Source organism: Rutidosis leptorrhynchoides, chromosome 6 (assembly GCF_046630445.1).
Source record: "Rutidosis leptorrhynchoides isolate AG116_Rl617_1_P2 chromosome 6, CSIRO_AGI_Rlap_v1, whole genome shotgun sequence".
Taxonomy (NCBI): Eukaryota; Viridiplantae; Streptophyta; class Magnoliopsida; order Asterales; family Asteraceae; genus Rutidosis; species Rutidosis leptorrhynchoides.
In genome coordinates this window covers 147,153,544-147,225,632 of record NC_092338.1, presented here as the reverse complement: position 1 = coordinate 147,225,632, position 72,089 = coordinate 147,153,544, and the positions used below count along the sequence as shown (strand labels likewise).

The window sequence follows — 72,089 nt, the reverse complement described above, 5'->3', positions numbered from 1 at the left end:
TAATAATAATAATAATAATAATAATAATAATAATAATAATAATAATAATAATAATAATAATAATAATAATAGAATTAAGAAATAAAGTGTATACCCTTGTAAAAGCTTCCCTAAAAAGAATTGTCCATGACGAGGTTCGAACCCGATGTGACAACCCGAAAATTTCCAACCAAATTTAAACTTTAATCTTTATATGTTTCCGACACGATAAGCAATATTTGTTAAGTTAAATTTCAAGAATTTTAAACTATGTTCATACATTCATTCAACCTCGACCAAGTTCCAACGATTCACGAACCATTAAACGAATATGATTATATATGTATATGTGTATATATATTATAACTTGAAACGTAAACAAAATATTAGATTAAATACTTTATATGATTGTATCTATTTCAAAATATGTATCAATGGAATTAGAAGATAAGATCAAATGATTGAATTATCAGATATATTAAATTATGATTACAAGTCTCTGTTGAAAGGCCCACGTTGATTTGAGAAATCTTTCCATTTTAACAATATTCGGAAAATGGTAAAGTGATTTATAAATAAGAACAAATTGTCAATCATTGAGAACTAGACAAAGGATAGTGGAAGACTGAATCTCATAAAGACTCGATTGATCTATTTAGTTTCAAACGTATAAAAACGTTTTCAGTTTAAAAAGAACTTTATTATTAAAACGTATATAACTTTTATAAATATCTAGAACCACTTTTGACCACTCATTACTTAACTAGTATGATAAAGATAACGATGTTTATATTTTATTTTATTAAATATATATAACGAATTAAATTAATATTATATATATTTATAAGCGTATTATACGTACATAGTTTTATACTTTTACTATACTTAAACTTTACCTTTACTTTATTTTTACTTTACTTTAACTTTAATAATTCACTTTAATAATTCATACTTTAATAATTCACTTTAATAATTCATACTTTAATAATTCACTTTAATAATTCATAGTTTAATAATTCACTTTAATAATTTATACTTTAATAATTCACTTTAATAATTCAAAAATCTATTATAAATAGAATTCAATAGGTTTTATTATTTCATAGAAACTTGAAAATATTTTTCTCTAAACTCTCTCAATCGATTTACATATATATATATTTACTCCGTATTATTTCAAGATATAATTAGTATACATAAAATATTATGACGAAGTGCTGTCCGAGTGGTTTCGAAATTGTTTTTCGAGTATGATAGGATTAAGGAAATTATGGGTTATAGCTATTTAGGTGATTGAGTATGGTTCATGGGTATGCTCGTGAGGTCAATATAGTGTTTATCATTTCCGTTGCGTCTACGTACCTTTCCTGCAATATTGAATCTCAATATTGATACGTGAGTACTCATAATTTAACTTTTACATACTAATAGTGTATCTCTGACTAGTGCTCGAGTATTTAGGATTATGCATACTTGTACTTTTGATATTGCCCTTAGACAGGTTAGGTTGAATTTTGAATTAGTTACACTTGCGGTTGAGATAAGGCATAAGATATGCATATCCTTGGAAAGCTATTGAAAAATTAAGAACTTTTCCTTTAGATATCGAATGGTTTCGATGAACGGATTAGAAGTTATAATCAATTGAATTTTCGATATTTTTATTAAAAATGATTATTATTATCATCGTTTTTATCGTCGTTCTAGTTTTATCTTATTATTATGATTATTATTATCTTTATCAATAAAAGGGATTTATCATTAAAAATTGTTATTTTTATTATTATTACTATCGTTATTATCGTTAAAGTTATAATTAGTATTATTATTATTATCCAATTATTATTATTATTATTATTATTATTATTATTATTGTTATTATTATCATTATTAATATATATATATCATTATTTAAAAATGGTTATTGTTATTGTTATTATTATTATTACTATATTATCATTAAGATAGATATTAGTATTATCGTTAATAATGTTATAATAACTATCATTATTAATATTAGTGTAATTAAAACAAATATTTGTAACACCTAATTATTTTTATTACTATTATTATCATTATTATGATCACGATATAAAAGACGATTAAAAGCTATTAAACGAAACGATTAGGAAATAATGAATAAGTGTATCATGATGAAATTAAAATATTATAAGATATTGATTTAGATAAAGTTATCGTTCTTATTATTTTTATCATTACTATTATTATTAAAAGTATCGTTAGTAATAAAACTATTATTTTAACAAAAATTATCATTTTAATAGAAATGTCATTGTTACTATAAAATATTATTATTATTATTATTTTAAATAGAATTATTATTTTAAAGATAATATTAAAAATTATTGTAAATATTAAAGTTATCATAATTAGAATTATCGTTTTATCATAATGTCATCTTAGTAATTATAAATATTGATATTTTTATAATAATAATTATTATTACAAAATAATACAACTTTTACTTACTATCATTATAGATATTATTTTATCAAATAAATATGTGATACAAACATATTTTACTACGTGTAATAACTTACTTTAATAATACCTATCATATTATCTTTATGATATTAAATGAACTCTATAAATTTTATTACTTAATATATATAAAAGTATATTTTATTATATAAATTTTATATAAAATTTTATTTATTAATAAATAAATTATATTATTTACTCTAATAAATCTTTTAAAAATATTTAAAAATATAAAACGACGATATTTAAACTATATATTAATCATGTATAGATTTTTGGAAATTATTTTGAGTCAAATTTACTTTTGTTGACTTTTGCATATTAGTCTCGAGCATTAGGATTGTGGTACACTATGACTTGACCTAATTTGTTAGACAAATATTGACCAACACATAAATATATATAATTAATTTAGGTTCATGAATCTGAGGCCAATCTTGCACTTATTCAATGACGTTATATGTATTTTTACTAAGAAAAACAGTATGGTGAGTTTCATTTGCCTTTTTACCCTTTATATTTTTGGGACTGAGAATACAGGCGCTTTTATAAATGTTTGACGAAATAAACACAAGTAATTGAAACTACATTCTATGGCTGAATTATCGAAATCGAATATGCCCCTTTTTATTAAAGTCTGGTAATCTAAGAATTAGGGAACAGACACCCTAATTGACGCGAATCCTAAAGATAGATCTATTGGGCCTAACAAACCCCATCTAAAGTACCGGATGCTTTAGTACTTCGAAATTTATATCATGTCCGAAGGAGGATCCCGGAATGATAGGGGATATTCTTATATGTATCTAGTTAATGTCGGTTACCAGGTGTTCACCATATGAATGATTATTTTTGTCTCTATGCATGGGACGTATATTTATGAGAACTGGAAATGAAATTCTTGTGGTCTATTAAAATGATGGAAATAAATTATTATGATAAACTAATGAACTCACCAACCTTTTGGTTGACACTTTAAAGCCTGTTTATTCTCAGGTGTTAAAGAAATCTTCCGATGTGCATTTGCTCATTTTAAAGATATTACTTGGAGTCTTTCATAGCATATTTCGAAGAACGTTGTATTCGAGTCATTGAGTTCATCAAAGATTATTATTAAATCAATTTATAGTTGGATAGTGGATATTATAAAATGGTATACATGCCTGTCAATTTTCGATGTAAAGAAAGTTTGTCTTTTAAAAACGAATACAATGTTTGTAAAATGTATCATATAGAGGTCAAATACCTCGCAATGTAATCAACTATTGTGAATCGTTTATAATGTATATGAACGGGTCCTTTCAGTTGGTATCAGAGCGGTGGTCTTAGCGAACCAGGTCTGCATTAGTGTGTCTAACTGATAAGTCGATAGGATGCATTAGTGAGTCTGGACTTCGACCATGTCTGCATGTCAAAAGTTTTGCTTATCATTTTGTGTCGAAAAATAACTACTTATCATTCTTAGAAAATTACCTGCTTATCATTTTTAGTCTAAGACACGTCTTGCTGCATTGATTGCATGAATAGTGTATAGACAAAAATTCATATCTTAGCATATCTGCTAAATCATATCTTATCGTATCTGTTACTTTAAACTTTGCCTGACATGTCCCGCAAAGTCCTCCGTAATCTACGAAATCTTTTGATCTATATATATATATATATATATATATATATATATATATATATATATATATATATATATATATATTCTATGTAATTAGAATACCATCCGTTAGCCAAAATCATTTCATATCGGAAAAAAAATCCTTTATCCAATCGTACGAAATGGAATTCGTCATCAGTTCAAGTCACTCAGATTCTGAAATGGAATCCCATTCATGCTCCGAAAGCAGTGTGACCGGAATAGATCAACCAATCAGTCATCACCTATTCTGGATGAATTGGGGATGGGTTCATAGCCTCCTCAATCATTGGAGACAAGAAGAAGGTGATCCCTTCCATCCACCACATTGCCCTCTTGACGAAGAACATGATGCACTTACCGGCGAACTTGTCCGAAACACCATTTTCTCGCTCATTTCCAGAATATCTCATCACGATTATATATTACATCAAATTTAAGATTTTATTTATCCGCTCGTCCGAACCAACAATCGCCCCGGTGTAATAGAAGAAGTCAACGAGCTTCGCGCTCGGGTAGTGGCTTTGGAGAATATGGTGCAGAGATTACAAACACCAGCAGCAGCATCAGCAGCATAACCAGTACCACCATCATCAACGCCAACAGTACCATTACCACCTCCAACCACAACCGCATCGTAAACCTCAACTTCACAATATGTCCCACGAGCATCAACGTCATATGCACCATAGATACCAAGGAGTACCAACAACAATAACCGACGATGTATTAATTCATAACTTCATTGGAGAAACATTCCGCGGCGATTATGTAATCTCTAAAGTCTTAGAGATTATCTAATCTAGCCCTAACCATAAATCAGTTAAGCGAACCAAAATGATAGAAGGAAGAGTAGAAACCCTGACAAAAACGGTGTGTGATTAACAAGCTAAACTTGCTTTACCAACAGCATCAACAGTACCGTCAGCGTTACCAGCATCGTCAGTACAGTCAACATCCGAATCAACAACACAGATAACATCACAAACTCCGTCAGTTCAAGAATCACTGTGGACATCATTACGAATCAATAACGTGTATATTGTATCAACGAGTTATGAAGAATTAACTCATTCCCTCTGAAGAAATTATATGTATATTATATATATATATATATATATATATATATATATATATATATATATATATATATATATATATATATATATATATATATATATATATTGAAATAAATCTTTCCGTGCTAAGCTATTGTGTGTGAATCTTAACTACTCGGTTAATTCATATTACAAATATGCAATAATGTACGTCCTTCGGCCGCAACTTAACCAGCGTTAACTACAATCTCTGTCGCAATTCAACAAATTCCAATTCATAATAAATCAAGTATATATTTGATTTTACACTTTCATCATCGATGTACCCGAAACTTTTCAGATAACATCATTCGTACTTTGCGAAATTCACAAGAATTCCACGAACCGAACATCATACATCAACAAATAACGAAGTATTGATTCATAATTTCAATGTCATTAAAGAAATACTGCGTAAAAGTTATGTACTTTTTAAAGCTTTTAGGGATTATTCAATTCTAGTTTCAACCGTAAATCAAATGAGTTTAATTTAACATTAACTCATTAAATCTATGTTACATCTGAAAAAAATATACATACATATATATATATATATATATATATATATATATATATATATATATATATATTTTCTTAAAGACTGTAATAAAATTCTTTTGTACAAAATATTAATTGTGAAATTTTTTTTAACAGGTAGGTAATACCCGAGATATATATAAATTCACAATTAATATGTTACATTCTTCGAATCTGATTCAGCAAATCATCCATTATACTCCCTACTTTCACAACAATATACATTCTTTTATAGAAATCAAAACAACCATACTCATTCAAAATTTAATTACATATTATGATTTTGAAATCTCAAAATTCAACTTGAGATATGACCAAAATCATCACTCTTAGATCCTTACATCTTTCACAAGCTATATTTTGACTTCAAAACTGTGTTAGAACATCAAATGTATGTTAACGATTACAATCTGTGTTCAAACCCTTTGAAAATTTCTGAAGACACTTCGAATGATGAGCAATCAAGATGATGATCCAACCACATGTTACCCACAGTTATGTACCCGAAAAACTCTTGAAACCAAAGTAAAAGTTTAAACAACGTATCCGCGTCAGATTCTTTGGCATTTATTAGCAAAAATAACTTTGCGACTCCTATTCAAAGTAGCCAGTTTTGTCACAGATCCAGCAAGTCAACTTCGACTTTTCAGTCAGACTAACCTTATTATAACCTTGAGATATACACCATCGTTACCAGGGAACCTTTTACATTCCACCACATTATTAGCAGATGTACCAACAACTTCATTACCCTTTGACTTTAGCCTCTCCAAAAAGTCATTATAATTATTCATTGAAACCCCATCATTTACTCATTCGCATCTTGTAATGAGAATTGCCATACGAATCATTGGGAATTGGCAATTAGTATTTTGAAATCTCGCAGCATGTCTACGCCAACAGTTATATGTGTATATATAACGTCTATCTTCTGGACTTAATTTGAATGTGAAATTTCTGAAAAGCACTCCGAACTACGAATTGGTTCTCCGGAAGAAAAAAAATATGCTGATGAAGCAACAAAAACTATAAACGACTTTAAACGGTAAAAGCTGGATGATAATGATGAAGTGTGCTGGCAAAGCGCAGAAAAAGAGAAGTTTTGGAACTGGAAAACGGATTGAGCAAAGTAGGAAGGAGGCTGTAGACAAATTACAAAGACTGAACCTGACTTCAAAGGATCCAAATGATTCAGTACCTGCTGAAGTCATTAACGAATACCTTGCTCCTGACTCTAAACCCCTGCGGACAATATTCTTCATCATCCTTTGATATTAGAAATTCTAAAATATCATCATATCTTTCATTATAAATATCCTCCATATTTTTGAAGATATTTTCTTAATTTTTCTTATTTGAAATCATTTACCTCTTCGCGCTATCTGTATTACATCATAAAAGAAACTATTTTAGTTTCTAAATTCTGAAACATTCAAGTTTAAAATACGAATATTTTGAAGTAGTGTTGGGAACTGAAGCATGAATTAGTATAATATAATGACACTTGATCAATGTGATTATATTACAGTAAGTCATGCTGAGTTTCTAAATGGAACGTGATGATTCACAGATCATAACATCATCATGTGCCATGTTATGCGACTCTTGTATTCTATTTAACCTCTAAAATATCAAGAAAATATTTCTTGATGATTCGGCCTTTTCCAAGGTATTCTAGTAATTTGACAAGTCAAGATCGTGCCATCACAATTTTCTTCCTAGAACATTAACAATGTTCATTCTGAAATTCATATCTGTGAATTCTGGACCATTACAAGCGGTGCTTAATCGCAAGAAGAAGAAACAAAAGGACAAAACTCTGAAATAGAAATTGGGGTATAAATTGCAGCAAATAAAAGAGAGCATTAACTGGATAATGATTATAGAAGACAGAAGTAGAGACTTTGAAATATAAAGGAACATATAAACCCAACGACAAACCAGAAATTATAAACCATATATATCGATGCATATAGCAATATAAAGACACGAGAGAACTAGAAACACTATAAACCCAAAAGTATAGTAGAAGTAAATAGATTCTCCCGGCGGTAGATGAAAAAGAAGAATGACCGATATGAAAGTTAGAAGTATATCGAGAATCAGAACTGGATGGAGCATATTTAAGAATACTTTAAAATATGAGTTGAGGGGAAAGAATAGAAGGTGATGAAACATGACTAGGAACTTAGAAATCAACAGATTTAACTCACACAATGGTGGAATAAGTGAATCAAACCCTCTAGTGAATAGGTTAAGTTTTTTTTTTTTTGATTAATTTAGTCAAACCACAACTAAATCAAGTGTGATTAGATCAACACCTAGAGCTATTATTCACCACCTGGGTGATTTGGACTGAGAGAGAATTGGAGGAGCTCACTAGATCTGAGTGTGTGTAACAAATGAGATGCTTAACCTAAAATGAAGAACATAAGACTTTATATACCCCTGCTGTTGACTCACCTATACGATTCATTCATCACATGTATGAGTTAGCTTCATCAGCCGTACGGGTGATCACTCACTCGTGTCTTCTCATTTAGGTTGTAATTGTGACTTAGCTCAGCATCAACCGTGCGTATGAGCCTTTCAGCCGTACTAGTGAGGCTTCACTCGTACGTCTGACTAAGTCTAACATAGTCAAACATCTAAATCTCATTCCTGCAGTTCCTGTAACCACATACAAACACGGATAGGATAATAACGAGCAATCATGGTGGCCTGTAAATTGTTGTACCTGCAATGGACGTGGGTAGATGTCTAGAGACTTGCATAAAATGCATCAACAGAAGGTGTGAGTTGTAAGGAAACGAAGGAGGTGAATTTATAAGAAAATCTCCAACAGAACAATTAAAATGGTCGATCGCATTTAAAGCGGATCTTAATTCCCTTGATTACCGGAGAGTCAAATATTATTAAGAAGATTTTCTTCAAATCCCTTGAAATCTGAGAATCAATCATATCTACGTCAAATGATAAGATGAATCTACACTTACTCATTTCACTCTTCTATGTTAGCTTCATTCGTACTCTTCATATAAATGGATTGTTTATCCAAATTATTCGCTGATGATAAAATTCTAATTTTTAGCCCGTATGCATCATGAAAACATACATATTATCATTCACGACCTTTCCACTCAAATTTCGGGACGAAATTTCTTTAACGGGTAGGTACTGTGACAACCCGAAAATTTCCAACCAAATTTAAACTTTAATCTTTATATGTTTCCGACACGATAAGCAATATTTGTTAAGTTAAATTTCAAGAATTTTAAACTATGTTCATACATTCATTCAACCTCGACCAAGTTCCAACGATTCACGAACCATTAAATGAATATGATTATATATGTATATGTGTATATATATTATAACTTGAAACGTAAACAAAATATTAGATTAAATACTTTATATGATTGTATCTATTTCAAAATGTTTATCAATGGAATTAGAAGATAAGATCAAATGATTGAATTATCAGATATATTGAATTATGATTACAAGTCTCTGTTGAAAGGCCCACGTTGATTTGAGAAATCTTTCCATTTTAACAATATTCGGAAAATGGTAAAGTGATTTATAAATAAGAACAAATTGTCAATCATTAAGAACTAGACAAAGGATAGTGGAAGATTGAATCTCATAAAGACTCGATTGATCTATTTAGTTTCAAACGTACAAAAACGTTTTCAGTTTAAAAAGAACTTTATTATTAAAACGTATATAACTTTTTTAAATATCTAGAACCACTTTTGACAACTCATTACTTAACTAGTATGAAAAAGATAATGATATTTATATTTTTTTTATTAAATATATATAACGAATTAAATTAATATTATATATATTTATACGCGTATTATACGTAAATAGTTTTATACTTTTACTATACTTAAACTCTACCTTTACTTTATTTTTACTTTACTTTAACTTTAATAATTTACTTTAATAATTCATACTTTAATAATTCACTTTAATAATTCATACTTTAATAATTCACTTTAATAATTCATACTTTAATAATTCACTTTAATAATTCATACTTTAATAATTCACTTTAATAATTCAAAAATCTATTATAAATATAATTCAATAGGTTTCATTATTTCATAGAAACTTGAAAATATTTTTCTCTAAACTCTCTCAATCGATTTACATATATATATTTACTCCGTATTATTTCAAGATATTATTAGTATACATAAAATATTACGACGGAGTGCTGTCCGAGTGGTTTCGAAATTGTTTTTCGAGTAGGATAGGATTAAGGAAATTATGGGTTATAGCTATGGAGGTGATTGAGTATGGTTCATGGGTATGCTCGTGAGGTCAATATAGTGTTTATCATTTCCGTTGCATCTACGTACCTTTCCTGCAATATTGAATCTCAATATTGATACGTGAGTACTCATAATTTAACTTTTACATACTAATAGTGTATCCCTGACTAGTGCTCGAGTATTTAGGATTATGCATACTTTTACTTTTGATATTGCCCTTAGACAGGTTAGGTTGAATCTTGAATTAGTTACACTTGCGGTTGAGATAAGGTATAAGATATGCATGTCCTTGGAAAGCTAGCGAAAAATTAAGAACTTTTCCTTTAGATATCGAATGGTTTCGAAGAACGGATTAGAAGTTATAATCAATTGAATTTTCGATATTTTTATTAAAAATGATTATTATTATCGTCGTTTTTATCGTCGTTCTAGTTTTATCTTATTATTATGATTATTATTATCTTTATCAATAAAAGGGATTTATCATTAAAAATTGTTATGTATTTTATTATTACTATCGTTATTATCGTTAAAGTTATAATTAGTATTATTATTATTATCCAATTATTATTATTATTTTTATTATTATTAGTATTATTGTTATTATTATCATTATTAATATATATATCATTATTTAAAAATGGTTATTGTTATTGTTATTATTATTATTACTATATTATCATTAAGATAATTATTTGTATTATTGTTAATAATGTTATAGTAACTATCATTATTAATATTAGTGTAATTAAAACAAATATTTGTAACACCTAATTATTTTGATTACTATTATTATCATTATTATGAACATGATATAAAAGACGATTAAAAGCTATTAAACGAAACGATTAGGAAATAATGAGTAAGAGTATCATGATGAAATTAAAATATTATAAGATATTTATTTAGATAAAATTATCGTTTTTATTATTTTTATCATTACTATTATTATTAAAAGTATCATTAGTATTAAAACTATTATTTTAACAAAAATTATCATTTTAATAGAAATGTCATTGTTACTATAAAATATCATTATTATTATTATTATTTTAAATAGAATTATTATTTTAAAGATAATATTAAAAATTATCGTAAATATTAAAGTTATCATAATTAGAATTATCGTTTTATTATAATGTCATCTTAGTAATTATAAATATTGATATTTTTATAATAATAATTATTATTACAAAATAATACAACTTTTACTTACTATCATTATAGATATTATTTAATAAAATAAATATGTGATACAAACATATTTTATTACGTGTAATAACTTACTTTAATAATACCTAACATATTATCTTTATGATATTAAATGAACCCTATAAATTTTATTACTTAATATATATAAAAGTATATTTTATTATATAAATTTAATATAAAATTTTATTTATTAATAAATAAATTATATTATTTACTCTAATAAATCTTTTAAAAATATTTAAAAATATAAAACGACGATATTTAAACTATATATTAATCATGTATAAATTTTTGGAAATTATTTTGAGTCAAATTTACTTTTGTTGACTTTTGCATATTAGTCTCGAGCATTAGGATTGTGGTACACTATGACTTGACCTAATTTGTTAGACAAATATTGACCAACACATAAATATATATAATTAATTTAGGTTCGTGAATCCGAGGCCAACCTTGCACTTGTTCAATGACGTTATATGTATTTTTACTAAGAAATACAGTATGGTGAGTTTCATTTGCCTTTTTACCCTTTATATTTTTGGGACTGAGAATACATGCGCTTTTATAAATGTTTGACGAAATAGACACAAGTAATTGAAACTACATTCTATGGCTGAATTATCGAAATCGAATATGCCCCTTTTTATTAAAGTCTGGTAATCTAAGAATTAGGGAACAGACACCCTAATTGACGTGAATCCTAAAGATAGATCTATTGGGCCTAACAAACCCCATTCAAAGTACCGGATGCTTTAGTACTTCGAAATTTATATCATGTCCGAAGGAGGATCCCGGAATGATAGGGGATATTCTTATATGTATCTAGTTAATGTCGGTTACCAGGTGTTCACCATATGAATGATTATTTTTGTCTCTATGCATGGGACGTATATTTATGAGAACTGGAATTGAAATTCTTGTGGTCTATTAAAATGATGGAAATAAATGATTATGATAAACTAATGAACTCACCAACCTTTTGGTTGACACTTTAAAGCATGTTTATTCTCAGGTGTTAAAGAAATCTTCCGCTGTGCATTTGCTCATTTTAAAGATATTACTTGGAGTCTTTCATAGCATATTTCGAAGAACGTTGTATTCGAGTCATTGAGTTCATCAAAGATTATTATTAAATCAATTTATAGTTGGATAGTGGATATTATGAAATGGTATGCATGCCTGTCAATTTTCGATGTAAAGAAAGTTTGTCTTTTAAAAACGAATGCAATGTTTGTAAAATGTATCATATAGAGGTCAAATACCTCGCAATGTAATCAACTATTGTGAATCATTTATAATGTATATGAACGGGTCCTTTCAGTTGGTATCAGAGCGGTGGTCTTAGCGAACCAGGTCTGCATTAGTGTGTCTAACTGATAAGTCGATAGGATGCATTAGTGAGTCTGGACTTCGACCGTGTCTGCATGTCAAAAGTTTTGCTTATCATTTTGTGTCGAAAAATAACTACTTATCATCCTCAGAAAATTACCTTCTTATCATTTTTAGTCTAAGACACGTCTTGCTGCATTGATTGCATGAATAGTGTATAGACAAAAATTCATATCTTAGCATATCTGCTAAATCATATCTTATCGTATCTGTTACTTTAAACTTTGCCTGACATATCCCGCAAAGTCCTCCGTAATCTACGAAATCTTTTGATCTATATATATATATATATATATATATATATATATATATATATATATATATATATATATATATATATATATATATATATATATATATATATATATATATATATATATTCTATGTAATTAGAATACCATCCGTTAGCCAAAATCATTTCATATCGAAAAAAGAAAAAAAAATCCTTTATCCAATCGTACGAAATGGAATTCGTCATCAGTTCAAGTCACTCAGATTCCGAGATGGAATCCTATTCAAGCTCCGAAAGTAGTGTGACCGGAATAGATCAACCAATCAGTCATCACCTATTCTGGATAAATTGGGGATGGGTTCGTAGCCTCCTCAATCATTGGAGACAAGAAGAAGGTGATCCCTTCCATCCACCACATTGCCCTCTTGACGAAGAACCTGAAGCACTTACCGGAGAACCTGTCCGAAACACCATTTTCTCGCTCATTTCCAGCATATCTCGTCACGATTATATATTACATCAAATTTTAGATTTTATTTATCCGCTCGTCCGAACCGACAATCACCCCGGTGTAATAGAATAAGTCAACGAGCTTCGCGCTCGGGTAGTGGCTTTGGAGAATATGGTGCAGAGATTACAAACACCAGCAGCAGCATCAGCAGCATAACCAGTACCACCATCATCAATGCCAACAGTACCATTACCACCTCCAACCACAACCGCGTCGTAAACCTCAACTTCACAATCTGTCCCACGAGCATCAACGTCATATGCACCATAGATACCAAGGAGTACCAACAACAATAACTGACGAAGTATTAATTCATAACTTCATTGGAGAAACATTCCGCGGTGATTATGTAATCTCTAAAGTCTTAGAGATTATCTAATCTAGCCCTAACCATAAATCAGTTAAGCGAACCAAAATGATAGAAGGAAGAGTAGAAACCCTGACAAAAATGGTGTGTGATTAACAAGCTAAACTTGCTTTACCAACAGCATCAATAGTACCGTCAGCGTTACCAGCATCGTCAGTACAGTCAACATCCGAATCAACAACACAGATAACATCACAAACTTCATCAGTTCAAGAGTCACTGTGGACATCATTACGAATCAATAACGTGTATATTGTATCAATGAGTTATGACGAATTAACTCATTCCCTCTGAAGAAATTATATGTATATTATATATATATATATATATATATATATATATATATATATATATATATATATATATATTGAAATAAATATTTCCGTGCTAAGCTATTGTATGTGAATCTTAACTACTCGGTTAATTCATATTACAAATATGCAATAATGTACGTCCTTCGGCCGCAACTTAACCAGCGTTAACTACAATCTCTGTCGCAATTCAACAAATTCCAATTCATAATAAATCAAGTATATATTTGATTTTACACTTTCATCATCGATGTACCCGAAACTTTTCAGATAACATCATTCGTACTTTGCGAAATTCACAAGAATTCCACGAACCGAACATCGTACATCAACAAATAACGAAGTATTGATTCATAATTTCAATGTCATTAAAGAAATACTGCGTAAAAGTTATGTACTTTTTAAAGCCTTTAGGGATTATTCAATTCTATTTTCAACCGTAAATCAAATGAGTTTAATTTAACATTAACTCATTAAATCTATGTTACATCTGAAGAAAATATACACATATATATATATTTTCATAAAGACTGTAATAAAATTCTTTTGTACAAAATATTAATTGTGAAATTTTTTTTAACGGGTAGGTAATACCCGAGATATATATAAATTCACAATTAATATGTTACATTCTTCGAATCTGATTCAGCAAATCATCCATTATATTCCCTACTTTCACAACAATATACATTCTTTTATAGAAATCAGAACAACCATACTCATTCAAAATTTAAGTACATATTCTGATTTTGAAATCTCAAAATTCAACTTGAGATATGACCAAAATCATCACTCTTAGATCCTTACATCTTTCACAAGCTATATTTTGACTTCAAAACTGTGTTAGAACATCAAATGTATGTTAACGATTACAATCTGTGTTCAAACCCTTCGAAAATTTCTGAAGACACTTCGAATGATGAGCAATCGAGATGATGATCCAACCACATGTTACCCACAGTTATGTACCCAAAAAACTCTTGAAACCAAAGTAAAAGTTTAAACAACGTATCCGCGTCAGATTCTTTGGCATTTATTAGCAAAAATAACTTTGCGACTCCTATTCAAAGTAGCCAGTTTTGTCACAGATCCAGCAAGTCAACTTCGACTTTTCAGTCAGACTAACCTTATTATAACCTTGAGATATACACCATCGTTACCAGGGAACCTTTTACATTCCACCACATTATTAGCAGATGTACCAACAACTTCATTACCCTTTGACTTTAGCCTCTCCAAAAAGTCATTATAATTATTCATTGAAACCCCATCATTTACTCATTCGCATCTTGTAATGAGAATTGCCATACGAATCATTGGGAATTAGCAATCAGTATTTTGAAATCTCGCAGCATGTCTACGCCAACAGTTATATGTGTATATATAACGTCTATCTTCTGGACTTAATTTGAATGTGAAATTTCTGAAAAGCACTCCGAACTACGAATTGGTTCTCCGAAAAAAAAATATGCTGATGAAGCAGCAAAAACTATAAACGACTTTAAATGGTAAAAGCTGGATGATAATGATGAAGTGTGCTGGCAAAGCGCAAAAAAAGAGAAGTTTTGGAACTGGAAAACGGATTGAGCAAAGTAGGAAGGAGGCTGTGGACAAATTACAAAGACTGAACCTGACTTCAAAGGATCCAAATGATTCAGTACCTGCTGAAGTCATTAATGAATACCTTGCTCCTGACTCTAAACCCTTGCGGACAATATTCTTCATCATCCTTTGATATTATAAATTCTAAAATATCATCATATCTTTCATTATAAATATCCTCCATATTTCTGAAGATATTTTCTTAATTTTTCTTATTTGAAATCATTTACCTCTTCGCGCTATCTGTATTACATCATAAAAGAAACTATTTTAGTTTCTAAATTCTGAAACATTCAAGTTTAAAATAGGAATATTTTGAAGTAGTGTTGGGAACTGAAGCATGAATTAGTATAATATAATGACGCTTGATCAATGTGATTATATTACAGTAAGTCATGCTGAGTTTCTAAATGATACGTGATGATTCACAGATCATAACATCATCATGTGCCATGTTATACGACTCTTGTATTCTATTTAACCTCTAAAATATCAAGAAAATATTTCTTGATGATTCGGCCTTTTCCAAGGTATTCTAGTAATTTGACAAGTCAAGATCATGCCATCACAATTTTCTTCCTAGAACATTAACAATGTTCATTCCGAAATTCATATCTGTGAATTCTGGACCATTACAAGCGGTGCTTAATCGCAAGAAGAAGAAACAAAAGGACAAAACTCCGAAATAGAAATTGGGGTATAAATTGCAGCAAATAAAAGAGAGCATTAACTGTGAATGATAATGATTATAGAAGACAGAAGCAGAGACTTTGAAATATAAGGGAACATATAAACCCAACGACAAACCAGAAATTATAAACCATATATATCGATGCATATAGCAATATAAAGATACGGGAGAACTAGAAACACTATAAACCCAAGAGTATAGTAGAAGTAAATAGATTCTTCTGGCGGTAGATGAAAAAGAAGAATGACCGATATGAAAGTTAGAAGTATATCGAGAATCAGAACTGGATGGAGCATATTGATGAATACTTTAAAATATGAGTTGAGGGGGAAAGAATAGAAGGTGATGAAACATGACTAGGAACTTAGAAATCAACAGATTTAACTCACACAATGGCGAAATAAGTGAATCAAACCCTCTAGTGAATAGGTTAAGTTTTTTTTTTTTTGATTAATTTAGTCAAACCACAACTAAATCAAGTGTGATTAGATCAACACCTAGAGCTATTATTCACCACCTGGGTGATTTGGACTGAGAGAGAATTGGAGGAGCTCACTAGATCTGAGTGTGTGTAACAAATGAGAGGCTTAACCTAAAATGAAGAACATAAGACTTTATATACCCCTGCTGTTGACTCACCTATACGATTCATTCATCACACGTACGAGTTGGCTTCATCAGCCGTACGGGTGATCACTCACTCATGTCTTCTTATTTAGGTTGTAATTATGACTTAGCTCATCATCAACCGTGCGTATGAGCCTGTCAGCCGTACTAGTGAGGCTTCACTCGTACGTCTGACTAAGTCTAACATAGTCAAACATCTAAATCTCATTCCTGCAGTTCCTGTAACCACATACAAACACGGATAGGATAATAACGAGCAATCATGGTGGCGTGTAAATTGTTGTACCTGCAATGGACGTGGGTAGATGTCTATAGACTTACATAAAATGCATCAACAGAAGGTGTGAGTTGTAAGGAAACGAAGGAGGTGAATTTATAAGAAAATCTCCGACAGAACAATTAAAATGGTCGATCGCATTTAAAGCGGATCCTAATTCCCTTGATTACCGGAGAGTCAAATCTTATTAAGAAGATTTTCTTCAAATCCCTTGAAATCTGGGAATCAATCATATCTACGTCAAATGATAAGATGAATCTACACTTACTCATTTCACTCTTCTATGTTAGCTTCATTGGTACTCTTCATATAAATGGATTGTTTATCCAAATTATTCGCTGATGATAAAACTCTAATTTTCAGCCCGTATGCATCATGAAAACATACTTATTATCATTCATGACCATTCCACTCAAATTTCGGGACGAAATTTCTTTAACGGGTAGGTACTGTGACAACCCGGAAATTTCCAACCAAATTTAAACTTTAATCTTTATATGTTTCCGACATGATAAGCAATATTTGTTAAGTTAAATTTCAAGAATTTTAAACTATGTTCATACATTCATTCAACCTCGACCAAGTTTCAACGATTCACGAACCATTAAAAGAATATGATTATATATGTATATGTGTATAAATATTATAACTTGAAACGTAAACAAAATATTAGATTAAATACTTTATATGATTGTATCTATTTCAAAATGTTTATTAATGGAATTAGAAGATAAGATCAAATGATTGAATTATCAGATATATTGAATTATGATTACAAGTCTCTGTTGAAAGGCCCACGTTGATTTGAGAAATCTTTCCATTTTAACAATATTCGGAAAATGGTAAAGTGATTTATAAATAAGAACAAATTGTCAATCATTGAGAACTAGACAAAGGATAGTGGAAGATTGAATCTCATAAAGACTCGATTGATCTATTTAGTTTCAAACGTACAAAAACGTTTTCAGTTTAAAAAGAACTTTATTATTAAAACGTATATAACTTTTATAAATATCTAGAACCACTTTTGACAACTCATTACTTAACTAGTATGATAAAGATAACGATATTTATATTTTTTTATTAAATATATATATAACGAATTAAATTAATATTATATATATTTATACGCGTATTATACGTAAATAGTTTTATACTTTTACTATACTTAAACTCTACCTTTACTTTATTTTTACTTTACTTCAACTTTAATAATTCATACTTTAATAATTCACTTTAATAATTCATACTTTAATAATTCACTTTAATAATTCATACTTTAATAATTCACTTTAATAATTCATACTTTAATAATTCACTTTAATAATTCAAAAATCTATTATAAATAGAATTCAATAGGTTTCATTATTTCATAGAAACTTGAAAATATTTTTCTCTAAACTCTCTCAATCGATTTACATATATATATTTACTCCATATTATTTCAAGATATTATTAGTATACATAAAATATTACGACGGAGTGCTGTCCGAGTGGTTTCAAAATTGTTTTTCGAGTAGGATAGGATTAAGGAAATTATGGGTTATAGCTATGGAGGTGATTGAGTATGGTTCATGGGTATGCTCGTGAGGTCAATATAGTGTTTATCATTTCCGTTGCGTCTACGTACCTTTCCTGCAATATTGAATCTCAATATTGATACGTGAGTACTCATAATTTAACTTTTACATACTAATAGTGTATCCCTGACTAGTGCTCGAGTGTCACGACCCGGAAAATTTCGACTAATTTTAAACCAAACTCTCGATACGATATTGTATTTTCAACACGATAAACAAAGTTTGTAATGTTGAGTCTCAAAAATTTTGAACTATTTCATATATTCATTTGACTTTCGACTGTTCTCAACGATTCACGAACCACTATTTGTAAATAGATATGCATATATATCTGTGTGTGTATATAATAATATGAAATATTATTTATTGTAATTGTTATAATTAATTTTGTAAAATAATAAATTTAATTTACAAAGTATCTATAAATAAAGTATATAGAATATATATATGGGATTTCGAAGTTATGTAGTAAACGACGGCAATGTTCAATTGTCATTGGTTGATAATTAACGAGTTAAAAACGAACTTATGTGATTTTAAAATAAACGACTCTCCGAAAATGAGTTTTATAAATTTTAGGCTTACTAAAAATGTATTTAGGATCTAGTTACTAAATTTTAACACTTTTTATATTTTACCCAAAATCGAGACGGACAGTTGATGTAATTTTTATTTAATAAATTAAGGATCGAATTTTATACCATAATGACTAGAATAAATAAATAAAATTAATTTTAAAATTTGAGATTTTTCGGAGAACCTTTATCCGCCACTAATTAACAACGGAGTGTGAAATAATACCCTAATATTGGATGTCGACACATAAACATCCAAAATATATGGCTGCTACTTGTTAATAATTGTTACTTTTTGATTTTGTTCGTTTTCTAAAGTAATTGGTTATTCAATATGTATTATATTATATATATATTCTATGTTAAGATTCGATTACTGTTCTACTTTTGATTTTAGTTCACCACTAGCACCATATTATATATATAAATATATATGCATTAACGACTTACAGGGATATCTTATTTTGATTTGTGAACTAAACCAAACACCTCTATGATTTTCATTCACCATCTTCCTTATTCTTTCCTTTCTTCCTTTACAGCTACAACAATATATATACATATATACTTGATTTACGCATGACCACCTCAACTTTTGGTAACCCATCATTCGACTACCACAAACCGCCACCACTTCAACTATATTAACCATCACCTTGAGTTCTCTACTTCCTTCTTCTTCGATTAACTACCATCTACGACCCTCATCACAATCAACCATAGCTCGCCACCATCTTATAATCGATCCCCACCAACGAACTACTACAAATACATCGAACCTTTTGCTTTTGTTTTGTTTTACACCAAGATAAAAATTACCTCTTAAACCCGCTACTATATATTAAACATCATGAAACCATCACGAACTCCATTGAATTTGCTGCTGCTATACTCGTGGTCACTACCCCTTAAGTTTATGTTTTCCTGTCGAAACCCAACCGAAAAACCTACACCATCGAGTCACCACCATGATCACCTCAATCATCATAAACCACCACTACAGATCACCGTATAACGCCACACCTACAACTCGCTGCTACAGTTTCGTTTCATCTAATTACTGTTCCTGTTCGAAACCAACACCGACAGCCATCAATCACTGCTACAGCTGGATTATTAAATCGACTACAAGGGTTGCTAACTGCTTGCTATTTCTTTCTCTAATCGGCTAACCCACAAACACAATCACCAATCAACACCACTGTGATGTTACTATTATATATTTATTTATTTATTTTTTTTTTATTTTTTTTTTTTGTACATCGAATACTGAGGAAGGTATTGATAAGCAAGAAAGATGATACCGTGTTGTACAACTACACTATTACGGTTCTTTTTATTTCTTACGTATCCACCAAATAAAGATTGGGTTTTTACAAATCATTTTGGGCCGTAAAATTTTATTAGTAATTGGGCTGAGGGCATTTTTCAGATGGGCCGAACAGAATAGTATACATATAAATTAGTTCACGTTAAATAAAAAAAAAAAAAAAAACGGAAATGGATTAGTGGTTTGCGGTGTTAGCAGATGAGCGAGAGGTTGCGGGTTCGAGTCTCGGCAGTGGCGTTCATTTTTTTGAGCTTTTCTTCAAAGGTTGTAACCCTTTATTTTATTTTTATTAATAGTACTATTATTATTATTATTATTATTATTTATTATTATTATTATTATTATTATTATTATTATTATTATTATTAGAGTTATCATCATAACTAGTATTATTTTTATATGACAAATAAATATTATATACTTATATTAATTATATAAATATTACCTATAACAAATTAATGATTTTTGATATGACACCAATTACAAATATATATATATGGATTAATGTAACTGTATATATAAATATTAAATGTTTTAAAAAAATATATATAAATATATATAACATATAACTGAAGATATCATATGTAAATAAGATATATATTTTAATTAAAATTTAGTTATATAACTACAACACTTAATATATAAGTAGTATATAATTAACAAATGAAATTATGTGATTATATGTTTTAATATATATGTAAATGATATAGGTTCGTGAATCCGAGTCCAACTCTGCATTACTCAGTATCGTCGTATGCACATTCTTACTACAAAATATCGTATCGTGAGTTTCATTTGATCCCTTTTACTCTTTACATTTTTGGGCTGAGAATACATGCAATGCTTTTATAAATGTTTTACGAAATAGGCACAAGTACTTAAAATACATTCTACGTTGGGTTAGAATCAAAAACTCCCCTAGCTTGGTAACTTTAACTATTGGTTAATGAACTGGTAGGCGCGAATCCTAAAGATAGATCTATCGGGTTTTACACCCCCACCCAGATGTTGTTCTAGTCACTACTAAACTAGAAGAATGGGTGTTTAGTACTTCGAGGTTCACGGAACGCACTTGATTCGGTGCACATATTATTATAACTCAGGGGTACACACTCTTGTTAAGGCTAGTTACCGGGTGCCCATAACTTAGAATGCTTTTCATACACTTGCGAGTGTATTATGTTTATAAATATGAAATCTTGTGGTCTATTAAAATAATGGAAATGATTGTTATGATAAACCTATGAACTCACCAACCTTTTGGTTGACACTTTTAAGCATGTTTATTCTCAGGTACAAATTAAGTCTTCCGCTGTGCATTTGCTCATTTTAAGAACATTACTTGAAGTCGATCATCGCAATGGGATCAGATGTTGATGATTTCGTCCAAGTGGATAAGGACGGGTTGTTACATGTGGTATCAGAGCGTTGGTCCTAGTGAACCAGGTCTTGCATTAGTGAGTCCAACTGATAGTTGTTAGGATGCATTAGCGAGTCTGGACTTCGACCTTAGCTGCATATTATAAGTATTGTTTATCAATCCTAGTGGAAAATTACCTGCATATCATTTCTAAGTTTAGATACGACTTCCTGCACTTATTTGATAGATAGTGTACAGATAAATCCATATCTTAGCGTATCTGTTACTGTAGACTTTATCTGACACGTTTCCTTAATTTCCTCCGTAACCTACAGAATCTTCTATACTAAATATAGGTATTCTATGTAATTAGAATATCATCCGATATCCGAAATTCTTTTCATACCGAAAACTCTTTATCTAACCGAGCAAAATGGAACTCACCAACTAGTTCAAGTCCCTCGGATTCCGATATGGAGTCCCACTCCAGCCCCAGAAGTAGCGTCACCAGAATGAATCAATCAATCAGCCATCCCCAATTTATCTGATGATTCGTAGTCGACTTAACCAATGGAGACGCGAAGAAGGTGATCCATTCCATCCACTACATTTCCCTCTTGGCGAAAAACCTGATGCACTTAACGGCGAACCTATTCGAAACACCATCTTCACTCTCATTTCCAGAATATCTCGCAACGATTATATTAAATCTCGAATTCTAAACCTTACCCATCCCCTTGTTCAAACCGCCAATCATCCCGGTGTAATAGAAGAAGTCAACGAGCTTCGCGCCCAAGTAGTGGCTTTGGAGAATATGGTGCAAAACTTACCAGCTTCAGCAGTATCACCGGCACCAACAGTACCACCAACAACCTAAGTTTCAACATCACATACCTCAACATCTCATTCTGTACCTCGAGCCTAATGATCGTTCTACATATCGTTCTATATACTTTATCTTCGTTCAACATATCGTTCTACATCTATTATCTTCGCTTTACGTATCGTTCTACCTCATTAATCTTCGTTCGACATGACGATTATGTAATCTCTAATGTTTTAGAGATCATGTAATCTAGTACTAACGATAAATCAAATGAGTTTAATATCTTATTGACTCGTTAAATCCATAATTACATCTGAAGAAAATATATATGCAATTATATTTTCATAAAGATTGTAATTAATTTGTACAAACTGTTAATGATGAAAATATTTTAACGGGTGGGTAATACTCGAGAAATATTTAGATTGCACATTAATAAGTTACACTGTACACTCTTCAGTTCTAAATCAGCAGTCATTAACAATACTGCTCAAGTCCGCACATATACGTATCCGTTCACTAAAGAACAACTATTCTCATTCAAATTCAATTTCATATTTGGATTTTAACTTCTCAGAATCCAACAAGTGGCATAATGAAGAAAACATTGGACAAAATAAAATTTGTTAGAAACAAACGAATTAACTAATTGAAATTTTGTTAAGATTCCACGCTAACTGTTCCTAGCTAACTGTTCCCAGCTAACTGTTAATTCCGTATTACATTTTAATTATCGCAATTTACATTCTCGCAATTTTATTTATCGTCATTTAATTTCTGTTATTTATTTTATGCACTTTACATACCGTCGGGACACCTGTACACAATACGTCGGATTAATTCTGAGACAATACGTTGTACAACGGGTCATGATATATATTTATTTATTTTACGCACTTTAAATAACGGGACACGTATACAAGGTTTCGACCTATCATATCGACCCATCTATATATATATTTCGGAACAACCATAGACACTCTATATGTGAATGTGAAAGTTGGCTATACAGGGTTGGAGTTGATTCCAAAATATATATAGTTTGAGTTGTGATCAATACTGAGACCGGTACACGGGTCACGATACGTATTAAATAATTATATATTAAATTATATATGAATTCATTGGACTATTGGACAATTTGACTATTGGACTGCTAACTTTGGACAATTAAAATGAATTAAAATACTGATTATAACATATGAAACTAAATAATTCTTCAAGTTTGCCACTTGATTTCATCTTGAACCTCATTTGTACCTCGACAATTACAATCCGCGTTCAAATCTTTTCATGATTCTTGAAAACGCCACGATCGAGAGGATGAACCAGCTGCATTTTATCTACGGAAGAAAAGATGATGCATATAGTTATGCACCTGAAAACACTCAAAACCTTAGTAAATATTTAACACGTATCTGTGCTAGCTCCTTTGGCGTTGTTATTTCCGAAAATAACCTTACAATCCCACTCCCAATTTGTCAAATTTTGTCACTGCTTCATCAAGTCAACTCCGACATTTTATCCGAAACAACCTTATTATAACCTTTATATATATTCGTACTCTTTTATCATTACCGGAGAACCATTCATATTCCACCATACTACCATCAGCATTTAATCATCTCAAAACGCAATTCTCCTGAAAAAACCTCGGTTTGATAACCGATGAATCAGATCCATTAACTTTGAAAATGCTGACGAAGCAGCATGTTGTAGATGGTCTTAATGGCCAAAAGTTGATGATAAAGAAGGAAGTGTTAGGGACGCTCGATAAAAAAAAAAAAAAAAATTTTTTTGAGCTAACCATGAAGGAGACCAAGGACAAATACAAGGACCAAACCTTATATTCAAAGAATCCAGGTAATTCCGGATCCGCCAAAATCTTTAGAGAATATCTTGCTCCGAAGTCATGTTAAAACCTTACGGAAAATTTTCTTCATCAACCTTCGAACTTAGAAATTCCAAAATATCATTATAAATATCTTCAATATTTCTGAAGATATCTTCATATACATATTCGTCCGAAATTATCTATCTTCTCGTGTTATCTATGTTATCTCATAAAAGAAACTGTTTCAGTTTCTATCCTTCTATAAAATTTGAGATTAAATTATGGATGATTTTTGGAGAAGTGTAGGGAATTGAAGCATGAGTTAGTATAATATAATGACGCCGGGCCAACGTGGTTATATTACAGTAAGTCATGCTAAATTTCTAATGAAATGTGATGATGGTTCACAGATCTTACCCTCATCATGTGCCATGTTACACGACTCTTTCATTCTACTTAATCTCTAAGCATATCACGAAATTATTTCCTTGATAATTTTGTTCTTCCGTAATTCCAACAGTTGCTAATAAGTCATGCTATCACATTTTCTTTCTGATTAGAAGATTTCCTTAAATTCCTTGAATTCCGGAAATTCACCATGACTACGTCAGAAGTTAAGACAAAACTTTTCACTCTTTTGTGGTAACTTCACTCCTACGCTTCGTATGATCGAATTGTTTTATCTATATTACTCAATGATGATAAAACTTCATTATCACCTCATATTCATCATAAAAACAATTTTATTGTTAGCCATGACGACCTCACTCAAATTTCGGGGACGAAATTTCTTTAACAGGTGGGTACTGTCACGACCCGGAAAATTTCGACTAATTTTAAACCAAACTCTCGATACGATATTGTATTTTCAACACGATAAACAAAGTTTGTAATGTTGAGTCTCAAAAATTTTGAACTATTTCATATATTCATTTGACTTTCGACTGTTCTCAACGATTCACGAACCACTATTTGTAAATAGATATGCATATATATCTGTGTGTGTATAATAATATGAAATATTATTTATTGTAATTGTTATAATTAATTTTGTAAAATAATAAATTTAATTTACAAAGTATCTATAAATAAAGTATATAGAATATATATATGGGATTTCGAAGTTATGTAGTAAACGACGGCAATGTTCAATTGTCATTGGTTGATAATTAACGAGTTAAAAACGAACTTATGTGATTTTAAAATAAACGACTCTCCGAAAATGAGTTTTATAAATTTTAGGCTTACTAAAAATGTATTTAGGATCTAGTTACTAAATTTTAACACTTTTTATATTTTACCCAAAATCGAGACGGACAGTTGATGTAATTTTTATTTAATAAATTAAGGATCGAATTTTATACCATAATGACTAGAATAAATAAATAAAATTAATTTTAAAATTTGAGATTTTTCGGAGAACCTTTATCCGCCACTAATTAACAACAGAGTGTGAAATAATACCCTAATATTGGATGTCGACACATAAACATCCAAAATATATGGCTGCTACTTGTTAATAATTGTTACTTTTTGATTTTGTTCGTTTTCTAAAGTAATTGGTTATTCAATATGTATTATATTATATATATATTCTATGTTAAGATTCGATTACTGTTCTACTTTTGATTTTAGTTCACCACTAGCACCATATTATATATATAAATATATATGCATTAACGACTTACAGGGATATCTTATTTTGATTTGTGAACTAAACCAAACACCTCTATGATTTTCATTCACCATCTTCCTTATTCTTTCCTTTCTTCCTTTACAGCTACAACAATATATATACATATATACTTGATTTACGCATGACCACCTCAACTTTTGGTAACCCATCATTCGACTACCACAAACCGCCACCACTTCAACTATATTAACCATCACCTTGAGTTCTCTACTTCCTTCTTCTTCGATTAACTACCATCTACGGCCCTCATCACAATCAACCATAGCTCGCCACCATCTTATAATCGATCCCCACCAACGAACTACTACAAATACATCGAACCTTTTGCTTTTGTTTTGTTTTACACCAAGATAAAAATTACCTCTTAAACCCGCTACTATATATTAAACATCATGAAACCATCACGAACTCCATTGAATTTGCTGCTGCTATACTCGTGGTCACTACCCCTTAAGTTTATGTTTTCCTGTCGAAACCCAACAGAAAAACCTACACCATCGAGTCACCACCATGATCACCTCAATCATCATAAACCACCACTACAGATCACCGTATAACGCCACACCTACAACTCGCTGCTACAGTTTCGTTTCATCTAATTACTGTTCCTGTTCGAAACCAACACCGACAGCCATCAATCACTGCTACAGCTGGATTATTAAATCGACTACAAGGGTTGCTAACTGCTTGCTATTTCTTTCTTTAATCGGCTAACCCACAAACACAATCACCAATCAACACCACTGTGATGTTACTATTATATATTTATTTATTTATTTTTTTTTTTATTTTTTTTTTTTGTACATCGAATACTGAGGAAGGTATTGATAAGCAAGAAAGATGATACCGTGTTGTACAACTACACTATTACGGTTCTTTTTATTTCTTACGTATCCACCAAATAAAGATTGGGTTTTTACAAATCATTTTGGGCCGTAAAATTTTATTAGTAATTGGGCTGAGGGCATTTTTCAGATGGGCCGAACAGAATAGTATACATATAAATTAGTTCACGTTAAATAAATAAAAAAAAAAAAACGGAAATGGATTAGTGGTTTGCGGTGTTAGCAGATGAGCGAGAGGTTGCGGGTTCGAGTCTCGGCAGTGGCGTTCATTTTTTTGAGCTTTTCTTCAAAGGTTGTAACCCTTTATTTTATTTTTATTAATAGTACTATTATTATTATTATTATTATTATTATTTATTATTATTATTATTATTATTATTATTATTATTATTATTATTATTATTAGAGTTATCATCATAACTAGTATTATTTTTATATGACAAATAAATATTATATACTTATATTAATTATATAAATATTACCTATAACAAATTAATGATTTTTGATATGACACCAATTACAAATATATATATGGATTAATGTAACTGTATATATAAATATTAAATGTTTTAAAAAAATATATATAAATATATATAACATATAACTGAAGATATCATATGTAAATAAGATATATATTTTAATTAAAATTTAGTTATATAACTACAACACTTCATATATAAGTAGTATATAATTAACAAATGAAATTATGTGATTATATGTTTTAATATATATGTAAATGATATAGGTTCGTGAATCCGAGTCCAACTCTGCATTACTCAGTATCGTCGTACGCACATTCTTACTACAAAATATCGTATCGTGAGTTTCATTTGATCCCTTTTACTCTTTACATTTTTGGGCTGAGAATACATGCAATGCTTTTATAAATGTTTTACGAAATAGGCACAAGTACTTAAAATACATTCTACGTTGGGTTAGAATCAAAAACTCCCCTAGCTTGGTAACTTTAACTATTGGTTAATGAACTGGTAGGCGCGAATCCTAAAGATAGATCTATCGGGTTTTACACCCCCACCCAGATGTTGTTCTAGTCACTACTAAACTAGAAGAACGGGTGTTTAGTACTTCGAGGTTCACGGAACGCACTTGATTCGGTGCACATATTATTATAACTCAGGGGTACACACTCTTGTTAAGGCTAGTTACCGGGTGCCCATAACTTAGAATGCTTTTCATACACTTGCGAGTGTATTATGTTTATAAATATGAAATCTTGTGGTCTATTAAAATAATGGAAATGATTGTTATGATAAACCTATGAACTCACCAACCTTTTGGTTGACACTTTTAAGCATGTTTATTCTCAGGTACAAATTAAGTCTTCCGCTGTGCATTTGCTCATTTTAAGAACATTACTTGAAGTCGATCATCGCAATGGGATCAGATGTTGATGATTTCGTCCAAGTGGATAAGGACGGGTTGTTACATCGAGTATTTAGGATTATGCATACTTGTACTTTTGATATTGCCCTTAGACAGGTTAGGTTGAATCTTGAATTAGTTACACTTGCGGTTGAGATAAGGTATAAGATATGCATGTCCTTAGAAAGCTAGCGAAAAATTAAGAACTTTTCCTTTAGATATCGAATGGTTTCGATGAACGGATTAGAAGTTATAATCAATTGAATTTTCGATATTTTTATTAAAAATGATTATTATTATCGTCGTTTTTATCGTCGTTCTAGTTTTATCTTATTATTATGATTATTATTATCTTTATCAATAAAAGGGATTTATCATTAAAAATTGTTATTTTTTTTATTATTACTATCGTTATTATCGTTAAAGTTATAATTAGTATTATTATTATTATCCAATTATTATTATTATTATTATTATTATTATTATTATTATTATTATTAGTATTATTGTTATTATTATCATTATTAATATATATATCATTATTTAAAAATGGTTATTGTTATTGTTATTATTATTATTACTATATTATCATTAAAATAATTATTAGTATTATCGTTAATAATGTTATAGTAACTATCATTATTAATATTAGTGTAATTAAAACAAATATTTGTAACACCTAATTATTCTGATTACTATTATTATCATTATTATGAACACGATATAAAAGACGATTAAAAGCTATTAAACGAAACGATTAGGAAATAATGAGTAAGAGTATCATGATGAAATTAAAATATTATAAGATATTGATTTAGATAAAATTATCGTTCTTATTATTTTTATCATTACTATTATTATTAAAAGTATCGTTAGTATTAAAACTATTATTTTAACAAAAATTATCATTTTAATAGAAATGTCATTGTTACTATAAAATATCATTATTATTATTATTTTAAATAGAATTATTATTTTAAAGATAATATTAAAAATTATCGTAAATATTAAAGTTATCATAATTAGAATTATCGTTTTATCATAATGTCATCTTAGTAATTATAAATATTGATATTTTTATAATAATAATTATTATTACAAAATAATACAACTTTTACTTACTATCATTATAGATATTATTTTATCAAATAAATATGTGATACAAACATATTTTACTACGTGTAATAACTTACTTTAATAATACCTATCATCTTATCTTTATGATATTAAATGAACCCTATAAATTTTATTACTTAATATATATAAAAGTATATTTTATTATATAAATTTAATATAAAATTTTATTTATTAATAAATAAATTATATTATTTACTCTAATAAATCTTTTAAAAATATTTAAAAATATAAAACGACGATATTTAAACTATATATTAATCATGTATAGATTTTTAGAAATTATTTTGAGTCAAATTTACTTTTGTTGACTTTTGCATATTAGTCTCGAGCATTAGGATTGTGGTACACTATGACTTGACCTAATTTGTTAGACAAATATTGACCAACACATAAATATATATAATTAATTTAGGTTCGTGAATCTGAGGCCAACCTTGCACTTGTTCAATGACGTTATATGTATTTTTACTAAGAAATACAGTATGGTGAGTTTCATTTGCCTTTTTACCCTTTATATTTTTGGGACTGAGAATACATGCGCTTTTATAAATGTTTGACGAAATAGACACAAGTAATTGAAACTACATTCTATGGCTGAATTATCGAAATCGAATATGCCCCTTTTTATTAAAGTCTGGTAATCTAAGAATTAGGGAACAGACACCCTAATTGACGCGAATCCTAAAGATAGATCTATTGGGCCTAACAAACCCCATCCAAAGTACCGGATGCTTTAGTACTTCGAAATTTATATCATGTCCGAAGGAGGATCCCGGAATGATAGGGGATATTCTTATATGTATCTAGTTAATGTCGGTTACCAGGTGTTCACCATATGAATGATTATTTTTGTCTCTATGCATGGGACGTATATTTATGAGAACTGGAATTGAAATTCTTGTGGTCTATTAAAATGATGGAAATAAATGATTATGATAAACTAATGAACTCACCAACCTTTTGGTTGACACTTTAAAGCATGTTTATTCTCAGGTGTTAAAGAAATCTTCCGCTGTGCATTTGCTCATTTTAAAGATATTACTTGGAGTCTTTCATAGCATATTTCGAAGAACGTTGTATTCGAGTCATTGAGTTCATCAAAGATTATTATTAAATCAATTTATAGTTGGATAGTGGATATTATGAAATGGTATGCATGCCTGTCAATTTTCGATGTAAAGAAAGTTTGTCTTTTAAAAACGAATGCAATGTTTGTAAAATGTATCATATAGAGGTCAAATACCTCGCAATGTAATCAACTATTGTGAATCATTTATAATGTATATGAACGGGTCTTTTCACCCGAGACCCTTCGCTCACCGTTAACACTCTAAACCATCTAAGCTACCTTGTTTTTCTGGTATTATAAACAACCTTTATATTTTTAACCCGCCTTATTTTCTTCATCATCTTCCTCGTGATATAATCGATCAGAGATTAATCAACCAACACAACCATTTAAAATTTGATTTTTAGACTTCTTATTGAAACAGAAATAGCTGGTATCGATTGGTTGGATTAATCAGTGAAAGAAAATAAAATAAAAACAGAAGAACATGTCGCTATTTTAAAAAAAAAAAATTCAAACATCAAACTTGAATTTAAGAGCGTTTTAGACTTTGATTCCTACATGAAATAGATCCTAAATCATTCACAGAAGCTATTGGATTCGTCAATTTTACTTGAAACATCACAACGAATCCAAATTTCTCGATGAACACTCGGTTTGACTTTTTGAAAAATAACTTTGACTCTAAAATTAGAAACTGATAGGACAAATTGGACTTTGAAACTTTTCAGATAGTTTGAATGAAGGATTTCTAACAATACTACATTTATAGATTTTAAAATGGAATTCGAATTCGAGGTTTTGGTAAAAATGTGACACGAACAGAGGTTTTAGCTGTTTTCTATCTTTTTCTGTTTTATTTTTTTATTTTTCGAATTGCAGTAAGAAATAATTAAAATTGATAAAGGCAATGAAGTTTAGAATGATTTTCATTCAATAAACAAGAAGTACCCGTTTGTTTTATAGCTGTGAAAGGTTGACAGAATCACAATCAGATAAATAGAAAGAAAGAAAAAAAAAATCAAAGTAGATGTTGAATTTTTAACAAATTCGTACATTTGGCACAGATGATGGATGATAAAACAATTGTTTTATAGCTATGAGGATGTCGACAGAATTTTATCAAACAGACAGGAAATCCCAATTGATATCTATGTATACAGACTTTATTTGATTTTTATAATTTTAATTATTATTAATAATGAATAAATATAAATATATATAAATATATATATATATATATATATATATATATATAATATTCCTTTTAATATTAATAATAATTATAATATATATTATTATTAATTAACAAATATAATGATAATTATTAATAATATTATTAATAATGATATTGTTAATAATAATAACATTAATATTAATAATAATATAAGTTGTATTATAATAATAATTATAACAATTTTCAATAATTTTAGTAATAATAATAATATTAATAACATTATCAATAATGCTAGTAGTTATAGTAATGATAATAATACTTAATGATATTAATAAAGATAATAATAATGTTAGTAACTAATTTAAATGTAGCAAATTTTATATCTATATATTATATTAAAATAATAATATTCATAATACTGATATTAATATTTATTTTAATAATAATGAAAGTAATAATAACAATATTTATATATTAAGTATACTTTAACTTGTAACTACATATATTAATATTACAATTTATTAATTATATCATAACATAGACCCGTAATCATAATCACAGTGTACTTAATAATTCAATCATTTGATATTATCTTTTAATTCCGTCGATAAACATATTTTGAAACAATTTGAAAAGTGTTATATACTTAATACTTTGTTAACGTTTTCAATTAATATGACTATATATTATCTATACATATCGATGTACACATAATTGTTCGTGAATCGTCGAGCATAGTCAAAAGGGTAATTGATTACATGAATAAAATTCTAAAACTTTCGAGACTCGACAATATAGAGACTCGACAATATAGACTTTGCTTATCGTGTCAGAATCATAATAAGATTCAAGTTTAAATTTGGTCAGAAATTCTCGGGTCGTCACATAGGAGGCACTGAAATTACGGGAACATATTTGAGTCAAGAATGCTTATCTGATAACTTTATTTAATTTTAGTTGATTCTTTTTTCAATTAACGTTTTTTTTAACTTCTTAATTTTTATAGATTAGTTAATAAAAGATTATGAGGATGTGACAAGTGTAAATTTCAGTTGTCATTCATCCCTACTAATATGCTGCTAATCACAACTAAGCTAATTTAAACTCTCTCAAAAAAAATTAAATAAAATATTAATATTAATATTATTTATATTTATATTTATATTATATAATAATTTATAATTTATAATTTATAATTTTGTTAAGAGGTGGACATTAATAAAAGTCACGTGAGAAACGAGTGGAGGTATAACATAAGCCGGGAAGGTGCGTAACCCGTCTAACATACGCGTATACTTTCAGAAAATTTTAAAAAGCTATTTTTTCAAAAAAGAAAGAAGAGTGAAGAAACCTTTGAGGGGGGTAGAAGAAGGAAGAGAGATAAGTCGGGTAAACGGATAATGGATTCGGGTATGGATACGGATTTAAACCCAAAGAAACAAAATCAACCTCACAGGGTTTGGCTCGTTTGTGGGTGTGATAAGAAAGAAATGAAAAAAATGGAGACGATTACAAGCGGTCTTCCCCCCATATCTTTACCACTATACCCCCTCCTCACCCCCAAATTAAACTCAAACCCTAATTTCACCTTTACCATTCTCTCTCTATATCTATATCTCTATTTCCATATCTATATTTTTATCTTCATCTTTATATCTATTTTTCTACATATATCTGCAATCGAATCGTTATATTCTACTTTTACTATATCATTGTCTTCAATTATCTCTTTCTCTCTCATCTTCATCTCACGCTCTTCAGTATTACTTAGGGTTTGTATTTTTATTTCTTACGACGATCGGTGAAGTGCGTCAGGTAATTTTGCAATCGGATTTTGAATTTCGTTAACGTTTTGTTGTTTCGATCGGTTTAGTTTGTGTACTTGCAAGCTTTATTCGCTTCAATTTTGGGGGATTTGGTGTGTAATGTATGATGTTATTTGTTCGTAAACTTGTGTTTATGTACTGTTGTTGTTTATTACAAATTAATTAGAGTTTGATTAAGTCTCTATCATAATAATGAGTTTGATTCGTATTAGGTTATGGAGATTTTGTTGTGGTTGTAATGTATGCTGTTTGATGCTGTTTAATTTCATGTTGTTTATTAGTAATCTTTACTTTATTCTGGTTTTAGCGCGAGTTTCGCATTGGATATTAATATACGTAACTGATTAATTAGTAAGAGTTTGATTTATAATCTTGTTTTTGTATTGTGCTGCTTGTGAATTTTGTATCTACTACATTGGGCTATCTGTTGCGAATTTGTCTCATATTCATTTGCATATTTATTCTGATTAACAGATTTGTATTCAATGAGTAATCATTGATTTCTGGATCCATGATGCTTATCGTTTCGTATTGCCTACAGGACCTATAAATATATAACTTGCTGATTACAGAGTTTCATCTGGTTGTTTTTTGGCTTAAAAGGATTACATTCCATCATAATGGATGCCAAATTTGAAGGCATTGGGAATAACTTTAGAAGGAAAAGGACCCAAACCTGCAGACGACCTAAACCAGAGGTTCAAACCTTACCTGAAAATCACGATCAGTCTCGGTCATCAACACCACCTTCAGATGATGCTGGTAAGATATCAAGTGATGAAAATGCTGTTGGTGCTAATCCTAAGAGAAAAGTATTCAATCTTAATCAATGTGTTACCAGAACAGAAGGTGAATACTCACGTAAGAGAGTTCAAATTGATGATGGAAGATATAGTAATGGAGGTTCAAACGATACAAATGAAGAGTCACAAAGTGGTGTTAACAACAAACAACATATTAACTCGAGAGTGTCGGATTATGTTGTTGGAAATGAGAACAAGTTAAAGAAACTGAAATTGAAGGTAGGCGGTGTAACCCAGACAATTCAACCCAGGGGTTCATCCGATGCTCCCCATACTCGTACAAAGTTGATCCTCCAGGTATGTGATATATTTCTGATGTTCTTTTTTGTTCATTGGTCTTTATAGTAGATGTACAGTTATTCTTTGTGAGCACAAATACGATTCTGACTTGTGGTCTGTCAAGCTGTGAAGTTCTCCTTAAGCCGGGTTTATTTATCTGCTTTTTGGTCTTTTTCACATTGTCTTATGTGAGATTACTGGAAATAAATAACACATAAACATCATTTTTTTCGTGATTTCTTGGTGTTTCATTCACTTGAAATATATCTAGGACTCGGGATAACTAATGATTATGTGATTTTAAGTTAAGTATTCGTTTTCTTTATTAAGATGGCTTTGGTTTGCAATTATGGATTACCATCTTTATTGGTTTGATAACAGAATGGGTATATATACATCAAGCCCACCATCTTTTGGTGCGAATCGAGGATTTACATTTTCATAGGTATCAGCCCCGTACACTATTAAGCCCATACCCTCAAACCAACACCCTTTAACTTTTCTTGAGATATTAAATCTTTCCATTTTGATCATTTTAATCCAGGAGTAGGAATAAATATATAAATAAATATATCATATTAAAAGGATTATGTTTTGTGATTGCACACTGACATGCCATTGGTACGATATGGCGGGATCCTATCCTTTATTACACTTATAATTACTTCCATATAAGTGTAACTATATGTGAAAAGAAATTACTTCCATATATTCACCTTATGGAATAGAACTTTATTTACTTTCAAAATATAATTATTGTCATTTAATGCTCTCAACATTGAATTAGCTTCAACTTCAATTGATATTCAGGACAATTCCGATGAAGATGAATCTCCATCTCTAGGTAAAAAGATCGGGTTGCAAGGGATCCCATGGAAAGATTTCTCCAAGGGTGGTTTTAGCCTTGGTAGAGAAATCACTTCAATGGGGAAGAATTCTGGAGGAAAACAACGAGAAACGTCCGATAATTCCCGAAAGAGCAAAAGGGTACCAAAAAAACGAGTTTTAGATGGGGATTTTGATGAAGAAGAGGATGATGAGATACGATACCTCGCGAAATTGAAAACTGTTAGGGTTGCTGCTGCTGCAAGTAGAGATTATGATGATGGTGATTCTAGCAAGAAACACAAGAGTCTTTCTAGGGTTTCTAAAGAAGATCCGAGCCCTCCTTTAAGATCAGGTAGGGATAATAGCGTATCTGTTGATACAGACTATGAGGAGGAAGAAGAATTGGTATCCGATCAAGAAAATGATGGAAACAATAAAAAGAAATCGAGAAAAGATTCTCCTGATTCACCAAATGAAACCAAGAAGGAAACAACTCTTACGTCACGTCAAAGGGCCCTTTTGTCTTCTACTGCTACTCAAATTGAGTTCCCAAATGGATTACCACCAGCCCCACCTCGAAGTAAGTTTATAACGATCATGTGCATTAACACGAACTCTAAGGGATTCATAATTCATTTGTGCTTTTTTATATATAGAGCAAAAAGAGAAACTTACTGAAGTGGAGCAGCAACTCAAGAAAGCTGAGGCTGCTGAGCGACGCAGGATTCAGAATGAGAAAGCAGCTCGCGAATCAGAGGTTTGTTTTTTCTTTGAGCAACCTTTTAGAAATTAATTTTTTTGTTTGTTTAATCAATGTATTTGATTTGATTGATTTTGTGTCAAAATAATATCTATTTAGGCTGAAGCAATAAGGAAGATACTTGGTCAAGATTCAAGTAGGAAGAAACGAGAAGACAAATTGAAGAAGCGTCAGGAAGAGTTGGCACAGGTATTGTATTACTCGCCTTCCGATTTTCGAGTCATGTGAATTTGAACTTATGATATGTTTTTCAACTACCCCCTTTAGGAAAAGGCTGCCAATGCAAAAACGCTTGCACCTAGCACTATTCGAACAGTAATTAGCCCGACAGGAACTACCGTTGCATTTGCTGAAGATATTGGCCTGCCTCATATTTTTGACTCCAAACCTACCAGGTAAACTATTACTCCATAAAACAGATTATTTGCACATGCTATATAATATACAAAAAACTAGTCATTCACCCGTTTGCTGATTGTGGTTTTATGGATATCTATATGTAGTTATCCTCCACCAAGGGAAAGATGTGCTGGACCGTCTTGTATGAATCCGTACAAGTATCGGGATTCCAAATCCAGTCTTCCTCTTTGTAGCCTTCAATGCTATAAAGCTATCAATGGAAGGAGGATGCAGGTTGAAACTGGCTGCTAGCGATGCTTGATGCTTCCTACCAAATACATTCATGGATGCCAAATTGATACTAGATAGGCAATTGTGAGACCACAGCTAGTTTTGTGTTTGATGAATTGACCTTATCATCTAATGGATTTTGGCATTGTTATGCTTTATGCAATGCTCTGTTATATATATTCTTATTCTTATATACAAGCTCCTTACTAGTTGAAGTTTTGACCATAACTTGATTTCCCTCTCGTTGTCATGTTACGACCTAGTGAAGCTTACAATTTGGTGCATCTAGTCGGGGAACATCGCTTTGTACAGTGCATTGTTTTCCTCTTTACTGTTCTTGGTTACTGCGGCATCGGACCTTTGTCTGGCTAAATCCATAACTTACGACTCATGGTCTATCCCTACATAACTGATGCTCGTACCATGTTTTTGTTGTTGTGTCGTGTTGGTGTTCCACATCCTGTTTTCATGTATGTGATAAGATTTTAAGTGTTGGGTATCTTTTTGCTAGCTGCCAAGCACCCTTTTAGAGCACAGGGATCCCGTTACTCCCCGTTTCCTTTCGCGTTGTGTTGCTTGCCCCTCCCCCATCTCCGGTTTGGAGAAAATTATAGGATTTATTTTTTTATGATATGTTCGCAATAATAATTACTATTAATTAGCATATATCTAAGTTTGAGTTCTTACAAACAAAAAAGACATTTTTAATTTAATCAATGTTTTTAGAAAAATAAATTTGTGTCCCTTTTTTAGACATGAACTACTTATCTCTTTATTACTATGCGGAAAGACAATTTAAATTAAAATAGATAAGAAGATCTGATGACAATTGAGACAGATCCTACGATAAGAAAACTATATGTAATTGAAATAAAAGATTTTTTACTTAAATAAAACTCAAGTCTACTTTACAAGTAGACTAGTGCATATATTAGACGTAAGTTACATGTCGCCCAGCTTTCACTAACAAATTTGTTCATATAATGATCTATGTGAACATTCGTTTATAAGCAAATGCATTCATTATTTCACTAGTGAACAACGTTGTAACAGCGTGTTACAGCTACAAACAATTATTTCATGTGCGATTCTCAAAACTGATATAAACTACTAATTGTTTTATTGCCACTTATATTACTTTTTTCTTACGAGCGTAAAGTTTTTTAAGTACAAGCGATTTTGAAAGACAAAAGTCGATCGATTTAGCCTAACATGGTTGAACAATCGAACAAATATTGTGGAAGTAAGATTTAACGTATACATATATAATGTATATGATATACGTATGTAATATGTAATGTTGGATTTGCCTTCTCATTTGTTTCTTATGTTTAAGTTGTGAGACACTAAACTTAAATATATATTTTTAACGACTAACATGTATAAAAAAGCAATTACCAAGGAGCTTGAGCAAAAACAGAAGCATGGCTAAGTCATCAAATCTTCGTTGGCAAAATCTCAACCATTAGATGAAATAATACCTTTTAATCTCAACTCTTTAAAAAATTAATGATGTTTCATATACATGTTATGCATCATCAACAAATATAATTCTCATTATTATATCTTTATTATTTATTATAAAAAATATTATCATCATCATCATCATCATCATCATCATCATCATCATCAACATTATAAGAAATATCTTTATTATTTATTTATATGAAATCGTACGGCAAAATCATTGAATTCGCATATATAATTAATTTTTTTTATCATGATTCATTTGTGTAAAAATCATAAAGATGACTCATTTATTAATTATTATTATTAGTATATATTATATATTATATATTATATATTATTATTATTATTATTATTATTATTATTATTATTATTATTATTATTTTTATTATTGTTGTTGTTGTTGTTGTTGTTGTTCTTATTATTATTTATTTATATTTATTATATATTATATTTAAACTTTAATTATATCATCAAATCTTCAAAAATCTTTATTGGTAAAATCTCAACCATTAAATGAAATAACTAACAACTTTCATTTGTAAAGATATAAAAACGATAAATATTATTCATTTGTAAATTATTATTATTCGTATATATATTAATAATAATAATAATAATAATAATAATAATAATAATAATAATAATAATAATAACATTATTATTATTATTATTATTATTATTATTATCCCTGATAAAAAAAACTTTATACTTGGTACGGGTAGTGTAAAATCTTATATCTTTCGTTCGGTCGCGGACGAGTAATGAATATATCATATCCTCTGTGAGTAAAATTCGAATAGCTAATTCGTAAGTCTCGTCATATAAATGATTCAAATGTAATAATAATAATAATAATAATAATAATAATTATTATTATTATTATTATTATTATTATTATTATTATTATTATTATTATTATTATTATTATTATTATTATTTTTATTATTGTTATTTAATTAAGTAAAAGTTAATACCCGTGATAAAAAAAAAAAATTATACTTGGTACGGGACGGTAAAATTTCATTCGGTCGCATGCATGTCATGGATATTTTATATCCTCTGTGAGTAAAATTCAGAAAGCTAATTCTTAAATCCCGCAAAATCGCGAGTTATAAACTAGTTATATATATTATGTATTTATGTATGTATTTCGTGTGTTAATAGATATAGTCATGGATGATATTTTTATCTGTATCCGTATTCATATCATCCATTTCAGTTATCTATTATCCATCACGAACTGAGCGAATCGGATAAATATCCATTGGATCGGGTGCTCATTATCCTAGTGGTCAAACAAGTAGGCCCAAATGTGAAGAACTGATAATGGGCAATTTGGGCCTAAGAACAAATATAAATTAATTTATTAAATTAAATAATCAATTAATTAAGTGCCACTGTATAGAAATTGAAAAGTATGTATGTCTGTTTTCTGTTTGAAAAACAAATCGAAATCACAAATCACAATTGACAATCACAAACCCCTTACCTTCTTCAACAAACAAAAAATTAATTATTTCTTCTCTTCTTTCAGGTTAGTATTCACTCAATTTTCTCAGTTTCTTACACTTTTTTTAATTTCTAGGGTTTCATGTTTACCAATTACCTCCGAATTTTTGTATTGTTTATAATTGATTGATTGTACTAACTTACAGGATCGCCTTATTTATTTCATTAATTGTTAAATTCTAATTCTTCAGTGTAAGTGATTCATATATTACTAAAGATCTACTACAGTTTAGGCAAAATTTAGAGATCTCATTTGGTGGTTAATTAATCCGTTATAGATTTGTAGTTAGTATCTACATACATATATACATACATACACACTGAGAAATTTTCAGTTAGGACCCCTGAAAAAACTCGAGAACCAGGAAATCAATATAGACTCGTAGCTAGAAGAATAGATGGTTTATAATTTTTATTCACATGCGACTTTCGAGTAACTCAGGACCATTTTATAATCATACTTGGTACAAAATAAGAACCAAAAAATATAACTTTAACATTTTCAATATTATTCGTGTAATAGTTCAAGTTGAAGTACCATTAAACTTGAAACGTTGCGATGAGATCAATAAGCATCTACATATCCAGTTGAGAACGTTATATATAAAATGAAAACAAAGTAATATCTCGCAGGTTCAGTGGCGAAAACAGAAAAAGATTTCATCCGGGGCGAATTTTTTTTTTTAAAACGTCGCAAGTTTTTTTGGTAAAATATGGAGATTTTTGGGCAAAATATGGATGTTTTTGTGCAAAATATGAAGGTTTTTGAGCAAAATTTGGAGGTTTTTGGGCAAAATTTAAAAGTTTTGGGGCAAAATATGGAGGCTTTAGGGCAAAAACAAATTCCACTGGGGAAAAATCGAAAAACCCAAAATTTGTACACTGAAAATTGCAAATTCACTGGGGGCGACTGCCCCCCTCTGTCCCTTGGTGTTTCCGCCTCTGCGCAGGTTGCATGCTAGTGTTTATGTGTGTTTGCGTATGTTTTGTTAACATTTGATTCTAGTATCTGATGATGGTGATCTTGGACTTGAGTTGACGTCTACTTTTTTTTTTTACGCAGAGTGCACTGAGATACTGCAGTAAATTGTGTGAGTTTGAATCTATATCTATCTATATAAGGATTAATGGCGAGGATTAAACCTCAAGCTCTGTTACAACAAAGTAAAAAGAAGAAAGCACCAAGAAGTATCAGTGTTGCCACTATTGCATTGTATAGTGTAGTTACCGTTGTTATGGTGTTTTTCCTCTTTGCTACATACAGACACTGGTCTCAAAGGTTTGTTATCATTCCACTTTTTAACACTCACGAGTAAAGCCTAAAACTTTCTGCCCTTTGTATGGATTATCTTCATATACATCTAATAAGGAGGGATGTTTGTTTTACTTTTAGGTCAGTAATTCAGGCAGAGGAAGGAACATCAAACTTTCAGGTACGAGTGTTGGTACGTAATGTCTATTTCTTTCGTGTAGTGGCATTTATTTATACTTTGTTAGCGGTTGAGAAATGTGATAAACTCGGTGAACAAATTGTCTTGTTTTACTTTTCTTCAAGCATTGAGGTGAAACTAAACTTATACTCTACTTATATTATGAAATTTGCTTCTTTAATCTGCCTCAAGGTTGAAGATGACTTTTCGGATTCAAAGAAATCTGATGTTCCTAGATATGCTGTAAGTTTTACTACCTCTGTTTTGAGTTTTCACTTATGCTTTGTTTCTGTATTATTATAGTTACCAGATATTTATATTCTCTGTGATCTATGTATCTTGTTTCTATGATCTATATCTTTCTGGCTATGCGTGTACAGATATTCAACACGTCTAAAGGTTTGATTACGGTTGAACTTTACAAGGAAGGTTCGCCTGAAGTTGTCGATGAATTTATTGATGCCTGGTGAGATTTACTATTTCCTTAAAACATCATGCCCTCAATTAAAGATGTGGGGGATTTTTGTATATCGCCCTCTCTATATTTGTGAATTTTCATACATATACAAAACAGATGTGTTAACAGGATGCACAACATTTTAAAGCATGTTTGGGTATATTTGATATTTTGCAAATTTACAGGGACATATACGAAACCTTCATTGTAATTATATTTTGTATTTGGGTGGTAGGAAGGATTTTTTATCAGCATTATTTGAAAAAAATTGGACTGTGTTAAGATTCCCATGCTTTAAAGTGTCTAGTCTTGAATTTCTTGAGCTTCACCACTTCAACAGTTTAATCTGGTATTGGTTGACATGTTTTAATGAAGCTGACTTATTGGAATAATTTACCTTGTAATGGGTTGATTTGGGTTGTGCTTTATCTCAAATGGGTCGAACAATAAGTTAGGCAGTTAGCTAGAAGGAGAATGGGTTGAACAGGCTGAAATTACGCCAAAGTCTATTGTTCATGATTACGACCTCCTAAATCAGTCTGTTAAAAGATTTATAGTAGTTTTGTTATGTTCCTTTTTGTATACATAATTCAGCATATTAATTTTACATAGGTTTGCTTAAAAAATGGAGAAAAGAAGTGTTTATAGGCCTAGTTCAACCCGGTTATAAGCCATACTAATAGTGTCCGTTTTAACCCGAACCTGATTTGACCCGTTACCCACCTCACCCATCTTCCTACCTCCTTGTTCTTATTTACCATTGGAGTAATTTTAATTATTGTGTTTGCAGCCAAAAAGGACACTTTAAAGGGATGCAATTTCAACGTGTAGTGAAACATTTTGTAATTCAAGGAGGTGACTCCGAAAATCAAGCGGTTGTCGAGGACTGGACTTCTAGAGAGAAGCACTACAATCAGCTTGAACAAAGGTCTATCCTAACAACCATCGTTAACAATATAACTTGTTTTTTTAAATATAATAACTTACACATCATAAATTAAATTTATTCATATATAGATTAAAGCATGAGGCGTTCATGCTCGGTACATCTAACATGAAACATGAGAAAGAAGGATTTGATATTTTCATTACCACGGCGCCAATTCCGGATTTAAATGCGAAATTAAATGTCTTTGGACGCGTCATTAAGGGAGAAGACGTTGTTCAGGTATTGTAATTGAAAATAGTATAAGTTATTATTATTATTTGTTATTATCTTTCATGTAGTTTAGACTTGATAGTACTTGAGAGGACATTAGGCATTGATTTTGTTATTAATTTGAATTTGCGATCCAGGAAATTGAGGAGGTGGATACGGATGAACATTACAGACCTAAATCTCGAATTGGGATCATTGATGTGACGCTGAAACAGAAGATTTAAGGTTTTCTTCCATTGGTAACGGCAATATAATTGTTTCTTGGATTTATTTTGTCTGGAGAGAGCAAAAGGTTGGGGTTATGGTTGTGTGATACATTGACATATAAATTGTTTGTGTATTTGTTTATTTTGCAAGCGATGTAGAACTCACGAAATGATGGTATAATTAGATTAGTAGGTAATACAATAACCTTACTGTTTGTCATTCAATTTAGCAATCAATGTTCTGCCACATTTGTTTTTGTTTGATGATTACTAATTTGAACCTGGATGGCTATTTGCTTTGTCATGAAACTTGTTTTCTGGTCTTCTTATCTCGCTTCGTACGTTTCGTCCTCATAATATGCTAATTGTGTCTATTTAAGTCTTTTCCTTACAGTAAGAAATTCGAGAACATGGAGCAAGTCATACGAATACTTCAGATTAAATTTCACTTGATAACATCCAAGTTCCAATAATGACTACATACTCGAAACAAACAAAAGTCGCGAAACACAATATCCAGGGGACTTTTATACTCCCGTTATCCTAACGGTATAGATATATCCTTCTAGTCATAAGGTTATGGGTTATTGGGCTTTAGTCAAAAGGTGGACAATATGTATGTATTCTTCTCCTTCCTTAATTCACAATCGAAACTTCCTTCATTTTGAACACTGATGTAGAGTAATCCCCGGGCCTTTCAAATCAGCTTCAAACACATTTAGGAAACGAGAGAGGAATAGCAACATGGCCATGGCTTGATCTGACTCGGGTATAAGAAAATTTGTGCTCGTGCTGCACACCCGTATCATAAAGATATTTTCAGTGCTTCAGCAACATTGAGAGATGTCAAGACGCACTGAAAAATAATTTTTACTTTTAATCTGGCTTCTCAAACTCGTTTCTATTGAATATGAATGTGAATGTCACTAGCAATTTAGCCAAGCCAAAGGCATGTACAAACAAACCATTTATCTTAATTTAATCACTTTCTCACAAACCATAATTCGCATTAAACCTGCAACTAGTTTGTATCTAAAACATGTTACATGTGTATAATCAGTAGGTTTGCTGCCATGGAGAATACTGATTGTAGTTCTCAAGATATTGTTCAAAGAAACTGTATTCCTCTGGTTTCTTCCACTGACAGCCAAAGTTAATTAACACCATAATTATTATATATTTAGCATATAAGATAAGAAAATGAAAACAAAAATAGACGTATACGAGGTTTGATCTTACCAAACTTTCAGATGTTACACAATTATAGTAGTATGTATTGCCATCAGGACATATATGCTCACTCCAATCACATTCAGGCAGATCTTCCGTATCCATATATGCAGGTGCAGAAGACGAGCTAGAAACAGATGGATGCTCACTTCCATTATGTGATGACTACATAATGAAACAATTAATTTTTTTTTTTTTGATATTGTTTGTGTATAGGGATCATATAAATTACAAGTAAATGTGATGATTGAGGATTAACCATATACGAAGTATTAGGTAGTGACGTTTGAGCAGCTGGATCACCAAATCTGCACCAACAAAACTTATAAGTATATGAATAGTAGAAATTAATATTGAATTCTGGTTAAGTACAAAAAAGTTGTCAGCTTTTTAAAAAAAAAAAAAAGTTAAAAAAATGTTGTGTAAAGAAAAGCTGAAGGGACCTGCTCTCCCCAAATTTTGGCTTCTTTGGTGCTGCGAAGCGGACGACCAACGGCTGATCACAACCCTATGATGTTCATGGAAAGGGCAAAAATGTAAAATATGCAAAAACCACTCGAGAACCTAATAACGAGCAAATATTTATGTAGGTCGTACTTCCATAATGTATTGTCCATTCAGACCATTAATTGCAGCAACTGCCATAGCCTTATCAGAGAATGTAATGAATCCCATGCCTTAAGCATCAATATAAACTATTTGTATTAGAAATTAGTAAACATAATAAAAGAGCGTGTGTGTGTGTGTATATATATATATATATATATATATATATATATACATATACATACAAGAGAAAATATCTAATAATTAAGATTTGTTGCAAATGACTAACCACGGCTCCGCTTCATGTCATCGACTATTATGTAGATATCTTCAACATAGCCATAAGGTGAAAATATCTGAAATAATATATAATTTGTGAATTTAACTCAAAAGTTATTCAATAACTCATAGCAAAATAAAAAGGTTGTCATATTTGTATTCTTGTAAAGAGCAGCCACTATTGTCGTGACACCCGGTATCAACAAAAAGATGTGTTCTTTATAAACATGACATTATGGAAAACATAGATCTTTAAGTGTAAAAATTTTACTGTTCACAGATTATACTATGCATGTCGATATATGCAAGATTATGTATAATTATAATATGTGACCGAAATCTTTTTATCATTAGACATCAATAAAATACTTTGATAATCAAGCATTGTTTGGAAAATAAGCATATTGTAGAACATACATCTGCAATTTCAGGTTTTGTTGCATGCTTGTTCAAGGAACCAACAAACACTTTGTTTTCCTGTATCTTGAAGCCCCCAATCACACCTATACAACAAGAGAAATACATGAAAACCTAACTATAACAAGATTTTGAGGGTCCCACGAAAAGGTTGATATATCAATATCAAATATATTTAAAAAAAGCAATTAAATTAGAAATGGTCTGCAGTAAGATGGAGTTACCTGGACCTGGACCTGGACCGGGACGTTCTTGTTTCTTTGAGGCATATCTAACCTCAATGGGCCGTGGTTTCTGGAAAAATACGAACAAACACGATTAAGATTTCGTAGCTAATCAAACATTTAACCTTCATCTCCTGAAACTTTAAGCGTACCCCAGGAAAAGTATATTGACCATGTAATGCTCTTATAGCTTGCTCAGCATCCTCGATATTTGTATATTTAACAAAACAGCAGTCTGAAGATGTAGGTAATTTAGTTACCAGAATCATATACTATTCTTGCATGAAATCAATAAAAACAAAACTGTTATTCAAGACTTTCAATTAGTCTTAGCAGTCAGCACAACTAACAACTCTAGAATCCATACAGATTTGGGGGTTCACACATATATAATTCTGAACAATTCCAAATATACATTTACAATAATGGCGGGCCTTTGAGTCTTCTAATTAATTTATAGTATAGGGTCACTTCATAATTTGTGAGTAGAATGTTGTGATTATCATCAAAACGTATTGCTGAAAGCAGCAAACCTGTTTTTCCTTGTTGTTGAAGATGTATTATCTGTTTAAACAGAATAACTTCAGAGATGTTTCCGTATTCACCAAATACCGAACGTATCTGATAAAAAAGAAGAAAATTGAAAATTTTGTTTGTAAGAAAAAGAATAGTTATCATTACATGGTCAGAATGATAACATGGAAGAAACAGGCGGTGAACAAATTATATTTGATGAATATGATGGTTGCATACAATAAATAAGTTACCATGTAATAAACCACATCAAAAAAAAAAAAAAAAATGATTTGTTAATATCACCGGGTGCGTTTAGGACTTTAGGTAAAGAAACCATATCTTCATTTTTTTTTTTTTTTTTCATTTCAATTCTTATAGATAATGGGAAGTGTTATGTTTCTATAGAACAAATGAAATTATAGAAAACGTGTTCAAACTTTCATTTTCTAGTATAGAAAACATTGAAAACTATAAATCAATAAATCATAGTTTTCAGATTTAAGTTATAGTAAAGGGGAGTTTTTTTGGAAACACAAGCTTGAACATGATTTCTAGTTTCCCAGTTTTATTAGAAAACTTTTGCAGAAAATAGAAATTTCTGCAACCAAACACTGCCATAATATCCCTAAGCAGCTATCATCAAATTTGGAGACTGGATTATGATGTTACCCGTAAACTAAACAACTTACATCTTGTTCGGTTACTTCTGTCGGACAATTATTAACATAAAGCTTGACACAACTTCCACCTTCAATTTCTGAGACGAAAAAGGCAAATTTAACAAGCATACTAAAATGCGGACCTTTATTAACAGGGTCATCCTTAAGAGTGGCGAGACGTGCGAATGCATAGTGATTCAATTTATTTGGCAGCATCGACGAATTAGAATAATAAATAAATAAATAAATAAATAAAGGTGATTTAGTTATTATATCATCATAGCATAGTGAACCTAAGACCTCAGAGACTTACTAAAATTCAACATAAATGCGCCCAATTAATTCAACAATAAAACCCTAGGTAGTTCCGGTGTTCACAGACAAATCAAATTCAGCTGGCAATATTGAAATTTAACTATCACTATATTGAATAACTAACTCAACTGCTACCAAAATAATACAAAAATATTCGATTTCTACTAATTTTCTGTCAAATTAGATCTAATTGAAATCAAAATGAGATACAACCGTGAGAGTATTGTCTCTTGCGACCAGAAAATGCAGGTCCATTTGTAAATCTAAATGAGTCGGTAGGTTCATCGTGGTGGTGGTTTTGGTATCTACGGTGGTTGTTGTGGTGGTGATTGTAGTGGCCGTCGTTGGAGAAGCCACCGCCGTGATTGAAGTGGCCACCGTCGTTGTAGGGCGGAGGATGGCCGGAGTTATCGTATGACCAATGGTGTTGATCCATGATGATAATGATACTGTCGTTGTGGATTAAAACCCTAAATGGTTTGATTCAGGGATTGACTTTGGAGTTGACTGTGTTATGTGCTACCATTTCTCTGGTTTTGATTTATCGTTTTTGGCAGACGAATTATTTGCAAAAAATGGTTTTCAATAAACCCCCTCAACTATTATTTATATACATATAAAGTCCCTCAATCAAGTATATTTTTAACCATTTGAAGGTGGATGATGTGGTGGTAAAGCCGACTTTAGAAACTCAGAAAGGTAAGGTGACTGGACGGTAATTTATGATCGTAACTTGATATTTTTTGTGTTGTTTGTCGTTTTTTTTGTTATATATGTTCTTGGTTTTTGTTATGTTATTGGTTTGTAATAGATTGTTGCTCAAGGTTCGGGTTTAGTTAGTTTGATAGAGTTTTTTTTACTACTTTCGAGCCTTGCAGCGTTGGTGTGTACTTTGTATCTTTGTTCGTCTTTTTCATCTAGTGATGAGACTAAGTTTACACAAAAAAATTAAATTTGGTAGCTGATCAAATATTTGGTAGTATTTTTATATATATTATTCATCAGGTAACTTGTACATATGCTTATGTGGCATTCTTGTAATTTTCCACGTTATCAAAACCTTGCAATATCACCCGATTTTTAGTTAAAAGGTCACATAACTACTAGCAATAATTATAAGTATTTCATACAATAATTGAAACTTGTTATAATTCAGTAGGCTTATAACTACCTTTAATGGTTATAAGAACAAAGAGAGAAAAAGAGAGAAGAAGGAGAGAAGAAATATTGATATTGATATTTCAAGAGAAATGGTGCACCTTAAATGGCTACCATACATGTCTATTTATAGCATAAAATATTACTATGCAAGAAATATAATAATAATAAAATTAACATCCAATCTAGATATTTTATAACACTCCCCCTTGGATGACAATTTTATTAGAGAATAACTAGTACTGCCTCGTTAAAAACCTTGCTAAAGAAAACCCATTGGGATAAAACTTTAGCTAAGGGAAAAAGAGTGCAGCATAGAGTTGACTCCCCCTCAAGTAGGCAACGTCTGAGTTGTTACATCTTCTGAACATGCCTCATGTCAATATTATGAACGTGTGTTCTGAAAATAGCAGTTGGCAGTGCTTTGGTATAAAGATCAACAGAGTTGTTGATTGAACGTATCTCATTTTAATCTGGTTGTCTTTTACGAGATCTTGAGTATATGAGAAGAATATGAGGTTTTCATCTGAAACTGTATCATCTAAATCTTTTATGTACAAGTTTAGCCCCTGTGATTTGTCTACAGTCTCCTTCATGGTTTGCTCAAACCCTTGTTTCAATTCCTATTCTCTTGTAGTCTTTTCTGAGCCTTACCAGCATACCATTCTTTTCCATCAAACTTATGACCGTTAAGACCGTTTATAGCTTTAGCGCCTCGTCAGCATTTATGTTTTGTTCTGTCATTTTTGATACTCTTCTTTCATTTGTATTATGTAAGCTGTATTATCTTCATAGATAGTTGTTACGCTTTTATAGCGTTCTAGTCCACAAGAATCAATAATGATTTGTATCATTGATCTTAACTAAAATCATTCCCGAGTAGCTTCATGTAATGCAATCACTTCGGCATGATTTGATGATGTTGCAACAAGTGTTTGTTTTGAGAACGTCATGATATTGCGGTGCCTCCATTTAGGAATACATATCCAGTTTGAGATTTAGCTTTATGTAGATCGGATAAATAATCTGCATCTGTATAACCAAACAAATCTTGTTTCGAGTTGTTAGAATAAAATAATTATAAATCAGTAGTTCCCCGAAGGTATCAAACTATTTGTTTGATCCCATTCCAATGTCTTTTGGTAGGGGTTGAGCTGAACCTTGTCAATAAATTAACTACAAAAGAAATGTCAGATCTTGTATAATCTATAAGATACATAAGAACCTCAATTGCACTAAAATATAGAACTTCCGATCTGTTAAAATTTTCATGATCTTCGCAGGGATGAAATAGATCAGTGTCAATATTGAGTGATCTAACAACAATGAGTTTGTCTTTAAAAAAAAATGTTTTAAAATCTTTTCGGTATAAGTTGTTTGATGTACAAGTAAACCATTAGGCATATGCTCAATTTGCAATCCAAGGTAATACTTGGTTTTTTCAAGATCTTTCATTTCAAAATAATTCTTTAGAAGTTGAATGATTTCATAGATCTCTTTATTTGTTCATATGATGTTAAGAACATTGACATAAACAACTACGATCTCATATCCGAACATTGTTTTTATAAAACATACGTGCAAAATAAGTTTATATTTATACCCTTTTTTTTATCAAGTAGTCATTTAATTGGTTATACCACATACGTTCCGTTTGTATAAACCCACTTAGAAATCTTTGTGATTTAATGGAATATATTCCCTTGGGTTTTACATTAGATGCTTATGATACCTTAACCCTTTAGGTATATTCATATATATCACTATTAAGTGATCCATACAGATAAGTAGTAACAACATTCATGAGATGCATTTAAATAACTACCAGGTTGATTAAGTATCTAATAAGTAATTGTATCCATTACAGGAGGATAATTTTTCCTCCTAATTCATTTCTGGTCTTTGTGGGAAATATTGAGTTACAAGTCTAGTTTTGCCTTGTAACTTCATTTGCACATTTCTTTTCGGATAAAAATTCATTTGTATCCCATACGTTTCACATCTTTAAAAGTGATAACGATTGATCCGAAAACTTTTCTTTTATCGAGCGATTCTAATTCAGCTCTTATTGCTCCTTTCCATTGAGCTCAATCATGTCCATTTTGTATATTCAATGACAGATTTTAGTTCCAGATCATCATCTTTATTCATGATGTCATTGTAACATTATATGAAAATATCTCATAGAGATTTTAGTTTCATTTCGGTTCCATAATATTGCATAATTTATCGCAATTTTAGTATTTACATTTATCAATATCCTCTGCAGAAGGAATATTGATTTGTGGTTCTTCTTGAACACTTTCTCTTACCTCATTATCAGCTGATTTTCTTTTTCGAGGATTTTTATCTTCGGAACCAATTGATCTTCCACGTTTGATGCGTGGCAAAGACTCAACAGTGACATTATTGCCAGCTTTTGGAATTTCAGTTCGAGCTGGAGCATTTATCGCTGGTATATATGATTTAGTCACTTTTTTATATCTGTAAATGCATAAAGTAATTAATTTGCAAGTTCTTGCATATGCATTATTTTTGAACTTTCGTTTCACATTCTTTTGTGCGAGTTCAATATACCTTAATTGATGTTCACATCATGAAGCATCATTTTATTTTTTATTTTTATTTCTCCCCCTAATCTAGGGAACAATGTTTTATTAAAATGACAATCAGCAAAACGTGCTGTAAAAACATCACCCATCATGGGTTCAATATATCTTATGATTGAAGATGTTTTATATCCAAAATATATTATCATCTTTCTTTGAAGAACCATTTTATTGTGTTGTGGTGATACAATTGGAACATACACTGCACAACCAATGTTTTAAGGTAGAAAATATTTGGCTCTTGGCCAAAATCAAGTATTAAGTGAAAATATTTACGACTTCCACATGGTATAATGCGAATTAATGTCGCAGCATGTAAATTTACATGTCCACATATAAATATTGAGAGATTTGTACTCATTATCAATTGTCTAGTTATTAGCTGTAAGCGTTTATCTATTAATTCAGCTAAACCAATTTTGTGTATGCACATGAGCAACTGGATGTTCAACAACAATCCCTGTTGATATATAATGATCATTAAATGCTTGAGATGTTAACTCACCAGCATTATCAAGTCTCATCCTTTTAATGGTGTAATCAGAATAATGTGTTCTCAATTTAATAATTTGTGCAAGAAACTTTGCAAATGCCATATTACGGCTTGATAACATACAAATATGAGACCATCCGCTAGATGCGTCTATTAGAACCATGAAATATCAAAATGGTTCACATGATGGATGAATTGGTTCATATATCTTACCTTGAATTCTTTCAAGAAACATTTGTGATTCTTTTTCACAATATACTTTTCATTAATCACCATATGTGCTTTCCATTAATCACCATATGTGTTTTTTTTTTTTTATCATATATCCTTTTCACCATATACGCTTTTAATCATATGCGCTGTGTTTTTCACCATATGCGCTTTTAATCATATGCGATTTTCATCATATGCGTTGTGCTTTTCATCATATTCGCTTTTTATCATATGCGCTTATCATATGCGATGCGCTTTTTATCATATGCGCTTTTTTATGTGAATAGTAAATTAATTAATTTCGTTTTACTATTCATATGAATTAATTTAGATTTACTATTTTGTTAATTGAGTAATATATATATACATCATATACTTGTGACTCCGAAGGCTCAAATGAATTTGACCATATAGTTATACGTTGTACCTTGCACATTAATTTTCAGTAGAAGCTTTAGATGCATATTATTTTCAGTAGAAGCTTTAGATGCACTTTTTTTTAATCACCAAATACCACAAACACTTTGTTTGCGTTTGTTCATAGTCATCAATGAAAACCATTTTCTTTAATTTTATTTTATACAATAAAATTAACGCATCATTATTCTTTTCAAAAACAATAATCTATTGTTATTGTTCACTTGTGCCATGTTTAACAACAAAAGTCAACAACCTCTGTCTTGTTTGTTGTGGCAACCAAAAACAACCTTTGCTTTTGTTACCGAGAATCCAAGACCAAAAAAACAATTAATTTTTAATTAATCTTTTATCAAAACCATAAATGATTTTATTGATCTACGTTGATATGGCCATAAAGAATTGACGGCTGACCTACTTTGTAAGTGTATTTCGGCTATCATCCCGAAAACGCACAACGACCTTTTTTTTTTTTTTTTATGAACTATTTGTTTCATATCTAGCTTAGGCAATTATTGTGAACATTTGGTCCCTATAAGAGCATTTATTTTTTAGACTTTTAGTTGATTTGTACTTGTCACAATTAGGGATAGCACCCGCGGGTCGTGGATGCGGATCCATTGGATCCATCACCCGTATCCGCGGATTTTTTTTAAGAGACATCCAATTGAACCCTTGTTCGTTGAAACAATTTGACTATATTTTTACTCCCCATTATTAAACGGGCCATTTTGATGCACACTCTTAAAAAAATAATTTGTTTTTTAAGTTTTATTATTCAACCTCCTTTTTTCAACGGTCACGTTTTTAACAAAACATTTGACAAGTTTAGAAAAAAGTTTTTTATTGATTATCATCAAAAGTTTTCTATTGTCACTCTACTGGATGGAATTATGGCATACAACCAAAATTGCAACCCAACACTACATAAGAACAAAAAGGTTGTTTTTAATTAACATATGTATATGTGTTAAACTCGGAATAATAATAACTTATTTTAGAAAATTAACATAAGACATGTTGAAACATTTTTGTCACATTTAGCTCATCAAGTCTAATACTTATCATTGATAGATTTTATCACGTCTAGGAGTTGTTTACTTTTTTCTTGTATTAAGTCCTACTTTCATTTACCTTTGTTTGGAAAAAAGTTTTTTTTTTTACTTTGCTTTCCCCCTTTCTGTAAAACTCATTTAAACACTTTCTTTGTTTTTTTTTTAAAAAAAAACTTCCTTTTTTTTACGTTACCCGTAAATTATAAATATATAAAAAAAAACTTTTTGTTTAAATTTTTTTTCTAGTTTTTAAAAGGCCACTTGACCAATTTTTTAATTCTTTCACAACACCTGATATCGTGATCGTGACCTTTCACCAAAGCAAGAGATATTCTTGATAAACTAAACACGGACTCGTGTTTGAAATTGTCGGCCACAAAAAAATTCATTTGATAAAAGTATATATTTTTTTTTTAGTTATAGAAGGAGACCACTTCATTTTCAATACTTCATTTTTTGACAAAAAAACTATTCCATTTTACCATCCCCTTTTTTTTCTTACTTTAACTTTTAAGATATACTTTTAATAAAAATACAAACTACTTTTTCTTATTTTAACTTTTAAGATTTACTTTTAATAAAAATACAAACTATTTTTTTTATTTTAACTTTTAAAATTATAAATTTAAGAATAAACATTAGTATGCATGAAATAAATAATGATTAATTGCATAAGTAATCATAAATGTTAGATAACATATAAAGACCCCGTCGTATTCGTATTGATCGGAATTAATCTCGACCCATGGTACCGTGTTGTCAAATGACGTGTTGCGTACATAAAGTACCGTGTTGTCAAATGACGTGTTGCGTACAATCATGAGGTCTTATTAACATAAATATAAATGTTAGTGAAGTTAATAAGAGTTAGATTACAGAAAATATAATTCAGGTGGTATAACCGACCATATATAACTTAAATAACATAAATATAAATGTTAGTGAAGTTAGTAAAAGTTAGATTACAGAAATATAATTCAGGTGGTATAACCGACCATATATAACTTAAATAACATAAATATAAATGTTAGTAGTCCAAAATTTGATATATTCGAGTCTGAAAATTATTAATAATTTCATACCTTGATTAGTGATTCGTGATCGTTTGAGATATCTTTTAATTACACTAAGCTTTTCGTGCTGATAACGTGTTATAATTCAGTAGGCTTATAACTACCTTTAATGGTTATAAGAACAAAGAGAGAAAAAGAGAGAAGAAGGAGAGAAGAAATATTGATATTGATATTTCAAGAGAAATGGTGCACCTTAAATGGCTACCATACATGTCTATTTATAGCATAAAATATTACTATGCAAGAAATATAATAATAATAAAATTAACATCCAATCTAGATATTTTATAATAAAACTTTTAAATTTGCTTTATAAAGATTGCAAGTTTAGCACAATGAATGAAAAGATGGAAGTAACAATTTGTAAACACAATGAATAAATTTGCTTCATCAGTGGCTATGAATCCTATGATAAATAGTTCATTGCTTTGTGTACCATAATAAATTGTACTCATAATATTTCCGGTACAACAAAAAATATATAAGTCACGCAGGAGGAATATCGGCAATAGGTTAAAAGTAAAAAAGAAGTATAACTAAAACAATGGCCGGCTGTAAATATTCTTAGATTACAATGTGAATTTGGCTCATCTTTGGGAGAGGCTATAATAATTTATCCAAAATTTTCACTATAAATAACAAGGTTAAGAACCAAAATAAGATGTATATATTATGATATATGGAGTAAAAGTCAAATATGGATGATAATTATATTTACATAAACAATGCAGAGGAATAGTTATTTGCATAGTAAAATTATGAATTATTGATTACTATTTCATCTACTCTATAATTGAAGATGAAAACGAGTAATGTACAGTTAAGTTTTAGTATTATAAATACTCACTCAATTGTAAGGATATGTACTGTGATGACCCGGGAATTTCTGATTAAATTTAAACTTAATCTTTATATGATTTCGACACGATAAGCAAAGTCTATAATGTTGAGTCTTGAAAATTTTGGAACTATATTCATATAACCAATTACCCTCTGACTGTGCCCGAGGATTCACGAACAATTACTTGTAAATAAATATGTATATATTATATAAATATAAACATTAGAATATATAATATTTTGATTTAATGATGTTTACTTTAAACAAATTAGAATTTAAAACGTAAAATAACAATTAGAATAATTAAGTATTGTTATTATATATAAATATGTATATGTTATTAGAATTCCATGATTAAAAAGAATAATTAAGTTACGATTAAAATAAACATATATATGTATATATATATATATATATATATATATATATATATATATATATATATATATATATATATATATATATATATATATATATTAAATATTCAATAAGTGTTATCATATAATATACGATACAATATTACATAGATAATAAATTATAATATTAATATATTAAATGTAATTACAAGGTTAATTATAGTTGTCAGAATTATTAATACTATTAAAAGTATAATATGGAATTTGATACATTTGTTTAGTGTATCATTGTTAATATCATTATTTTTATAACTAATGGTAAAAATTATAATTTTAGTTATTCAGATTAATATTAGTATTAATATTTATTAATATTACAATTATCATTAATAATTTATAATATTATTATAAATAATAATATTAGTATCATAATTAATAGTATAATCATCATTAATTATTATTATTAATATTAGTATGTATTTTATTAATACAATTAATATTATTATTAGTACTTTTGTTATTAATAAAAATTTACAGTATTTTTATTATAATTTACTAACTATTAGTAATTATTATATTTATAAAAAAAAAAGAGTAAAACAAGGTTAGTTACACATCTGTATCAAGTTTTCATTTTTTTTCTTTCTATACTCATTCCTTGTCGAACTTTATAACTAAATTCCAATTATGCTACTGTTGTATATATTCGATTACTGACTGTATGAGATGCCATATAATTCACTGCAAACCAAATAAAAGAAATGTGAGAGGAAACAGAAATTGAATAGCTGAACCCGTTATTTTTTTTTTCTTTTTCTGTTTCTTAACTTTTTCGCCAAAATCAGATTTTGAATCAAATCTTAAAATCTATTAATGCAAAATTGTTAGGAATCATTCGTTTTAACTTCCTGTAAAGTTTCAAAAGCTAATTTTTCGTATCGTGTTCGAATTTGGAGGTCAAAGTTTTGTTCATAAAAAGTCAACAAATGTTCTTCACTCAAATTAGTGTTATATGTTAAAGTTAAGGTAAAATTTATGATTCCCTTAGTTTCTATAAACACTTTGCAAACTAAATCGTATTATAAACTTTAACAAAATCGTAACAAATTGCAAAATCAATATATTTTTTTTCTTTTCTCAAACAGCGACGAAGGCTGCTGCTGCATTTTTTTTTTTTTTTTGTTAATCCTGATCGGTATTAGCCAGTTATATCTATTTCGATCTCATATCAAAAAATAAATGTGGAACTGTATTATAATGGGTGGTCTCTGAATAATTCGAATGGAATGAAGAAGATGACAGCATAATATGGGTTAATATTAAATAGGTTAGTGTATTAAACAGAAAAAGCAATATAGATCAGATGGTATGGGGTGTTGATTAGTTTCGTGAGGTCGCGGGTTCGAGTCCCGTCTCGAGCAGTTTATCTCTTTTTAATACTACAAAGGGTATAATCATTAATCTTTCATTATTATTATCATTATTATTATTATTATTATTACTTATTAATACTTGTTATTATTATTATTATTAATATGATCATTATTGTTATGGTTATTATTGTATTGTTAATAATATTAGTATTATAATAATTATTGTTATTAATATTACAAATATAAGTAGAAATTATCATTTATTATATTTATTAGGTATTAGTGATATTATGATTATTATTATTATCATTTTACTATTATGTAGCATCAGTAAGTACTACTAATATTATTTTTTTTTAGTGTTATTAATATCAATATAAGTATTATTATGATTAAAATTATTATTATTATTATTGTTATTATGAAAATAATACAAATTATATTTACCATGATACATATTAGTATTAGTATCATTATAGACTTATTATTAATATTATTATTATCAAAATTATTATTTCCCTTATTAGTAAACTTTTCATCTTAGTAAAAACTATGGTTATTATCATTATTATAAGAATAAGAATTATCATTTAAAAACCATCATTAATAATAAAATTATTAATATTACTATCATTAATATTAACACTAGTATATCAATATTATTATCACTACTAATATTATTTTGGTATTATTATAATTACTATTTTAACGAAAAAAACGAAAAATATATATATGTATATAATACTTAATACCTATAACATAACAAAACTAATGTTTTATATACAAAATGAAAATATAAAACATATACAAATATATATATATATATATATATATATATATATATATATATATATATATTTGATCGGATTACAATTATGTATATTAATAAATGTATACAAATGATATAGGTTCGTGAATCCGAAGCCAACCCTGCATTGTTCAATATAGTCATATGTATTTTTACTACAAAATACATTAGGTGAGTTTCATTTACCTTTTTACCCTTTATATTTTTGGGCTGAGAATACATGCGCAATTTTTATAAATGTTTTTACGATATAGACACAAGTAATCAAAACTACATTATATGGTTGAATGATCGAAATTGAATATGCCCCTTTTTATTAAGTCTGGTAATCTAAGAATTAGGGAACAGACACCCTAATTGACGCGAACTCTAAAGATAGATCTATCGAGCCCAACAAGCCCCATCCAAAGTACCGGATGCTTTAGTATTTCGAAATTTATATCATGTCCGAAGGAGGATCCCGGAATGATGGGGATATTCTTATATGCATATTGTGAATGTCGGTTACCAGGTGTTCAATCCATATGAATAATATTTTTGTCTCTATGCATGGGACGTATGTTTATGAGAAATGGAGATATGAAATCTTGTGAAAGGACCCGTTCATATACATTATAAATGATTCACAATAGTTGATTACATCGCAAGGTATTTGACCTCTATATGATACATTTTACAAACATTGCATTCGTTTTTAAAAGACAAACTTTCTTTACAACGAAAGTTGACGGCATGCACACCATTTCATAATACATCCAACTATAATTGGCTTAATAATAATCTTGATGAACTCAATGACTCGAATGCAACGTCTTTCAAAATATGCCATGAATGACTCCAAGTAATATCCTTAAAATGAGCTAATGCACAGCGGAAGATTTCTTTAATACCTGAGAATAAACATGCTTTAAAGTGTCAACCAAAAGGTTGGTGAGTTCATAGGTTTATCATAACAATCATTTCAATATATTAATAGACCACAAGATTTCCGTTTATAAATATATGTACACTCGCAAGTGTATAAAAGTATTCTATAAGTTGTAGGCACCCGGTAACAAGCCTTAACATTCATGTTTTACCCTCTGAAGTACACCAGATCAGGTGTGTTTAAAATAACCTCGAAGTACTAAAGCATCCCATAGTCAGGATGGGGTTTGTCAGGCCCAATAGATCTATCTTTAGGATTCGCGCCTACCGTACATAGACAAGTAGTTTAATGTTACCAAGCTAAGGGTATATTTCTGGTTTAAACCCACGTAGAATTAGTTTTAGTACTTGTGCCTATTTCGTAAAACATTTATAAAACATCGCATGTATTCTCAGCCTAAAAATATATATTGCAAAAGCAATTAAAAAGGGAGCAAATGAAACTCACAATACTGTATTTCGTAGTAAAAATACATATAACGTCATTTAACAAGTGCAAGGTTGGACTCGGATTCACGAACATATCAATATTGAGATTCAATATTGCAGGAAAGTACGTAGACGCAACGAAAATGATAAACGTTAGGTTGACCTCACGAGCAATACCCTCGATCAATACCCATAACCTCCATAGCTATAACCCATAATTTCCTTAGCTTTATCCCGTTTGAAAACTTATTTTGAAATCGTCCGAGTATAACTCCGTCGTAGTATTTTATGTATACTAATAATATCTTGAAATAATACAAAATATATATATATATATATATATATATATATATATATATATATATATATATGTAATTTGATTGAGAGAGTTTAGAGAAATATATTTTCAAGTTTCTATGAAATAATGAAACCTATTGAATTCTATTTATAATAGATTTTTGAATTATTAAAGTGAATTATTAAAGTATGAATTATTAAAGTGAATTATTAAAGTATGAATTATTAAAGTGAATTATTAAAGTGAATTATTAAAGTATGAATTATTAAAGTGAATTATTAAAGTATGAATTATTAAAGTAAATTATTAAAGTATGAATTATTAAAGTGAATTATTAAAGTATGAATTATTAAAGTGAATTATTAAAGTATGAATTATTAAAGTTAAAGTAAAATAAAAGTAAAGTAAAGGTAAAGTTAAAGTATAGTAAAAGTATAAAACTATATACGTATAATACGCGTATAAATATATATAATATTAATTTAAATCGTTATATATATTTAATAAAATATAAATATCGTTATCTTTATTATACTGGTTAAGTAATGAGTTGTCAAAAGTGGTTCTAGATATTTATAAAAGATATATACGTTTTAATAATAAAGTTCTTTTTAAACTGAAAACGTTTTTTGTACTTTTGAAACTAAATCAAATAAATATGATAATTTTGTTTTCCAAAACTAAATATATTTAAGAATCATTTTGTTAAAAGGTTAAAATAATGGAAATCGTTATACCACAAAACATTTTAGAAAAGTAGAATTATATATATTCATAATAGGTTTCAAGTTTTTAAATTACAGTCTGTTGGTGAAGCATGATATAAAGTCCAAAGGTTAAATAAACGTATGAAATCATCTTAATGAAAAATATCGAGTTACTTAACTTGTCGATATCCAACATCTAAGTTATTTACACTCCACGTTCTTATTTTCATATTAAATAAAATGAAAGTTAACATAGTTATCTTATCAAGGTCACGAGGAAAATATTATAAAACATGCCTCGGAAATTAAACAGGAATTTCCACCAACCCTTGTCTAGTTCCCGTTAATTGACACATTTGTTCTTATTTATAAATCACTTTACCATTTTCCGAATGTTGTCAAAAAGAATAGATTTCTTAAATCACAGTGGACCTCATAACATAGGCCCGTAATCATATCATAATGTATCTGATAATTCAATCATTTGATATTATCTCTTAATTCTGTCGATAAATATATCGAAACAAATACGTTCATGTAAAGTATCATATATCTAATACTTTGTTAATGTTTTCAGTTAATATTATATATTATATATACATATCTATATACTCATAATTGTCCGTGAATCGTCGAACACGGTCAAAGGGTAATTGATTACATGAATGTAGTTCCAAACTTTTTGAGATTCAACATTACAAATTCTGCTTATCGTGTCGGAAACATATAAAGGTTAAGTTTAAATTTGGTCGAAAATTTTCGGGTCGTCACAGTACCTACCCGTTAAAGAAATTTCGTCCCGAAATTTGATCGAGGTCGTCATGGCTAACAATAAGAATGTTATTATGACAAATATAAGTTGATTCATAGGGTTTTATCATGATTGAGAAATATGGATAAAATAATTCGATTACTCGAAACGTATGAGTGAAGCTATCGTAAAAGAGTGAAATGAGAAAATAGGGATTCGTCTTATCTTTTGACGTCATCACGGTTGATCTCCGGATTAAAGAAAATCTTTGTAATATATATAGGATTTGATTCTTCGATGATTAAGGAAATTATGATCCTCTTCGATTTAATGCGATGATTCATCTCGATTTTTCTGTCGGATATTTCACTATAAATCCACCTCCTTCGTTTCCTTTTAATTCACACCTTCTATTCTTTCTCCCTCAATTCTTACTTTAAAATTATTCGTCAATATGCTTCATCCAGTGCTGATTCTCGATATATTCCTCACTTTCATATCTGTCGTTCTTCTTTTTTATCTACCTCCGGAAGAATCTATTTACTTCTACTATACTCTTGGTTTTATAGTGTTTTTTGTTCTCCCGTGTCTTTATATTGCTATATGTATCGATATATACGGTTTATAGTTTCTGGGTTGTTGTTGGGTTTTATATCTTCCCTTATATTTCGATGTCCCTGCTTCTGTCTTCTATAATCATTGTCATCCCCAATTAATGCTCTCTTTTATTTGCTGCGATTTATACCCCAATTTCTATTTCAGAGTTTTGTCCTTTCGTTTCTTCTTCTTGCGATTAAGCACCGCTTGTAATGGTCCAGAATTCGCATATATGAATTTCGGAATGAACATTGTTAATGTTCTAAGAAGGAAATTGTAATGGCACGATCTTAACTTGTCAAATTACTAGAATACCTCGGATAAGGCCGAATCATCAAGAAATATTTTCTTGATATTTTAGAGGTTAAAGAGAATACAAGAGTCGTGTAACATAGAACATGATGACGTTATAATCTGTGAATCATCACGTTCCATTTAGAAACTCAGCATGACTTACTGTAATATAATCACGTTGATCAAGTGTCATTATATTATACTAGTTCATGCTTCAGTTCCCAACACTACTTCAAAAATATTCCTATTTTAAATTCGAAAGTTTCAGAATTTAGAAACTAAAATAGTTTCTTTTATGATGTAATACAGACAGCACGAAGAGGTAAATGATTTCAGATAAGAATAATTATGGAAATATCTTCAGAAATATGGAGGATATTTATAATGAAAGATACGATGATATCTTAAAATTTCTAATATCAGAGGATGATGAAGAATATTGTCCGTAAGGGTTTAGAGTCAGGAGCAAGGTATTCGATAATGACTTCAGCAGACACGGAATTATTTGGATTCTTTGAAGGTAGATTTCATCCTTGTGATTTATCCACAGCCTTCTTCATGGTTTGCTCAATCCGTATTTTTCAGTACCAAATATTCTCTTTTTCTGAGCTTTGCCAACACACTACTCTTTATCATCAAACTTTTTACTGTTAAGGTCGTTTATAGTTTTTGCTGATTCATCAGTATTTCGAGAACTAGTTCGCAGTTTAGGGTGTTTTTCAGAAACTTCACATTCAAAGTATATAAGTCCAGAAGATAGACACATATAATTGTTGGCGTAGACATGCTGCGAGATTTCAAAATACTGATTGCTAATTTCCGATGATTCGTATGGCAATTCTCGTTACAAGATGCAGATGAGTAAATGATGGGGTTTTGATAAATATAAAGATTTTTCGAAAAGTCAAAGATCAATGAAGTTATTAATAAGTTTACTGCTAATGTGGCGAGATATGAAAGGTTCCCCGGTAATATTGATGAAGAGGTAATCATTATAATAAGGCTTATTCGATTGAACAATTGAAGTTGGTTTGCTGGAGCTGTGACAAAACCGTCTATTTTTAGAAGGGATTGAAAAGTTATTTTAGCTAGTAAATGCCAAAAGGTCTGACATGGATACATGTTAAATTATGACTTTGGTTTCAAGAGTTTTTCAGGTACGTAACTGTGGATAACATGTGGTTGGATCATCATCTCGATTGTTCATTATTTGAAGTGTCTACAGGTATTTCGAAGGGCTTGAACACAGATTATAATCGTTAATATACATACGATGTTCTAACACAGTTTTGAAGTTAAAGTATAGCTTTGAAAGATGTAAGAATCTAAGAGTGATGATACCGGTTATAACTTGAATTGAATTCGGCGATTTCAAAATCAGAATATGTAATTATATTTTTGAATGACTATGGTTGTTTTGATTTCTATAAAAGAATGTATATTGTTGTGAAAGTAGGGAGTATAATGGATGATTTGCTGAATCAGATTCGAAGAATGTAACATATTAATTGTGAATTTATATATCTCTCGGGTATTACCTACCCGTTAAAAAAAATTGTCACAATTAATATTTTGTACAAAAGAATTTTATTACAGTCTTTATGGAAATATATGTGTATATTTCTTCAGATGTAATATTGATTTAATGAGTTAATATTAAATTAAACTCACTTAATTTATGGTTAAGGCTAGGATAGATAATTTCTAAACTTTAGAAATTACATAATCGTCATAGAATGTTTTCCCAATGAAGCTATGAATCAATACTTCATCGTTGTGGTATTCCTTTGTATCTACAGGGCGTACGACGTCGATGCTCATGGGACAGATTGTGAAGTTGAGGTTTGCGATGCGGTTGTTGTTGGTGGTGGTAATGGTACTGTTGATGTTGTTGATGGTGGTACTGGTTATGTTGTTGGTGCTGCTGCTGGTGTTTGTAACCTTTGCACCATATTCTCCAAAGCCACTACCCGAGCGCGAAGCTCGTTGACTTCTTCTATTACATCGGGGTGATTGTCGGTTCGGACGAGCGGATTAATAAGATCTAGAATTTGGTGTAGTATATAATCATGACGAGATACTCTGGAAATGAGAGAGAAAATGGTGTTTCGAATAGGTTCGCCGGTAAGTGCTTCAGGTTCTTCGCCAAGAGGGAAATGTGGTGGATTGAAGGGATCACCTTCTTCTTGTCTCCAATGATTAAGGAGGCTACGAACCCATCCCCAATTCATCCAGAATAGATGATGACTAATTGGTTGATCCATTCCGGTCACACTGCTTTCGGAACTTGAGTGGGATTCCATTTCGGAATCCGAGGGACTTGAACTAATGACGAATTCCATTTCGTACGATTGAATAAAGAATTTTTCGATATGAAATGATTTTCCGGCTATCAGGTGGTATTCTAACTACATAGAATATCTATATATATAGATCAAAAGATTTCATAGATTACGGAGGAATTTACGGAATATATCAGGCAAAGTTTACGGTAATAGATACGATAAGATATGATTTAGCAGATACGCTAAGATATGAATTTTGTCTATACACTATTCTTGCAATCAATGCAGCAAGACGTGTCTAGACTAAGAATGATAAGCAGGTAATTTCCTAAGGATGGTAAGTAGATGATTTATGACTAAAAATGATAAACAAAACTTTTGACATGCAGACACGGTCGAAGTCCAGACTCACTAATGCATCTTAACAACTATCAGTTAGACACACTAATGCAAGACCTGGTTCGCTAAGACCACCGCTCTGATACCAACTGAAAGGACCCGTTCATATACATTATAAACGATTCACAATAGTTGATTACATCGCAAGGTATTTGACCTCTATATGATACATTTTACAAACATTGCATTCGTTTTTAAAAGACAAACTTTCTTTACAACGAAAGTTGACGGCATGCACACCATTTCATAATACATCCAACTATAATTGGCTTAATAATAATCTTGATGAACTCAATGACTCGAATGCAACGTCTTTCAAAATATGCCATGAATGACTCCAAGTAATATCCTTAAAATGAGCTAATGCACAGCGGAAGATTTCTTTAATACCTGAGAATAAACATGCTTTAAAGTGTCAACCAAAAGGTTGGTGAGTTCATAGGTTTATCATAACAATCATTTCAATATATTAATAGACCACAAGATTTCCGTTTATAAATATATGTACACTCGCAAGTGTATAAAAGTATTCTATAAGTTGTAGGCACCCGGTAACAAGCCTTAACGTTCATGTTTTACCCTCTGAAGTACACCAGATCAGGTGTGTTTAAAATAACCTCGAAGTACTAAAGCATCCCATAGTCAGGATGGGGTTTGTCAGGCCCAATAGATCTATCTTTAGGATTCGCGCCTACCGTATATAGACAAGTAGTTTAATGTTACCAAGCTAAGGGTATATTTCTGGTTTAAACCCACGTAGAATTAGTTTTAGTACTTGTGCCTATTTCGTAAAACATTTATAAAACAGCGCATGTATTCTCAGCCTAAAAATATATATTGCAAAAGCAATTAAAAAGGGAGCAAATGAAACTCACAATACTGTATTTCGTAGTAAAAATACATATAACGTCATTTAACAAGTGCAAGGTTGGACTCGGATTCACGAACGTATCAATATTGAGATTCAATATTGCAGGAAAGTACTTAGACGCAACGAAAATGATAAACGTTAGGTTGACCTCACGAGCAATACCCTCGATCAATACCCATAACCTCCATAGCTATAACCCATAATTTCCTTAGCTCTATCCCGTTTGAAAACTTATTTTGAAATCGTCCGAGTATAACTCCGTCGTAGTATTTTATGTATACTAATAATATCTTGAAATAATACAATATATATATATATATATATATATATATATATATATATATATATATATATGTAATTTGATTGAGAGAGTTTAGAGAAATATATTTTCAAGTTTCTATGAAATAATGAAACCTGTTGAATTCTATTTATAATAGATTTTTGAATTATTAAAGTATGAATTATTAAAATGAATTATTAAAGTATGAATTATTAAAGTGAATTATTAAAGTGAATTATTAAAGTATGAATTATTAAAGTGAATTATTAAAGTATGAATTATTAAAGTGAATTATTAAAGTATGAATTATTAAAGTGAATTATTAAAGTATGAATTATTAAAGTGAATTATTAAAGTATGAATTATTAAAGTTAAAGTAAAATAAAAGTAAAGTAAAGGTAAAGTTAAAGTATAGTAAAAGTATAAAACTATATACGTATAATACGCGTATAAATATATATAATATTAATTTAAATCGTTATATATATTTAATAAAATATAAATATCGTTATCTTTATCATACTGGTTAAGTAATGAGTTGTCAAAAGTGGTTCTAGATATTTATAAAAGATATATACGTTTTAATAATAAAGTTCTTTTTAAACTGAAAACGTTTTTTGTACTTTTGAAACTAAATCAAATAAATATGATAATTTTGTTTTCCAAAACTAAATATATTTAAGAATCATTTTGTTAAAAGGTTAAAATAATGGAAATCGTTATACCACAAAACATTTTAGAAAAGTAGAATTATATATATTCATAATAGGTTTCAAGTTTTTAAATTACAGTCTGTTGGTGAAGCATGAGATAAAGTCCAAAGGTTAAATAAACGTATGAAATCATCTTAATGAAAAATGTCGAGTTATTTAACTTGTCGATATCCAACATCTAAGTTATTTACACTCCACGTTCTTATTTTCATATTAAATAAAATGAAAGTTAACATAGTTATCTTATCAAGGTCACGAGGAAAATATTATAAAACATGCCTCGGAAATTAAACAGGAATTTCCACCAACCCTTGTCTAGTTCCCGTTAATTGACACATTTGTTCTTATTTATAAATCACTTTACCATTTTCCGAATGTTGTCAAAAAGAATAGATTTCTTAAATCACAGTGGACCTCATAACATAGGCCCGTAATCATATCATAATATATCTGATAATTCAATCATTTGATATTATCTCTTAATTCTGTCGATAAATATATCGAAACAAATACGTTCATGTAAAGTATCATATATCTAATACTTTGTTAATGTTTTCAGTTAATATTATATATTATATATACATATCTATATACTCATAATTGTTCGTGAATCGTCGAACACGATCAAAGGGTAATTGATTACATGAATGTAGTTCCAAACTTTTTGAGATTCAACATTACAAATTCTGCTTATCGTGTCAGAAACATATAATGGTTAAGTTTAAATTTGGTCAAAAATTTTCGGGTCGTCACATCTTGTGGTCTATTAGAATTATGAAATGATTATTTATGGTAAAATTAATGAACTCACCAACCTTTTGGTTGACACTTGAAAGTATGTTTATTCTCAGGTACTAAAGAAATTTTCCGCTGTGCAATTGCTCATTTTAAAGATATTACTTGGAGTCATTCATGACATATTTCAAAAGACGTTGCATTCGAGTCGTTGAGTTCATCAAGATTATTATTAAGTCAATTATAGTTAGATATATTATGAAACGGTATGCATGTCGTCAACTTTCGATGTAATGAAAGATTGTCTTTTCAAAAACGAATGCAATGTTTGTAAAATGTATCATATAGAGGTCAAGTACCTCGCGATGTAATCAACTGTTGTGAATCGTTTGTAATCGATATGGACTTCGTCCGGAGGGATTATGACGGGTCATCACAGTTGGTATCAGAGCGGTGGTCTTAGCGAACCAGGTCTTGCATTAGTATGTCTAACTGATAGTCGTTAGGATGCATTAGTGAGTCTGGACTTCGACCGTGTCTGCATGTCAAAAGTTTTGCTTATCATTTTTGTCGGAAATCATCTGCTTATCATCCTTAGAAAATTACCTGCTCATTATTCTTAGTCTAGACATATCATATTGCAATAATTGCATGAATAGTGTATAGACAAAATTCATATCTTAGCGTATCTGTTATTGTTATCTTTACCTGACAGTTTCCGTAGACTCTTCCGTAACTTATGAGATTTTAGTATTACATATGCTTATGTAAATTATGTATTGCAAGATACTAATCTACATCCTATAATCTGTTTCTTATCAAAAATCATTCATCTGATCGTACGAGATGAATCCTTCAACTAGTTCGAGTCCCTCAGATTCCGACAGCTATTCCGATAGTTATCCCGACAGTTATTCCAAATGGATAGTCATCTAAGCTCGGGAAGCTACGTCAGCAGAATGAATCAACCAATCATCCATCCCAATTCATCTGATGGATTCGTAGTCGACTTAATCAATGGAGACGCGCAGAAGGCGATCCCTTCCACTAACCGAATTCACCTTTTGGCGAAGAACCTGAAGCACTTACCGGTGAACCTGTTCGTAACACCATTTTCACCCTCATTTCTCGAATATCTCGCCACAACTATATCATAACTCAGATTCTAAACCTTATTCATCCGCTCGTTCCGACCGACAATTATCCCAGAGTAATACAAGAAGTCAATGAACTTCGCGCTCTAGTACTCAATGAAATGTCCCGTTCTTATTGATTAAAAACGTTCCATATTAATTGATTTTGTTGCGAGGTTTTGACCTCTATATGAGACGTTTTTCAAAGACTGCATTCATTTTTAAAACAAACCATAACCTTTATTTCATCAATAAAGGTTTAAAAAAGCTTTACGTAGATTATCAAATAATGATAATCTAAAATATCCTGTTTACACACGACCATTACATAATGGTTTACAATACAAATATGTTACAACAAAATAAGTTTCTTGAATGCAGTTTTTACACAATATCATACAAGCATGGACTCCAAATCTCGTCCTTATTTAAGTATGCGACAGCGGAAGCTCTTAATAATCACCTGAAAATAAACATGCTTAAAACGTCAACAAAAATGTTGGTGAGTTATAGGTTTAACCTATATATATCAAATCATAATAATAGACTACAAGATTTCATATTTCAATACACATCCCATACATAGAGATAAAAGTCATTCATATGGTGAACACCTGGTAACCGACATTAACAAGATGCATATATAAGAATATCCCCATCATTCCGGGACACCCTTCGGATATGATATAAATTTCGAAGTACTAAAGCATCCGGTACTTTGGATGGGGTTTGTTAGGCCCAATAGATCTATCTTTAGGATTCGCGTCAATTAGGGTGTCTGTTCCCTAATTCTTAGATTACCAGACTTAATAAAAAGGGGCATATTCGATTTCGATAATTCAACCATAGAATGTAGTTTCACGTACTTGTGTCTATTTTGTAAATCATTTATAAAACCTGCATGTATTCTCATCCCAAAAACATTAGATTTTAAAAGTGGGACTATAACTCACTTTCACAGATTTTTACTTCGTCGGGAAGTAAGACTTGGCCACTGGTTGATTCACGAACCTATAACAATATATACATATATATCAAAGTATGTTCAAAATATATTTACAACACTTTTATTATATTTTGATGTTTTAAGTTTATTAAGTCAGCTGTCCTCGTTAGTAACCTACAACTAGTTGCCCACAGTTAAATGTACAGAAATAAATCGATAAATATTATCTTGAATCAATCCACGACCCAGTATATACGTATCTCAGTATTGATCACAACTCAAACTATATATATTTTGGAATCAACCTCAACTCTGTATAGCTAACTCCAACATTCACATATAGAGTGTCTATGGTTGTTTCGAAATATATATAGATGTGTCGACATGATAGGTCGAAACATTGTATACGTGTCTATGGTATCTCAAGATTACATAATATACAATACAAGTTGATTAAGTTATGGTTGGAATAGATTTGTTACCAATTTTCACGTAGCTAAAATGAGAAAAATTATCCAATCTTGTTTTACCCATAACTTCTTCATTTTAAATCCGTTTTGAGTGAAACAAATTGCTATGGTTTCATATTGAACTCTATTTTATGAATCTAAACAGAAAAAGTATAAGTTTATAGTCGGAAAAATAAGTTACAAGTCGTTTTTGTAAAGGTAGTCATTTCAGTCGAAAGAACGACGTCTAGATGACCATTTTAGAAAACATACTTCCACTTTGAGTTTAACCATAATTTTTGGATATAGTTTCATGTTCATAATAAAAATCATTTTCTCAGAATAACAACTTTTAAATCAAAGTTTATCATAGTTTTTAATTAACTAACCCAAAACAGCCCGCGGTGTTACTACGACGGCGTAAATCCGATTTTACGGTGTTTTTCGTGTTTCCAGGTTTTAAATCATTAAGTTAGCATATCATATAGATATAGAACATGTGTGTAGTTAATTTTAAAAGTCAATCTAGAAGGATTAACTTTTGTTTGCGAACAAGTTTAGAATTAACTAAACTATGTTCTAGTGATTACGAGTTTAGACCTTCGAATAAGATAGTTTTATATATATGAATCGAATGATGTTATGAACATCATTACTACCTCAAGTTTAGTAGGTAAACCTACTGGAAGTGACAAGAAATGATCTAGCTTCAAAGGATCTTGGATGGCTTGAAAGTTCTTGAAGTAGGATCATGACACAAAAACAAGTTCAAGTAAGATTTTTACTCGAATTAAGATAGTTTATAGTTATAGAAATTGAATCAAAGTTTGAATATGAATATTACCTTGAATAAGAAAGATAACCTACTGTATATAACAAAGGTTTCTTGATCTTAGATGATTACTTGGAATGGATTAGAAAGCTTGGAAGTAAATTAGTAAACTTGAAGGGATTTTTGAAGTGTTCTTGAAGTGTTCTTCCTATGATGATTATAGCTTGATTCTTGAAGTGATTTTTGATGAAGATGATGATTAACTACTGGAAAAATACGTTCATAATAGTGTGTGTGTGTTGAGAGAGAATTAGAAAGAGAATTGGAAGTGAAATGGAGTGAATGATGAGTGGTAATTGGTGAGTGGTGAGTGGGGTTAAAAGGAGTTCTAGTTAGTTGACTAGCTCATGGTAGAAGTTAAAATTGATTAGTCATACATGACATAATTAAGAGTGGAATCCCATGCTAGTTCCTATTAATATATACTCATAGTAAGTACGTTTTGAAGCTGTGTATAATACGGGTAAGAATACGACTAGAATTCTTGATGAAAGAAAAGAATGGAAAAGTAACTGTAACCATTTTCGTTAAGTATGAGTGTTTTGATATATGTCTTGAAGTCTTCCAAAATTATTTTAATACATCTAAATACACTACATGTATATACATTTTAACTGAGTCGTTAAGTCATCGTTAGTCGTTACATGTAAGTGTTGTTTTGAAACCTTTAAGTTAACGATCTCAATTAATGTTGTTAACCCATTGTTTATTATATCTAATGAGATGTTAAATTATTATATTATCATGATATTATGATATATTAATATATCTTAATATGATATATATACATTTAAATGTCGTTACAACGATAATCGTTACATATATGTCTCGTTTCGAAATCCTTAAGTTAGTAGTCTTGTTTATATGTATATAACTCATTGTTAATATACTTATGGAGATACTTACTTATCATAATCTCATGTTAACCATATGTATATCCATATATATATCGTCATGTCGTTTTTACAAGTTTTAACGTTCGTGAATGGCCGGTCAACTTGGGTGGTCAATTGTCTATATGAAACATATTTCAATTAATCAAGTCTTAACAAGTTTGATTGCTTAACATGTTGGAAACATTTAATCATGTAAATATCAATCTCAATTAATATATATAAACATGGAAAAGTTCGGGTCACTACAGTACCTACCCGTTAAATAAATTTTGTCCCGAAATTTTAAGCTGTTGAAGGTGTTGACGAATCTTCTGGAAATAGATGCGGGTATTTCTTCTTCATCTGATCTTCACGCTCCCAGGTGAACTCGGGTCCTCTACGAGCATTCCATCGAACCTTAACAATTGGTATCATGTTTTGCTTAAGTCTTTTAACCTCACGATCCATTATTTCGACGGGTTCTTCGATGAATTGGAGTTTTTCGTTGATTTGGATTTCATCTAACGGAATAGTAAAATCTTCTTTAGCAAAACA

General features: G+C 30.0%; 3 protein-coding genes across 4 annotated transcripts; 2 read left to right on the top strand and 1 right to left on the bottom strand.

Annotated features, from left to right (window-relative positions):
* Window positions 1-33,432: 33,432 nt before the first annotated feature.
* Window positions 33,433-37,417, top strand: LOC139852669 (uncharacterized). Its single transcript, XM_071841991.1, has 7 exons — window positions 33,433-33,889; window positions 34,442-35,000; window positions 35,793-36,390; window positions 36,467-36,567; window positions 36,670-36,759; window positions 36,838-36,965; window positions 37,074-37,417. Exons 2-7 carry the CDS (start codon window positions 34,521-34,523, stop codon window positions 37,219-37,221), a joined length of 1,545 nt encoding a protein of 514 aa, XP_071698092.1. The 5' UTR covers window positions 33,433-33,889; window positions 34,442-34,520; the 3' UTR covers window positions 37,222-37,417.
* Window positions 37,418-41,236: 3,819 nt separating this feature from the next.
* On the top strand, window positions 41,237-43,728 carry LOC139852660 (peptidyl-prolyl cis-trans isomerase CYP21-4-like). Of its 2 annotated transcripts, none has more exons than XM_071841981.1 (7): window positions 41,237-41,458; window positions 41,573-41,612; window positions 41,802-41,852; window positions 41,990-42,075; window positions 42,857-42,994; window positions 43,084-43,234; window positions 43,363-43,728. In XM_071841981.1, exons 1-7 carry the CDS (start codon window positions 41,307-41,309, stop codon window positions 43,447-43,449), a joined length of 705 nt encoding a protein of 234 aa, XP_071698082.1. In that variant the 5' UTR covers window positions 41,237-41,306; the 3' UTR covers window positions 43,450-43,728. The 2 variants fall into 2 exon arrangements, with proteins under 2 accessions (XP_071698082.1, XP_071698081.1); XM_071841980.1 differs by having other exon boundaries at window positions 41,573-41,624.
* A 184-nt stretch (window positions 43,729-43,912) lies between these two features.
* Window positions 43,913-48,136, bottom strand: LOC139853257 (flowering time control protein FCA). The gene is made up of 12 exons (XM_071842627.1): window positions 47,831-48,136; window positions 47,333-47,400; window positions 46,661-46,748; window positions 46,280-46,362; window positions 46,128-46,197; window positions 45,904-45,989; window positions 45,497-45,563; window positions 45,259-45,338; window positions 45,105-45,169; window positions 44,921-44,969; window positions 44,671-44,826; window positions 43,913-44,571 (listed from the first exon to the last, which is right to left on the bottom strand). The coding sequence occupies exons 1-12, from the start codon at window positions 48,051-48,053 to the stop codon at window positions 44,488-44,490; spliced, it is 1,119 nt and encodes a 372-aa protein (XP_071698728.1). The 5' UTR covers window positions 48,054-48,136; the 3' UTR covers window positions 43,913-44,487.
* Window positions 48,137-72,089: the final 23,953 nt, after the last annotated feature.

Coding starts and splice junctions, on each gene's coding strand:
- LOC139852669 (XM_071841991.1), top strand. CDS start 34,521: ATGGATGCCAAATTTGAAGGCATTGGGAATAACTTTAGAAGGAAAAGG. Junction 35,001..35,792: donor GTACAAAGTTGATCCTCCAG/GTATGTGATATA, acceptor ATTGATATTCAG/GACAATTCCGATGAAGATGA. Junction 36,391..36,466: donor ACCACCAGCCCCACCTCGAA/GTAAGTTTATAA, acceptor TTTTATATATAG/AGCAAAAAGAGAAACTTACT.
- LOC139852660 (XM_071841980.1), top strand. CDS start 41,307: ATGGCGAGGATTAAACCTCAAGCTCTGTTACAACAAAGTAAAAAGAAG. Junction 41,853..41,989: donor CTGATGTTCCTAGATATGCT/GTAAGTTTTACT, acceptor ATGCGTGTACAG/ATATTCAACACGTCTAAAGG. Junction 42,076..42,856: donor GATGAATTTATTGATGCCTG/GTGAGATTTACT, acceptor TTGTGTTTGCAG/CCAAAAAGGACACTTTAAAG.
- LOC139853257 (XM_071842627.1), bottom strand. CDS start 48,053: ATGGATCAACACCATTGGTCATACGATAACTCCGGCCATCCTCCGCCC. Junction 45,990..46,127: donor CGGTCCAGGTCCAGGTCCAG/GTAACTCCATCT, acceptor CTTGTTGTATAG/GTGTGATTGGGGGCTTCAAG. Junction 44,970..45,104: donor CCAAAATTTGGGGAGAGCAG/GTCCCTTCAGCT, acceptor TTGTTGGTGCAG/ATTTGGTGATCCAGCTGCTC.